Consider the following 72,089-nt stretch of genomic DNA (forward strand, 5'->3'; position numbering starts at 1 on the left):
CAATTCTGCGTTTCAAATCAGTGGTCACAAATAAGGCAACACCGCCTCCCCTCTTATCTCTTCTACTGCAATGATGCAGTTCATAACCTTCCATACAGAAATCTACACTTACACCTCGATCTTCATCAACCCATGTTTCTGACAGCGCTATTACTGAACATGTATGTTTAAAAGACCTTATGTATTCCTGGATCTTGGCTAAATTTGCATACAAGCTCCTACAATTAAAATGTATGACTGAAAAATTGTTATCCAGGTTAACTGTGTCATTAAAGTTTTCTGTATAGTAATCACACATGGAATCAATTGAGTTGAAACAGTTGTTTTCTGGATCAATATTGCATTCAAAATCATAACTTGTAGTCTGTGTATTCAGATCTTAACAGTGTATGGCCCCCTGTAGGCACGGGCAAATCCGTCTCAGTCATCATTTTCTATTATCAGTTAGATAACATGCCCATGCCAATAAGACTGCGAGTGCAGGCCATTCCCTCAAACCAGAATCTTTTCGGTGTAACTGATGCATCCACGGCGCAAATAGGCACTCCTGCCCGCATCAATCCACACAGTCCCATAAAGAAACTATAAAATATAGGCCTACATCAAGCAACAAGTGCAACCAGGTTGAGAACAAAATAAATGATTTAGTCCACAATAAGTCCAAAGTGAAAATAAAAAATAGGCCTAGCTGCAGTCCTAAGAAAAAAAAGATCTGGGGGAAGTCCCCGCGGCAGAAAACGAAAGTAGGCCTATATAGGCCTATGAAAAAGCAGCGGTAGCAGAGGCAGTGTGGTGTTAACAGTTTATAGAGCTTGAGCCTGTGTCTCCATGAAAGCATTATAGATCCAGGTCGATTAACAGAAAATATAGGCCTACTATATGCAGTCATAATGAAGGTGGAAAAGTGCTTCATACCTCGTTCCAATAGGCGCGCAGAACTCCATTCAAAACTTAAAAGACTACGAGAATAGAGGCTTTTCGAACGCCCTTCAAAAGAAGTAGAAAATACAATGAATATCCAGCCAAAAACGTGGCTAATCTTCTGGTCTTCACCTGGCACAGAATTCCTATATTACCCAAAAGCATATTTGGCATCATCTTCATTTGTAGCGGTCCAGGTCTTTCAGCTCCCTAAGGGGGGTATGCCCCCCCGGGAGATTTTTTAAAGTTTTTAAAGTGAAATGCATGAATCTGGTGCACTGAGAGGGAAATTAAGAGGCTATATCTGAAGAATTTTGTATGAAAAAAAATGGAGACACTGTCAGATGAATTAGAAGCTATTGGAGAAGGACACATGGATTTTCCATAATAATATTAATTTTAAATTAAATATTATGCAGGGTCCTCTGGGATGGGCTTGTTGCTCTTTTTCTTTTATGGGACAAATCTGTCTGTAATATGAGTGCATTTAAAAATGAAAAGGGCCATATTACATTATATTTTTAAATGTGCCAATCAATCAGTTTTGACACCACTAGTGGGTTAACTAAGAAATGAAAAAAGGGCCATATTACATTATATTTTTTAAATCGGCCGTGGGCCAATAAAAAGCGGGCCAACTGCGGGCCGTGGGCCGTAGTTTGGACACCCCTGGGTTAGAGACATGGCCAAGGTAAGGAAGGCTGAAACCCGACCACCACTGAACAAAACACTTATGTAAAAGAAGTCAGAGCTATTATTTTTTATTTACAATATTCAATAGGTTACAAGGCAAGCTATCTTAAATTGTTTAGTTAGGTGCCTGTGGTGTTGGTCATCATGGTGGAGTTGGTCATCATGTCGTTCATGGTGGAGTTGGTCTTCATGTCGTTCATGGTGGAGTTGGTCTTCATGTCGTTCATGGTGGAGTTGGTCTTCATGTCGTTCATGGTGGAGTTGGTCTTCATGTCGTTCATGGTGGAGTTGATCTTCATGTCGTTCATGGTGGAGTTGGTCTTCATGTCGTTCATGGTGGAGTTGGTCATCATGTCGTTCATGGTGGAGTTGGTCTTCATGTCGTTCATGGTGGAGTTGGTCTTCATGTCGTTCATGGTGGAGTTGATCTTCATGTCGTTCATGGTGGAGTTGATCTTCATGTCGTTCATGGTGGAGTTGGTCATCATGTCGTTCATGGTGGAGTTGGTCATCATGTCGTTCATGGTGGAGTTGGTCTTCATGTCGTTCATGGTGGAGTTGGTCTTCATGTCGTTCATGGTGGAGTTGGTCATCATGTCGTTCATGGTGGAGTTGGTCATCATGTCGTTCATGGTGGTGTTGGTCTTCATGTCGTTCATGGTGGTGTTGGTCTTCATGTCGTTCATGGTGGTGTTGGTCATCATGGTGGAGTTGGTCATCATGTCGTTCATGTTCCCGGTGGAGTTGGTCATTGTGCCGGGGGAGTCTGTGCTGTTCTGGGCCTGGACCACCTGCAACACACAAAACCATGTCAAATACTTAAAGGCTAAACAGAGTACGTACATAAAACAGTAGGCCTACATATACGCCTAGGCTGCATAACCATTTATAAAGCCTCTTCTGCACCGAAATGCCTTTTCATTGTTGCTCCAGGCAGGGGTGTAGCAACAAATCTGGGCCTTGTACAAGAAGTCCTGATGGGTGCCCAGCTTAAATTAAAAATCCCATGGGCACCCCCGTCTAACTTAAACCCCCAGTCCAGCGGCCCTGCATTTTTATCTTTGGCTGTGAAAGTAGCCAGGTGCATATATACGCTTACAGTTTTAGCTTTTTGTTGCTGAGCACAGCAGAGGCATGGAGGCCAGGTATTTACTCAAGCACCTCTTCAAAGACACATGAAACACATCCCTTTTGATGCTCCTTTTCCATCCCTGACATATCCAATAGGTTACTTTAATCACCACCAAAGCCCCATTTCCTTACTATTTATTTATTATGGAAAACTTGTTAGCATTTTATAATAGGCTACATAATACAATAATTAAACTGTCATTTTAAGGGCTTGAATATAGAATGTATTGATGTAGTCTGGTGATTTAATAGCAGTTTTGTGCATGTACATTTTTGCCATGGAGGTGTCCAGAGGGTAGCCTAGTCCATTTGAGGAAGGCACAAGGGTTAGATTTAATTTGAAGTAAAAAGTATCAAATGTTATATTCCTAATTTAGACACTTTACAAAAACGTGAGGTCATTAAACGCAGGTTAAACCATGTCAAACAAGCTTTAAAAAAAAATATCACTTTAAATCTAACCACGTTTTAACACAGAGTGAAACCCTCTTCTCCAAAAACTCAATTTCCCATGACCTAATAAAAGAGCCCCGTCTTGGTGGCATTGCTTTCAGATAGTTTGAGAGTTTAGAAAAGGCTCTAAATGAAGAATTTACTCAACAGCTTTCACTGTTTGTCTTTAAAAAAATAAAATGTTTTAAGTTAATTAGGCCTAACGTAAATTGACATGTTGAAATCGTATGATGTGCGTTCTCAAGATTCCCTAACAACAATCAAAGCAACTGAACGTGTAGCCCATTTCTAAGTTAAATTCTACTTGGAATCAATATATGCCTACTTTAAAATGTTACCCACTCAAGCAGACTCTGACAAATGAGCAAACCTAGAAGGCTGCGTCCGGGGTATTTTGTTCACTGTTTGTTTTTTCTATATTTTCCAGCGCTTAAATGGGGAAAACGATTTATCTGTTTAAAGATAGAGATACAAACTAAGTGATAAAGCCAACTAACCTGTGAGGAGAGGAGATGGAGAGCCAGCAGGAGAGCGATGCACATCTTATTCATGTTGGCGTGTGGTGGTACGGGCTGGACTCGTTGCTCCGGTGAATGACTGAGAGAATGAATGAGACGGGAGATGCAGCCGAGGCTTTTATACCCCAGGTGACATCATCAGCCGCTCAATACCACCTGCTGCTGCAGCCCTGTAGCGATTCGGGTGGGGCTGTCGGAGATAGGCTATGTTGACAGTGAGATTTGTGAAAGTCATTTTAAAGTAAATGTTATTATTAGAAGCAGTAGATTAGTATACTATTTACTTTAAGAAATAGCCTATTGTATTTTAGTAGAATTAATCATTGCTAAATAATATTTGTATAATTTCCACTAGCCTGAGGACTTAGTTAATGACGTGCACTAGCCTATACCACCAATATTGTTCATGTAAATAACATTTTTAACGTGAGTGTTATTTCAAAATAACGCAATGTAGGACTATGAGTTCAAGAACAATTCCTCATAACTAATTAAGGGCCCACTCACACTAGGGCCATTTGCCTGTTCCGTGCTGCAGGAATATTCAGCACGATTCCCCCCCTCCCCACTCCCTCCCCTGGCCCGTGGTCACACTGCTCGTGGATTGCACCTTGCCTACGTCACCGTGAGCAGACTGTTTATGAATATTTTCATTCGGCCAAATTGGCATCATATATTCCACTTCCACATTAGAGCAACGAAAATCCTTAAGCTATTGTTTTTTTTTAATGTAGCCTTGACGTAATAGGTCGCGGTGGACAGTCTCATATTTGTGAAGCACGCTGTTTATTATTACGGCCCGTCATCAGACCATACGTAGGCCTACCGGATGGTTTTATACACATCGATCGCTCTATCAAGTAATCCAAGTCATAACTTTTTGTATGGGCAGAGATCGTTATTTTAAGTGTCTTTATAAAGTAGGCTAGCTACTGTTTCCTTATCACTGGGCCGCGGAGTCCCGCTGTGTGTTGTGTTGGGCTCGTCTCAACCGCCATGCGTAAGGCCTTATGACAGCTGACGGGAGGAAAAAGAAAAAAATCATCCGACGAAGTAAACACGAAAACCTTTTTTCTTTGCTTTCTGCGCTCACCTATTTAGCTCTCTCCCTTTTATTAGCCCACACCTAGGCCTACACACACACTAATTCTCACACATGTTATGTAGCTACAAGTCCAAGTGGTGGGCAATTCTGGTGCCGACTTGTAAGGCAGCGGACGTTAACGGACTATGCATCCTCAATAAATTCACGTCAGGAACGCCGCCTGTGCGCTTGCTTGTGCGCGTGTCATCTCATTAGCATCTGTATCGCATCTGTATCGGTTATCCGAAATTTCCCAAAACTGAGATCAGGGCTGTCTTTTTTGGGGAAGTGTAGGCCTTATGGGGAATTGAGTTTGCGATACCTGCTTTTAACCATACTGAATATAAAAGTTGTTACGTGTGCTTATACATAGGCTAAATATTGAATGTTTTCAAGCCTATTTGTAGGCCTCACGTTTGTAAGTGTCTGAAGATTACTTTTTTTACTGAAATGCCCATAGGCTATTGGAGGCCTTTTTACACGGCCTACATCCTTGGCCCGGTGCGAGTGTGCCTAAAGTAAGCCCTGGCTTCTCTTATGTGACTTTTTCCTAGTAACTTGAAGAGCGCATTGTGTTCACCTGCAGTCTACTAATTAGTAACTGAAAGCAGCCGGTTCATCTCCCCGAATTATACTGAGTGCAGCTGCGCTCTTGCACGCGGACTAGTCTACTCTGCTCATTAATAAAAACGCAATTTTACTCTATGGCGAATCAGTTGAGGCTTCAGGATAAGCAGAACAATGTAAACAGATATATGGTAACCTTTACATGGCTATAGCAGCACTGAATGGACCTTCACGACATAGTTTTGACTATTTATTTGCTTTACATTTCCTTGTAGGCTAGTTTAAACAATATCCTTAGAAACCTTTTTAAGTAGGCTACGCCATGTTAGTAGTTTTTCGTTTGTGTTCACCTTTTCAGTTTGTCTGTATTGACTAAAAAGAAAATCCAAAAATAAAGTAGGTTATTTAAAAAAATAAAAATAAATTGACTTGGTTGTGTGTTGCAGGTGGTCCAGGCCCAGAACAGCACAGACTCCCCTATGAACGGAACAATGACGATGACCAACACCACCATGATGACCAACACCACAGGGAACATGAACGTCACAGACGGACCCGGCAACGGCTGCGCGCGCACCGACGCCTTGACGCTGCTCTTCCCTCTGGCCCTGGCTGGCTCTCTCCTGCACGGATCATGGTCCTAATAAGAACCGGACTGACATGGCTCTAACCAATGGACGCATATAAATCAAGACGGCTGGACAAACCAAGAGCAGTTCTGTCAGAAACCCAAACTCATTCTGGACTCGCCTTTGTTTTTATGTTGGTGAATTTGTTCATTTTTTTTGTCCTGTTCTTTGTAAGAAGCCTCTCTGTTTTTTGGACTATGAAAATTCTCCTTCTGGGAAAGTCACTCGTTTGAGGTGGTTGTCGTCATGTTAGGGTTGGGAGACCATATATTTGTGGAATAGATTTAACTCTTATGCATGCTGTGCACTTTTAAATCCACTGATACTTGCTGCAGGCCTTCACTGCCCTAAATGTGATTTGTAAATAAGTTTATGAATTAAGATGTATTTAAATGTTTTTTGTAATTCTAATAAAGGTTTTGATTAAATGAAAATATGGCCTTCAATGTTTTTTTTTTTTTCCCCTCCAAGTGTAAAGCTTGTTCCATTTTTACTGTCAACTTTAAATTCTACAACAGTTAAAACTGACTTTTCTATCAAAGAAGCTAATCTTTTCTACTAGTAGGCTACCTAGCCTACAGGTCTAATTGTCCATTTCTGCAAATGTGCCAAACATGCAGAGGAATTATGTTTCTCAACTTTATAAACTTTGGATTCAATCCACCCAGACCTGAACAATACACTGTGTGCACAATTATTAGGCAAGTGAGGATTTTGCCCATATCATAATTTGTATGCATATTTCCCAACTTCAAGCTGTATTGGCTTTAAGCATACCAGGTGATGTGTAATGAGTTAAGGAGATCAACACCCTATATCAAGGTGTGCATAATTATTAGTCAGTTTCTCTTTCTCAGGCAAAATGGGCCAAAAAAGAGATTTAACAGACTCTGAAAAGCCACAAATTGTAAAGTCTTTCAGAGGGATGCAGCACTCTTGAAATTGCTAAGATATTGGGGCGTGACCACAGAACCATCAAATGTTTTGCTGCAAATAGCCAACAAGGTCACAAGAAACATATTGAGAAAAAAAGACGCAAATTAACTGTCAAAGATTTGAGAAGAATCAAACGTGAAGCTACCAGGAACCCATTATCCTCCAGTTCTGCCATATTCCAGAACTGCAACCTGATTTTATATTTATTTCGTCCATGGATGTCTTCCAACAAAACTCATTTCAACATTCTCACATGTACAATCCATAAAACCATGACGAAAAGGAGGCAGGGTGAAGAATATCTTATGTTTCCTGCCCCCTCAGAACAAAACAAACAAAACACTACATGTCAACTCATGTCAGTGCATGACGATAATAAATGAAACAAAATAGAAACCAAAACATCAATCTGAAACTGATTCCAAAACAAAGCAAACCATGATCACAACCATCAATATAGAAATCATCAATTTCTATAAGTGCTCATACAAATTCATTGTTTTCTCTTTAAATCGTTTTTTAAACTGAAATATATTTGTACATTGCTGTAGTTCACGTTGCAGAGAATTCCATACTTTCACTCCTACCACTGAAGTACACATTTGTTTTGCTGTTGTCCTTGCAACTTGATACTTCAAAGTGTCCTTTTCTTCTTCCTTCATTTTCTATAAGGATAAACAGATTTTGAAGATTTGCGTTATGTTTATCAATATTTTCTGCTAGCTTGGGCCCCACATTCACAAAAAAGGAATTCAATTAATTTACTACTTTGTTTAAGTTCTCAATTTTCTTATTATTCTCGTTTATGAAATGGTGTAGACCTACTTTTCCCTATCAGCCTATTCAAAATATTCCATGTTCCTTTTATATCAGTTTTGTTTTTTTCTAAAAGGCTACCAAAATAATCTTTTTTCGCTTGTCTCATTATTGTTGTTAATTTATTTTTATACAACTTGTACTTCATTTCTGCTTCTTTTGACCTACATTTTATAAAATCTCTATAAAGTTTATTCTTCTTTTTGCATGCATTCTGTAGTCCCCTTGTGATCCAAGGGTTTTTGCCAAAGCGGTCCTTATACTTACACTGCACATTATGGACAATGCCTTTCATATAAGGTGAGATATTTATCTAGAAAAGACTCATATGCAGCGTTTACTTCCCCGACATAAACCTCTTTCCAATCTTGCTCACTCAAGTCATTTCTAAATTCACAAATTGCTTCATCGGTCCTTCTTCTGACATATTTAGTCCTACAGCCTACTTCTTTCTCAGTGGCTATTTGACAATCCAAAACAGAAAAGACAGGTAAATGGTCACTTATGTCATTGATCAACAAGCCACTCTTAGTTTTACTCTCTAAAATATTTGTATATGGTCGATCAATGTCGAACATGTTGACGTTATCCGAGTTGGCTTGGTGATCAATGGGTACAACCCTCTACTGTATAGCATCTCCAAATAGTCACTAGCTGGTACTTGTCTATGCAGACTCAACAAATCAATGTTTTTGTCCCCACACAAAATATACATTTTCTTTTCGTTAAGCTGACACAACACTTTTTCTAGATGTTCATTAAATGTTTCTATTTTTGACCCAGGTGTAAATACATGTAACAACATTCCTATTTTCCATATCAATCTCCACTGTAACACATTCAAATAAATCATTAATGGCTGTTGTCATACATTCTACAATTCTGCGTTTCAAATCAGTGGTCACAAATAAGGCAACACCGCCTCCCCTCTTATCTCTTCTACTGCAATGATGCAGTTCATAACCTTCCATACAGAAATCTACACTTACACCTCGATCTTCATCAACCCATGTTTCTGACAGCGCTATTACTGAAAATGTATGTTTAAAAGACCTTATGTATTCCTGGATCTTGGCTAAATTTGCATACAAGCTCCTACAATTAAAATGTATGACTGAAAAATTGTTATCCAGGTTAACTGCGTCATTAAAGTTTTCTGTATAGTAATCACACATGGAATCAATTGAGTTGAAACAGTTGTTTTCTGGATCAATATTGCATTCAAAATCATAACTTGTAGTCTGTGTATTCAGATCTTAACAGTGTATGGCCCCCTGTAGGCACGGGCAAATCCGTCTGCCATCATTTTCTATTATCAGATAACATGCCCATGTTTTTAAAGTGAAATGCATGAATCTGGTAGCCTGGAAATCCTGACCCTGATATCTTGAACGATAGAGGGTCTGGCGACGATCAATAGTAATTTCCAACTCTAGGGGCGGCTCCTACTCGTGCATTTCAAATGCCACTGCACGCAGTTGGATAGCACTACAACCAATCAGAGCGATGCACAAGTGACGTAAGCCCCGTTCGTTTAGCGAACAGCTGTTAAACTGTTCAATTAAACGTTTGCCGTTGTCGGTCGGCAAAACAGAACATTCCACTTACTTGCTAGTGAAAGCTATGAGTCCCGTCTTCCAATTCGTTAAGGGTCGAGGCCAAAGCAGTCTCAAACTCACACAACATATCCGCAGCCATCTTTGATGTTTACTATCACAGCTTCGACGTCGCATGCACGTCACTGTCGTCATCCGGTTACGTCCTCCCCAGAGCACCATATAAAGGGCTCTGGCGCGCCCATATTAGATAGAACCAATTGAAACGTTATACCAGATTTCTGGTAGTCTTGATAAGCTTCAACGGAGCGTCTCCAGACCAACACGCGCAGCAAATTTAATTTGCCAGCGCCTAGTGGCAGGTCTGGGAATGCCAGGCTATGAATCTGGTGCACTGAGAGGGAAATTAAGAGGCTAAATCTGAAGAATTTTGTATGAAAAAAAAATGGTGACACTGTCAGATGAAGCTATTGGAGAAGGACACATGGATTTTCCATAATAATATTAATTTTAAATTAAATATTATGCAGGGTCCTCTGGGATGGGCTTGGTGCTCTTTTTCTTTCATGGGACAAAAATCTGTCTGTAATATAATGAGTGCATTTAAATTTTTTTTAAATGAAAAGGGCCATATTACATAATATTTTTAAAATGTGCCAATCAATCAGTTGACACCACTAGTGGGTTAACTAAGAAATGCAAAAAAAAAAAAATTGTTATTTTTTTTTAAGGGCCATATTACATTATATTTTTAAAATCGGCCGTGGGCCAATAAAAAGCGGGCCGCAGTTGGCCCGCGGGCCGTAGTTTGGACACCCCTGGCTTAGAGACATGGCCAAAGTAAGGAAGGCTGAAACCCGACCACCACTGAACAAAACACTTATGTAAAAGAAGGCAGAGCTTTTATTTTCATTTACAATATTTTCAACATTGTATAGTTTAACTAATGAACACTCTGGTTTCTTCAGGCTTTAGCAGTAGGCTATCACATATTGCCGGGTCCGTCTGTGACGTTCATGTTCCCTGTGGTGTTGGTCATCATGGTGGAGTTGGTCATCATGTCGTTCATGGTGGAGTTGGTCATCATGGTGGAGTTGGTCATCATGTCGTTCATGGTGGTGTTGGTCTTCATGTCGTTCATGGTGGAGTTGGTCTTCATGTCGTTCATGGTGGAGTTGGTCTTCATGTCGTTCATGGTGGAGTTGGTCTTCATGTCGTTCATGGTGGTGTTGGTCATCATGTCGTTCATGGTGGAGTTGGTCATCATGTCGTTCATGGTGGAGTTGGTCATCATGTCGTTCATGGTGGAGTTGGTCATCATGGTGGTGTTGGTCATCATGTCGTTCATGGTGGTGTTGGTCTTCATGTCGTTCATGGTGGAGTTGGTCATCATGGTGGTGTTGGTCATCATGTCGTTCATGGTGGTGTTGGTCTTCATGTCGTTCATGGTGGTGTTGGTCATCATGTCCTTCATGGTGGTGTTGGTCATCATGTCGTTCATGGTGGTGTTGGTCATCATGTCGTTCATGGTGGTGTTGGTCATCATGGTGGTGTTGGTCATCATGTCGTTCATGTTCCCGGTGGTGTTGGTCATCATGTCGTTCATGTTCCCGGTGGAGTTGGTCATTGTGCCGGGGGAGTCTGTGCTGTTCTGGGCCTGGACCACCTGCAACACACAAAACCATGTCAAATACTTAAAGGCTAAACAGAGTACGTACATAAAACAGTAGGCCTACATATACGCCTAGGCTGCATAACCATTTATAAAGCCTCTTCTGCACCGAAATGCCTTTTCATTGTTGCGCCAGGCAGGGGTGTACACAAGAAGTCCTGATGGGTGCCCAGCTTAAATTAAAAATCCCATGGGCACCCCCGTCTAACTTAAACCCCCAGTCCAGCGGCCCTGCATTTTTATTTTTGGCTGTGAAAGTAGCCAGGTGCATATATACGCTTACAGTTTTAGCTTTCTGTTGCTGAGCACAGCAGAGGCATGGAGGCTAGGGGCCGTATTCACAAAACATTTTATCTTAGCGCTAAGAGTACTCCTAAGGAACACTAAAAGTTCTTAGTAAGGAGTAATTTCTTAAAACCTAGTCACAAAGCTGATAAGACCAACTTTTACTAAGGAATGGGAGGGACTCCTTAGCTAAGACTAGAGGGCGGTGTTGACCCTGTTGCTATGGATGACGTCATGTTCATACCTTCTATGCCCACAGTGATTGGCTGAGAGGGAATGAGAGCTAAGAGTGAATTTATGATGGAAACACTGGGAGATATCCATATCGTGTCGCTGTATTAAAGTAAAGAGTTTTTATATACAATTAATGACAAGTGACATTGATTTAACATGAAACCAAGATACAGGGTTTCCCACACATTCACAATTAGCCTACAATAGCGCCACATAGGTCTATTCATTTTAAATTTTACAATGATTTGAGTCGGAAAAATATCCTCATTGAACAGCTGCACGCCATGCACTCACTGTATTTCTCTCAATGGCGGACTATGCAGCAATAGTAAGACAGCGACAAACCAGGAAATTCACAATTTAGCTCACTAGCATTAAATCTCTCCAAAACACCATCAAATGGTTGTCTGTGATTTACTCTTAGTGACTTAGGAGTCCTCTCGAGGACTCCTAGCTTTTTATAGATTTAGGAGCTAGTTTTAGCGCTAAAATGCTTTGTGAATTACACTTATCTTAAAAAGTTAGGAGTCCTAAAATTAGGAGTGAAACGCCCCTTATTTTTGAGAGTTACTCCTAAATCAGCACGTTAGGACCTACTCTTAGCCTTAAAATGTTTTGTGAATACAGCCCCAGGTATTTACTCAAGCACCGCTTCAAAGACACATGAAACACATCCCTTTTGATGCTCCTTTTCCATCCCCGACATATCCAATAGGTTACTTTAATCACCACCAAAGCCCCATTTCCTTACTATTTATTTATTATGGAAAACTTGTTAGCATTTTGTAATAGGCTACATAATACAACAATTAAACTGTCATTTTAAGGGCTTGAATATAGAATGTATTGATGTAGTCTGGTGATTAGCAGTTTTGTGCATGTACATTTTTGACATGGAGGTGTCCAGTAGCCTAGTCCATTTGAGGAAGGCACAAGGGTTACATTTAATTTGAAGTAAAAAGTATCAAATGTTATATTCCTAATTTAGACACTTTACAAAAACGTGAGGCCAGTAAACACAGGTTAAACCATGTCAAACAAGCTTTAAAAAACAATATATCACCCAATTTCCCATGACCTAATAAAAGAGCCCCGTCTTGGTGGCATTGCTTTCAGATAGTTTGAGAGTTTAGAAAAGGCTCTAAATGAAGAATTTACTCAACAGCTTTCACCGTTTGTCTTTAAAAAAATAAAATGTTTTAAGTTAATTAGGCCTAACCTAAACTTCGCCTAAACTGACAAATCGTATGATGTGCGTTCTCAAGATTCCCTAACAACAATCAAAGCAACTGAACGTGTAGCCTATTTCTAAGTTAAATTCTACTTGGAATCAATATATGCCTACTTTAAAATGTTACCCACTCAAGCAGACTCTGACAAATGAGCAAACCTAGAAGGCTGCGTCCGGGGTATTTTGTTCACTGTTTGTTTTTTCTATATTTTCCAGCGCTTAAATGGGGAAAACGATTTATCTGTTTAAAGATAGAGATACAAACTAAGTGATAAAGCAAACTAACCTGTGAGGAGAGGAGATGGAGAGCCAGCAGGAGAGCGATGCACATCTTATTCATGTTGGCGTGTGGTGGTACGGGCTGGACTCGTTGCTCCGGTGAATGACTGAGAGAATGAATGAGACGGGAGATGCAGCCGAGGCTTTTATACCCCAGGTGACATCATCAGCCGCTCAATACCACCTGCTGCTGCAGCCCTGTAGCGATTCGGGTGGGGCTGTCGGAGATAGGCTATGTTGACAGTGAGATTTGTGAAAGTAATTTTAAAGTAAATGTTATTATTAGAAGCAGTAGATTAGTATACTATTTACTTTAAGAAATAGCCTATTATATTTTAGTAGAATTAATCATTGCTAAATAATATTTGTATAATTTCCACTAGCCTGAGGACTTAGTTAATGACGTGCACTAGCCTATACCACCAATATTGTTCATGTAAATAACATTTTTAACGTGAGTGTTATTTCAAAATAACACAATGTAGGACTATGAGTTCAAGAACAATTCCTCATAACTAATTAAGGGCCCACTCACACTAGGGCCATTTACCTGTTCCGTGCTGCAGGAATATTCAGCACGATTCCCCCCCTCCCCACTCCCTCCCCTGGCCCGTGGTCACACTGCTCGTGGATTGCACCTTGCCTACGTCACCGTGAGCAGCGTAGGCTATAGCCTACGACTGTTTATGAATATTTTCATCCGGCCAAATGTGCATCATATATTCCACTTCCACATTAGAGCAACGAAAACCCTTAAGCTATTGTTTTTTTTTAATGTAGCCTTGACGTAATAGGTCGCGGTGGACAGTCTCATATTTGTGAAGCACGCTGTTTATTATTACGGCCCGTCATCAGACCATAGGCTACGTAGGCCTACCGGATGGTTTTATACACATCGATCGCTCTATCAAGTAATCCAAATCATAACTTTTTGTATGGGCAGAGATCGTTATTTTAAGTGTCTTTATAAAGTAGCTACTGTTTCCTTATCACTGGGCCGCGGAGTCCCGCTGTGTGTTGTTGGGCTCGTCTCAACCGCCATGCGTAAGGCATTATGACAGCTGACGGGAGGAAAAAGAAAAAAATCATCCGACGAAGTAAACACGAAAACCTTTTTTCTTTGCTTTCTGCGCTCACCTATTTAGCTCTCTCCCTTGTATTAGCCCACAACTAGGCCTACACACACACTAGCCTAATTCTCACATATGTTAGGCCTATGTAGCTACAAGTCCAAGTGGTGGGCAATTCTGGTGCCGATCTTGTAAGGCAGCGGACGTTAACGGACTATGCATCCTTAATAAATTCACGTCAGGAACGCCACCTGTGCGCTTGCTTGTGCGCGTGTCATCTCATTAGCATCTGTATCGGTTATCCGAAATTTCCCAAAACTGAGATCAGGGCTGTCTTTTTTGGGGAAGTGTAGGCCTTATGGGGAATTGAGTTTGCGATGCCTGCTTTTAACCATACTGAATATAAAAGTTGTTACGTGTGCTTATAGGCTAAATATTGAATGTTTTCAAGCCTATTTGTAGGCCTCACGTTTGTAAGTGTCTGAAGATTACTTTTTTTTACTGAAATGCCCATAGGCTATTGGAGGCCTTTTTACACGGCCAACATCCTTGGCCCGGTGCGAGTGTGCCTAAAGTAAGCCCTGGCTTCTCTTATGTGACTTTTTCCTAGTAACTTGAAGAGCGCCTTGTGTTCACCTGCAGTCTACTAATTAGTAGGCCTAACTGAGAGCAGCCGGTTCATCTCCCCGAATTATATTGAGTGCAGCTGCGCTCTTGCACGCGGACTAGTCTACTCTGCTCATTAATAAAACGCAATTTTACTCTATGGCGAATCAGTTATGAGGCTTCAGGATAAGCAGAACAATGTAAACAGATATGGCAACCTTTACATGGCTATAGCAGCACTGAATGGACCTTCACGACATAGTTTTGACTATTTATTTGCTTTACATTTCCTTGTAGGCTAGTTTAAACAATATCCTTAGAAACCTTTTTAAGTACGCCATGTTAGTAGTTTTTCGTTTGTGTTCACCTTTTCAGTTTGTCTGTATTGACTAAAAAGAAAATCCAAAAATAAAATAGGCTATTTAAAAAAATAAAAAATAAATTGACTTGGTTGTGTGTTGCAGGTGGTCCAGGCCCAGAACAGCACAGACTCCCCTATGAACGGAACAATGACGATGACCAACACCACAGGGAACGGCTGCGCGCGCACCGACGCCTTGACGCTGCTCTTCCCTCTGGCCCTGGATGGCTCTCTCCTGCACGGATCATGGTCCTAATAAGAACCGGACTGACATGGCTCTAACCAATGGACGCATATAAATCAAGACGGCTGGACAAACCAAGAGCAGTTCTGTCAGAATCCCAAACTCATTCTGGACTTGCCTTTGTTTTTATGTTGGTGAATTTGTTCATTTTTTTGTCCTGTTCTTTGTAAGAAGCCTCTCTGTTTTTTGGACTATGAAAATTCTCCTTCTGGGAAAGTCACTCGTTTGAGGTGGTTGTCGTCATGTTAGGGTTGGGAGACCATATATTTGTGGTATAGATTTAACTCTTATGCATGCTGTGCACTTTTAAATCCACTGATACTTGCTGCAGGCCTTCACTGCCCTAAATGTGATTTGTAAATAAGTTTATAAATTAAGATGTATTTAAATGTTTTTTGTAATTCTAATAAAGGTTTTGACTAAATGACAATATGGCCCTCAATGTTTTTTTTTCCCTCCAAGTGTAAAGCTTGTTCCATTTTTACTGTCAACTTTAAATTCTACAACAGTTAAAACTGACTTTTCTATCAAAGAATCTAATCTTTTCTACTAGTAGGCTACCTAGCCTACAGGTCTAATGGTCCATTTCTGCAAATGTGCCAAACATGCAGAGGAATTATTATGTTTCTCAACTTTATAAACTTTGGATTCAATCCACCCAGACCTGAACAATACACTGTGTGCACAATTATTAGGCAAGTGAGGATTTTGCCCATATCATAATTTGTATGCATATTTCCCAACTTCAAGCTGTATTGGCTTTAAGCATACCAGGTGATGTGTAATGAGTTAAGGAGATCAACACTCTATATCAAGGTGTGCATAATTATTAGGCAGTTTCTCTTTCTCGGGCAAAATGGGCCAAAAAAGAGATTTAACAGACTCTGAAAAGTCAAAAATTGTAAAGTCTTTCAGAGAGATGCAGCACTCTTGAAATTGCTAAGATATTGGGGCGTGACCACAGAACCATCAAATGTTTTGCTGCAAATAGCCAACAAGGTCACAAGAAACATATTGAGAAAAAAAGACGCAAATTAACTGTCAAAGATTTGAGAAGAATCAAACGTGAAGCTACCAGGAACCCATTATCCTCCAGTTCTGCCATATTCCAGAACTGCAACCTGATTTTATATTTATTTCGTCCATGGATGTCTTCCAACAAAACTAATTTCAACATTCTCACATGTACAATCCATAAAACCATGACGAAAAGGAGGCAGGGTGAAGAATATCTTATGTTTCCTGCCCCCTCAAAACAAAACAAACAAAACACTACATGTCAACTCATGTCAGTGCATGACGATAATAAATGAAACAAAATAGAAACCAAAACATCAATCTGAAACTGATTCCAAAACAAAGCAAACCATGATCACAACCATCAATATAGAAATCATTAATTTCTATAAGTGCTCATACAAATTCATTGTTTTCTCTTTAAATCGTTTTTTAAACTGAAATATATTTGTACATTGCTGTAGTTCACGTTGCAGAGAATTCCATACTTTCACTCCTACCACTGAAGTACACATTTGTTTTGCTGTTGTCCTTGCAACTTGATGCTTAAAGTGTCCTTTTCTTCTTCCTTCATTTTCTATAAGGATAAACAGATTTTGAAGATTTGTGTTATGTTTATCAATATTTTCTGCTAGCTTGGGCCCCACATTCACAAAAAAGGAATTCAATTAATTTACTACTTTGTTTAAGTTCTCAATTTTCTTATTATTCTCGTTTATGAAATGGTGTAGACCTACTTTTCCCTATCAGCCTATTCAAAATATTCCATGTTCCTTTTATATCAGTTTTGTTTTTTTCTAAAAGGCTACCAAAATAATCTTTTTTCGCTTGTCTCATTATTGTTGTTAATTTATTTTTATACAACTTGTACTTCATTTCTGCTTCTTTTGACCTACATTTTATAAAATCTCTATAAAGTTTATTCTTCTTTTTGCATGCATTCTGTAGTCCCCTTGTGATCCAAGGGTTTTTGCCAAAGCGGTCCTTATACTTACACTGCACATTATGGACAATGCCTTTCATATAAGGTGAGATATTTATCTAGAAAAGACTCATATGCAGCGTTTACTTCCCCGACATAAACCTCTTTCCAATCTTGCTCACTCAAGTCATTTCTAAATTCACAAATTGCTTCATCGGTCCTTCTTCTGACATATTTAGTCCTACAGCCTACTTCTTTCTCAGTGGTTATTTGACAATCCAAAACAGAAAAGACAGGTAAATGGTCACTTATGTCATTGATCAACAAGCCACTCTTGGTTTTACTCTCTAAAATATTTGTAAAGATATGGTCGATCAATGTCGAACATGTTGACGTTATCCGAGTTGGCTTGGTGATCAATGGGTACAACCCTCTACTGTATAGCATCTCCAAATAGTCACTAGCTGGTACTTGTCTATGCAGACTCAACAAATCAATGTTTATGTCCCCACACAAAATATACATTTTCTTTTCGTTAAGCTGACACAACACTTTTTCTAGATGTTCATTAAATGTTTCTATTTTTGACCCAGGTGTAAATACATGTAACAACATTCCTCTTATTTTCCATATCAATCTCCACTGTAACACATTCAAATAAATCATTAATGGCTGTTGTACATTCTACAATTCTGCATTTCAAATCAGTGGTCACAAATAAGGCAACACCGCCTCCCCTCTTATCTCTTCTACTGCAATGATGCAGTTCATAACCTTCCATACAGAAATCTTACATCTCGATCTTCATCAAGCCATGTTTCTGACAGCGCAATTACTGAAAATGTATGTTTAAAAGACCTTATGTATTCCTGGATCTTGGCTAAATTTGCATACAAGCTCCTACAATTAAAATGTATGACTGAAAAATTGTTATCCAGGTTAACTGTGTCATTAAAGTTTTCTTCTGTATAGTAATCACACATGGAATCAATTGAGTTGAAACAGTTGTTTTCTGGATCAATATTGCATTCAAAATCATAACTTGTAGTCTGTGTATTCAGATCTTAACAGTGTATGGCCCCCTGTAGGCACGGGCAAATCCGTCTCAGTCATCATTTTCTATTATCAGTTAGATAACATGCCCATGCCAATAAGACTGCGGGTGCAGGCCATTCCCTCAAACCAGAATCTTTTCTGTATAACTGATGCATCCACGGCGCAAATAGGCACTCCTGCCGCATCAATCCACACAGTCCCATAAAGAAACTATAACATATAGGCCTACATCAAGCAACAAGTGCAACCAGGTTGAGAACAAAATAAATGATTTAGTCCACAATAAGTCCAAAGTGAAAATGAAAAATAGGCCTAGCTGCAGTCCTAAGAAAAAAAAGATCTGGGGGAAGTCCCCGCGGCAGAAAACGAAAGTAGGCCTATAGGCAGAGCCGGAGTGGGACTCATTTTCAGCCCTGGAGTTTCATGCCTCAGACCGGCCCACTTCAGTTCACGACCAACATTATTAATATAATGTAATAACAACCTTAATATGTACGTCTGCAAAAGTGCACTGTTCTCTGCACCCTTGTAATTCTGTGTTTTTAGACTGTGTGGACTCAAATGCTCCTGTGTAGCCTAGCCTATAGGTGGCTGCCATGGTGCTACTATGTGCAGTAGGAGTGTGCGGAGACGTCATTATCTGTATCTGTTCAACAAACACAATTATCTGTATCTGTATTAGGATATGACACCGGAAGTGGGCTGGGCTTCTGTCTGAATATTTTTTCACCAACAATTATTGTCCCTTCAGAGCCTCAAATTGATTTAATATTGGCATATTATTAATAATGAGATATTTTCCTCATACTGTACTTCTCATCTGTTTCTCTCTCTCATTATAAGTTATGAACTGTCTGAGCCCCTACACGTTTGACTGGGGGATATTGAACATTCAGAGTCTAAAACAGTAGGCCTATTACATCACAGTAAATCATAAACTTGCGCACTCTTTTTATTTTTAACTAAAGTTGTATGATCCATCGATCTAGATAAGATTTATTTTTCCCGTTTATTTCCCTCTTCTCTCGCACTCTCTCTCTCCCTCTGTCTCTCTATAGACCTATCTCTCTCTCTCCCTCTCCCTCTCTTTTTTAATTTCTAACTTGGTTCAATGAATAATTACTTTGGACTAGGAAACAGCGTTTTATAATCTAGTGATGTAAGTGATCAACGCACAAAAACTAAACTTTGTTTGAGCAAATCTCTTAGTTATAAACAGATTGTATGAACTAAACAGGCGGAGTCTTTGCAGATCAAATATTTAAAGATCGATTTTATTAAATGAATTACACGGCCCGTTGCCATTAGAGAGACGCGGTTCACGTTCAGAGATTTGAAATAAATTAAAGACGGGAGGGACTGAAGGTAAGTCGGGGTCAGAAACTTCCAGCGGAATGGAGAGAGACCGCGGCTCACGGGGCCATGCATAAATGCAGCCGGTCTTTCTCTTCTAAGCCACGGCAGCGGAGATGAACAGCTGATAGGTGCGACTCAAGTTAAGGCAGAACGCGCCGCGTCAATTTAGTGCATGATAGGCAAAATAAATAAATAGTTGTTTCCCGAATGATTCGGGAAGTAAAAATATTCGGATCGATCTCATTATCCGTGCTCATCCGAATAAATGTTCGGATTCTGGCTCATCCCAGTGCAGCCGACGCTCCAGTCGCCATTGTCCCGAGCATAGGCCTACATTGAAAATAAATGACTGGGGACTGGCACTAACTTATGAAGCCTTTGGTATGAGCGCAGAATTACAAGTTATCTTCTTTCACCGCGTAGTCCGACATGGAAGACATGCTGCTAGTGAGAGACACGCAGCAGGGCTAGGAGGCCCTAGTTCCTGTTTCTGCTTCAAAATAAAAGTCATCTCACGTTACGCCAGTTAGATGCTTTTAATGTGAAACTGAAGCTGTATGAAATGGTCAGTTTCCATTAGCAGTAACTTAACTGCGGACTAATAATATGATTTTTAATGCACCAATAGGTATAATGATATTTTAACCCAGTGCCATGACTGGGCCGGCCCTCGCAGCCCAAAAACCAGAGCGGCCCACCGGGAATGCTCCCGGTTCTCCCGATTAGCCACTCCGGGCCTGGTTGACTCTATCGATATGTCTTAATTGGCAAGTCAAAGTAATATTATTGTGGAACTTAGAGGCTACAAGGAAGGTAACGATGGAAGAAACAATAAGAGAAATTAATGAAACACTGAAGAAATTCACGCTAGATATAAGAGACGTTGCAGCAAAGCAAACTGAGATCACAAACATTTTGGCAGAAGTCAAAGAACTCAGAGAAAGTATGGCTGCAAAAGATCGCAGGATTGCTGTACTTGAAAACAAAGTGTTGAAGATGGATGAACTGGAACGTAAAATCCAAGATATGGAACTGTTCACCCGCAAAGAAGATGTAATAAGCGACCTTGATGTTAAACCGAGGACGTAGCCTATGCTGCCGCGGCGACCAAGAGAGACGACGAGAAAAGTTTAAGTTCGCAAGATCAAGAATCGGTCGAATCGCAAGTAAAATCCTTTCTTCAAAGTAGGAACATCCACCTGGACAAGAGCAACATCACAGCTTGTCACATTCTACCAAGAAAGGACCGCGCGATCAAGCCCAGAATCATAATGCGTTTTGTGAGTCGTAAACACAAAACAGAGCTATTGATGCAGGGGAAAAAGCTCAAAGGCACGGCAGTGTACATCAACGAACACCTAACATCTAAAAATGCTGGGATTGCTAGAGTAGCACGGCAGCTATGGAAGGAAGACAAAATAAAGGCAACCTGGACTAGAGATTGCAAGGTGTTAAGGTTGAATGGCCCCTCGCCTGAAGCGGAGAAAGTGTTGATGATTAGGGAGCTGAAAGACCTGGACCGCTACAAATGAAGATGATGCCAAATATGCTTTTGGGTAATATAGGAATTCTGTGCCAGGTGAAGACCAGAAGATTAGCCACGTTTTTGGCTGGATATTCATTGTATTTTCTACTTCTTTTGAAGGGCGTTCGAAAAGCCTCTATCCTCGTAGTCTTTTAAGTTTTGAATGGAGTTCTGCGCGCCTATTGGAACGAGGTATGAAGCACTTTTCCACCTTCATTATGACTGTAGCTATATAGTAGGCCTATATTTTCTGTTAATCGATCTGGATCTATAATGCTTCCATGGAGACACAGGCTCAAGCTCTATAAACTGTTAACACCACACTGCCTCTGCTACCGCTGCTTTTTCATAGGCCTATAGGCAGGCCCGGAGTGGCTAATCGGGAGAACCGGGAGCATTCCCGGTGGGCCGCTCTGGTTTTTGGGCTGCGAGGGCCGGCCCAGTCATGGCACTGGGTTAAAATATCATTATACCTATTGGTGCATTAAAAATCATATTATTAGTCCGCAGTTAAGTTACTGCTAATGGAAACTGACCATTTCATACAGCTTCAGTTTCACATTAAAAGCATCTAACTGGCGTAACGTGAGATGACTTTTATTTTGAAGCAGAAACAGGAACTAGGGCCTCCTAGCCCTGCTGCGTGTCTCTCACTAGCAGCATGTCTTCCATGTCGGACTACGCGGTGAAAGAAGATAACTTGTAATTCTGCGCTCATACCAAAGGCTTCATAAGTTAGTGCCAGTCCCCAGTCATTTATTTTCAATGTAGGCCTATGCTCGGGACAATGGCGACTGGAGCGTCGGCTGCACTGGGATGAGCCAGAATCCGAACATTTATTCGGATGAGCACGGATAATGAGATCGATCCGAATATTTTTACTTCCCGAATCATTCGGGAAACAACTATTTATTTATTTTGCCTATCATGCACTAAATTGACGCGGCGCGTTCTGCCTTAACTTGAGTCGCACCTATCAGCTGTTCATCTCCGCTGCCGTGGCTTAGAAGAGAAAGACCGGCTGCATTTATGCATGGCCCCGTGAGCCGCGGTCTCTCTCCATTCCGCTGGAAGTTTCTGACCCCGACTTACCTTCAGTCCCTCCCGTCTTTAATTTATTTCAAATCTCTGAACGTGAACCGCGTCTCTCTAATGGCAACGGGCCGTGTAATTCATTTAATAAAATCGATCTTTAAATATTTGATCTGCAAAGACTCCGCCTGTTTAGTTCATACAATCTGTTTATAACTAAGAGATTTGCTCAAACAAAGTTTAGTTTTTGTGCGTTGATCACTTACATCACTAGATTATAAAACGCTGTTTCCTAGTCCAAAGTAATTATTCATTGAACCAAGTTAGAAATTAAAAAAGAGAGGGAGAGGGAGAGAGAGAGAGATAGGTCTATAGAGAGACAGAGGGAGAGAGAGAGTGCGAGAGAAGAGGGAAATAAACGGGAAAAATAAATCTTATCTAGATCGATGGATCATACAACTTTAGTTAAAAATAAAAAGAGTGCGCAAGTTTATGATTTACTGTGATGTAATAGGCCTACTGTTTTAGACTCTGAATGTTCAATATCCCCCAGTCAAACGTGTAGGGGCTCAGACAGTTCATAACTTATGAGAGAGAGAAACAGATGAGAAGTACAGTATGAGGAAAATATCTCATTATTAATAATATGCCAATATTAAATCAATTTGAGGCTCTGAAGGGACAATAATTGTTGGTGAAAAAATATTCAGACAGAAGCCCAGCCCACTTCCGGTGTCATATCCTAATACAGATACAGATAATTGTGTTTGTTGAACAGATACAGATAATGACGTCTCCGCACACTCCTACCGCACATAGTAGCACCATGGCAGCCACCTATAGGCTAGGCTACACAGGAGCATTTGAGTCCACACAGTCTAAAAACACAGAATTACAAGGGTGCAGAGAACAGTGCACTTTTGCAGACGTACATATTAAGGTTGTTATTACATTATATTAATAATGTTGGTCGTGAACTGAAGTGGGCCGGTCTGAGGCATGAAACTCCAGGGCTGAAAATGAGTCCCACTCCGGCTCTGGAGTCAACAAACCATGTAGAGGAGCCGCGAGCTGCACCGGAGTGCTCAGAAGTACAAGGTGTTCAGCGCTTAGAGCAGGGGTGCTTTTTTCACTGAGGGCCACGAAATATATAAAGGGCCGGGCCACTTTGCAAAAATAACACATTTATCAGGACATGTAGCTGCTCTGATGTTTAGTTTCATAGTGTCTTCGTAAATTGTAATCCTCCTTCACGGCAACACTTTCCTTGCATATTAAACAGAGACATCCCCCCTCTTGTTAAATGCCATTGATACACCCAGTATTTTCAGCTTTTGCGTCCAATGTCCAGCTGGGTGAAAATTAATAGCAAACTGAGATCCTGACCCTCCTAGGGGGGGGGGGGGGGGGGGTTCAGGGGTTTTTTTTAAGGGCCATATTACATTATATTTTTTTAAATCGGCCGTGGGCCAATAAAAAGCGGGCCGTAGTTTGGACACCCCTGGCTTAGAGACATGGCCAAGGTAAGGAAGGCTGAAACCCGACCACCACTGAACAAAACACTTATGTAAAAGAAGTCAGAGCTATTATTTTTATTTACAATATTTTCAATAGGTTACAAGGCAAGCTATCTTAAATTGTTTAGTTAGGGGCCTGTGGTGTTGGTCATCATGGTGGAGTTGGTCATCATGTCGTTCATGTTCCCTGTGGTGTTGGTCATCATGGTGGAGTTGGTCATCATGTCGTTCATGGTGGAGTTGGTCATCATGGTGGAGTTGGTCATCATGTCGTTCATGGTGGTGTTGGTCATCATGTCGTTCATGGTGGAGTTGGTCATCATGGTGGAGTTGGTCATCATGTCGTTCATGTTCCCGGTGGAGTTGGTCATTTTGCCGTTCATGGGGGAGTCTGTGCTGTTCTGGGCCTGGACCACCTGCAACACACAAAACCATGTCAAATACTTAAAGGCTAAACAGAGTACGTAACAGTAGGCCTACATATACGCCTAGGCTGCCTAACCATTTATAAAGCCTCTTCTACACCGAAATGCCTTTTCATTGTTGCTCCAGGCAGGGGTGTAGCAACAAATCTGAGCCTTGTATATACAAGAAGTCCTCATGGGTGCCCATCTTAAATTAAAAATCCCATGGGCACCCCCGTCTAACTTAAACCCCCAGTCCAGCGGCCCTGCATTTTTATCTTTGGCTGTGAAAGTAGCCAGGTGCATATACACGCTTACAGTTTTAGCTTTCTGTTGCTGAGCACAGCAGAGGCATGGAGGCCAGGTATTTACTCAAGCACCGCTTCAAAGACACATGAAACACATCCCTTTTGATGCTCCTTTTCCATCCCCGACATATCCAATAGGTTACTTTAATCACGACCAAAGCCCCATTTCCTTACTATTTATTTATTATGGAAAACTTGTTAGCATTTTGTAATAGCCTACATAATACAACAATTAAACTGTCAATTTAAGGGCTTGAATATAGAATGTATTGATGTAGTCTGGTGATTTAATAGCAGTTTTGTGCATGTACATTTTTGACATGGAGGTGTCCAGAGGGTAGCCTAGTCCATTTGAGGAAGGCACAAGGGTTACATTTAATTTGAAGTAAAAAGTATCAAATGTTATATTCCTAATTTAGACACTTTACAAAAACGTGAGGCCAGTAAACACAGGTTAAACCATGTCAAACAAGCTTTAAAAAACAATATATCACCCAATTTCCCATGACCTAATAAAAGAGCCCCGTCTTGGTGGCATTGCTTTCAGATAGTTTGTGAGTTTAGAAAAGGCTCCAAATTAAGAATTTACTCAACAGCTTTCACTGTTTGTCTTTAAAAAAAAAATAATAATTTAAGTTAATTAGGCCTAACCTAAACTTCGCCTAAACTGACATGTTGAAATCGTATGATCGTGCGTTTTCAAGATTCCCCAACAACAATCAAAGCAACTGAACGTGTAGCCTATTTCTAAGTGAAATTCTACTTGGAATCAATATATGCCTACTTTAAAATGTTACCCACTCAAGCAGCCTCTGACAAATGAGCAAACCTAGAAGGCTGCGTCCGGGGTATTTTGTTCACTGTTTGTTTTTTCTATATTTTCCAGCGCTTAAATGGGGAAAACGATTTATCTGTTTAAAGATAGAGATACAAACTAAGTGATAAAGCCAACTAACCTGTGAGGAGAGGAGATGGAGAGCCAGCAGGAGAGCGATGCACATCTTATTCATGTTGGCGTGTGGTGGTACGGGCTGGACTCGTTGCTCCGGTGAATGAGAGAATGAATGAGACGGGAGATGCAGCCGAGGCTTTTATACCCCAGGTGACATCATCAGCCGCTCAATACCACCTGCTGCTGCAGCCCTGTAGCGATTCGGGTGGGGCTGTCGGAGATAGGCTATGTTGACAGTGAGATTTGTGAAAGTAATTTTAAAGTAAATGTTATTATTAGAAGCAGTAGATTAGTATACTATTTACTTTAAGAAATAGCCTATTGTATTTTAGTAGAATTAATCATTGCTAAATAATATTTGTATAATTTCCACTAGCCTGAGGACTTAGTTAATGACGTGCACTAGCCTATACCACCAATAGGCCTATTGTTCATGTAAATACATTTTTTAACGTGAGTGTTATTTCAAAATAACGCAATGTAGGACTATGAGTTCAAGAACAATTCCTCATTACTAACTAACTCATTCCACCTGGTTTCATTTGACGGTGGATAAACAGCGCCTTCCAGTGGCGGCTTGCGTGTACCACATGACTGTTAAAAAAACCGCGAAGGCTGGAAGTACAATTTGAATTGACCCATCTGAGGTCCCGTAGTTGTCCTCGCTACTATTTCTTCCGGGAGAAACACAGCAGTGCAACAAGGGCGGATAAGTACACACCACTGTCCCAACTCCGAATACTTTGACAGTATTTGCGTTTTTCTGTCCACCACGGAGCCAACTACCACCTCGCCTCCCCCATGCTGTTGTGCCGGGTTAGGGCAGTGAGCCAGACTCTAGCGAGGTGTGGACGGAGGTCACACCGGGCAGGAGGCCTCCTCCACCGGGCTCTATACCTGAGCTCGAGCCGCTGTCATGGAGCGGCTCCTGGAGAAGGCAGCGCTCAGCCCGCAGAGGGACAGTCACAGTACCGGGACACAGTGCTGCTTCCCCGGACTGACTTCCCCATGAAGCTGACCGGACAGAAGCTCCTGGACCGAGAAGTCCAGATACAGAAGGTACAAGCAGGGTAACAAGGAGGATAGGAGAGGCGGTCGACCTTCCTGTAACATACATGGACATGTAGCAAGTGTCGAGAGGCAGTTATTGGTTAGACAGTGAGGAACTGATTATTTAGGCTACATAGTTATACTACATGAATTAAATACTGTACAGGCTATTAATGGAATTAATAGAAACCTAGTAGGCCTATTGCACATGACAGTGACCATAATATTAAAATATGGCCCTGATGTTGAGAGTAATACTGTACATAATTATATGTTAATGTTCTTAGTCCATTAATCATGTCTGACGGGTCATGGACGAGTTATTTATCACCCTGTGCGTGTGTAGGTACTTACTTACTGACTGACTACTTGTTTTGATGCTTTGTTTGATCACACATCTCAATGCTCTCTCGTCCTGCAGGAGTGTGGCTTTGCAGAGCTGTACTCCTGGCAGAGAGAGCGGAAGGCCAAGAAGGAGTTCTGTCTCCATGACGGACCACCGTACGCCAACGGAGACCCTCATGTAGGACATGCACTCAATAAGGTAAGCACAGTCTCAATAAGCAGTTCACAGTGTGCTTGTGCTGTTATTTGGCTGCTGTTATGGCATATATCGTAAACATGCTAATCCCTTTCATTACTCAATTCTACTGTCTCTCGTTTGTTTTTCCAGATCCTGAAAGACATCCGTAACCGTTTTGAGATGCTGAGGGGCCGTCAGGTGCACTACATCCCGGGCTGGGACTGCCACGGCCTGCCCATCGAGCTGAAGGCTCTGGGAGAGCTGGGGAGTGACAGCCAGGCCCTGAGCCCACTGCAGATCAGACAGAAGGGTAAAGAGAGGAGCAGGGAGCTGGACTAACACAGTGAGGCCTGGTAGATGCTGTTCTAACCTGTCAGTGTGCTTCCCTCCCTGTGCAGCGCGGGCGTTTGCGGAGGGTGCGGTGGCCCGACAGAAGGCAGCGTTCCAGCGCTGGGGGGTGATGGCTGACTGGGACCAGTGCTACTACACGTATGACGGGGCCTACGAGGCCGCACAGCTCAAAGTCTTCCAAGAGATGCACAGCAAGGTGAGCAGTGATCATGTGCTTTACATGCGCTGTCCAGACTGAAGAGGCCCTATAAAGGATTCAAGTTCAGCTATTATGCAAAATGCACTTTTTCATGGTTCATTTTTTTCAACATTAATATTGAATACTCCCAAAAGTATGAGAAGAAAAAAACTGTGTTCAAAACCCCCAGTCAGATGTATCGAAGCCACGCCCCCTCATTATGGAGCGTTTCAGACAGAGGCTGAAAAGATGGCACCTGGGTTTTTTGGACACACAACCATGAAAACAGTCGCTAGTAAAAACCCAAATTACAATTTTGAGCCTGAAAATGATCATGATATGTTACCTTTTAACCTAAATAGTGACAATGAAAATCCATGGGAGGATTACTATAGTGTGAGGAACAGTTTAATATCATTAGTCTGATCATAACAATCCAATCTATTCATTCCACTGTGTTGTTCTTCAGGGCTTCGTCTACCAGGACTACAAGCCTGTCTACTGGTCTCCTTCATCCAGGTACTGATAGGAGCTGACACTGACTATAGAGGTTTTCTCCATAGACTCATCTCTATATATACTGTATGTGTAAACTGTGTGTCCTCCTCCCATGTGTTTAACCCTGTCCCTGTCCCTCCATAGAACGGCCCTGGCTGAGGCTGAGTTAGAATATAACCCTGAGCATGTGAGCAGAGCCATCTACGCCACATTCCCCCTGACCACTCTGCCACCTAAGATGGCCTCAGAAGCTGGTAATACAAATACACACACACACACACACACACACACACACACACCCTTTTTTTTTATATATATTGAATGTGAACTGGGTGTGAAATCTCTTACCAGTGTGTGGTTCTATTTGTGTGTGTGTTTGGTGTGTGTACCTCAGAGGGTCTGGAGAGTGTCTCTGTGTTGGTGTGGACCACCCAGCCTTGGACCATCCCCGCCAACCAGGCCGTCTGCTACATGCCCAACGCACAGTGAGTATCTGGGCTTAGTAGGTCAATGATAAATTGTGAGACTCTGACTTGGAATACAAATCATGTATGTTATGATAGGGCTACACAATTAATTGAAAAGTAATGGAATAAGAAATATGACCTTCTGCAATTTTCAGATGGCAAGGTTATGCAATATATCTTTAATGCCAAATGTGTGTCAAAATGCAATTTTTTAAATCAAATATGGTCATGCTGCAGAGATGTCTTGTCTTCACATACATTCTTCTACAGACTTAAGAAAACATATTTGTTTGGTACAGATTACCACAAAAATAATCAATAACACACCATAATCAATTTAGTATGGTTTCCAATGACAATGATGTGAAAGTGATCATTCCCTCTAATATGTCAAATTATATTTCAGAAGCAATATCAGTCACAATAATCACAATTATATATATATATTTAAATCATGCAGTCCTAGTATGTGAAATGAATAGTGAGTAGTACCGTAATGTATTGTGTAGTGTTTCAGCTTGGGCCTTGTTTTGTGTTTGCAGGTATTCTGTGGTGAAGAGAGCAGACAACTCTCAGCTGCTGTTAGTGGCTTCTGAACGCACAGCCAGCATGGCAGCACTGCTGGGCACAGAGCTGGAGACTGTGGGCACCTTCACAGGTAACACTCACACTCACACTCACACTCACACTCACACTCACACTCACACTCACACTCTCACTCTCACTCACATACATAACGTTCTCTGTCCTTCTCCTCCCAGGCTCCCAGCTTGAGGGAGGGATGTGCAAACATCCCACTCTACCTGACAAGCAGGTGCCTCTGCTGCCGGCCAATCATGTGACCATGGGGAAAGGAACCGGATTGGTCCACACAGCCCCCGCCCACGGCATGGAGGACTACAGCGTGGCCTCACAGTTCAAACTGACCGTGGTAGGTTCAAATTCAAAAGATCAACAGGAAAGCTATAAACAACTCATTATTCATTCTTTACCTAGGAATATTATTTACCAAGAACGAAAGCAAAACACAGTGTACATGAGTTGGTTTAAAATTGTCTGTGTGTCTGTTTCTTCTGCCAAAGGAGTGTATGGTGGACGAAGACGGCAAGTTCACTGCATTGGCCGGTCCCGAGCTAGAGAATCTGTCTGTGATGACAGAAGGCACAGACAAAGGTAGAGAGCATTTGATACAGACATGTTTCACTTTTCTGAGCCCATGTGTACGTATGTGTGCAGTGCACTCATACGGTGTGTGTGTGTGTGTTTTTCCTCCTGCCTGTCTCAGTGATCTCCATGCTGAAGGAGTGTGGGTCCCTGGTGCGGGAGGAGCAGTGTGTGCACAGTTACCCCTATGACTGGAGGACCAAGCAGCCCGTGGTCATCAGACCCAGTAAACAGTGGTTCATCAACACGGCCTCGCTCAAAGACAAGGCCAAGGTAGAAAAAAACTGGGAGACATATTATGGTCGGACTAGTGCTTATTGAACCTTTTCTATTCGCTGGGTCCAGGAAAGATAAATTAATACAATAACGAGAAATAAAGTCTTCAAAAAAAGACGTTATATTCCGAGTATAAAAGTCCATCCAAAACACTTTGTATTTTGTTATTTGTGAAACATAAGCTATAAGTTATGTACGTATTAGAACTTCAAAAGATTCTCCAGGTTCCTCATTTTAATGCAGGGGAATAGACTCCCTCTTACTTTCTCTTAAATAAAACACAGCCTAAACGTACGACTTAATGCTCAAAATATATCGACTTTTGTTTCTCATAATATTTCTATTTTTTACTCTTTGTCTGTCTGTCTGTCTGTCTGTCTGTCTGTCTGTCTGTCTGTCTGTCTGTCTGTCTGTGTGTCATTGTCTGTCCAGGATGCCCTGCAGAAGGTGCGTATAGTCCCAGAGTCTGCTCGGGCCAGCCTGCTGACCATGCTGGACAGACGGACGTACTGGTGCATCTCCAGACAGAGGAGCTGGGGCGTGCCCATCCCCGTCTTCTACCACAGAGACACTGGAGACGCTCTCATCAACAAGTGAGATCACTTACAACACAATGGAGACAAACCGCTCTGCACAGACACATACTTGCTCACTCGCTCACACACACACACACACACACACACTCTCACTCTCTCTCACTCTCTCTCTCTCTCACACTTTTTGACAGTTATTGCAGACAAAACCCAAATATACAGTTAGAAGTATGTGGCCTGGTAAACATTGTCCATGTCTCTGCAGACACACTGTGTCCCATGTAGCCAAGCTCTTCAAGGAGAAGGGCAGTGACTGTTGGTGGGAGCTTCCTATTGAGAGCCTGCTGCCTCCAGAGGTGCTGAAGAAGGTGAGTCTATTGTGTGTGTGTGTGTGTGTGTGTGTGTGTGTGTGTGTATGTGAGGGTCTCCTCTGATATGATGAATATTATATTTCTTAATGCTATCACAAAGGCTTTCACAACTTGGCTGGACTAGACATAGGTGAACTGTAAATATATTTTCATTTATAAAGGCGAAAATCACAAAGAAAATATTCAATCACAATCTTTACAACTTAAAACTCCCGTTGATTGTTGACATACTCATTTTCTACTACTGAGCACAGTAGTTATACCAGCCACCACTGGTTGTAAAACTAGTGGTGGCTGGTATCACGTCTACAGTGCCCACCATCTCTACCATTGTGTCTTTGAGCAAGACACTTAACCACAAACTGCTCCAGGCACGCTGTACTATGGCTGACCCTCTGGAGTGGAAAACATGAGAGGGGCTATGCAAAAAGACACATTTCAATGTGCCCTGTGTACAATTGAGTTACTTACAACGTGTGTCTGTGCGTGTGTCTTGTCAGAGTAAAGCAGGACCAGTGAGTGACTACGTCCGTGGAGAAGACGTCCTGGACATCTGGTTTGACAGTGGAGCATCATGGGCTGCTGTACTGGAAGGTAGATGTTACATCCCTTTTAATATTTCCTGTTATACAGATCAAGTACATGATAGTCAGTGCATTGATATTGTACATGATGGCATCAATGTTTGCTCTTGACACTCATCTGGGCTGTTCAAAGTAGCAGCAGTTCATTCTCCTGCCCACTTCAATGATAAACAGCTTTAAAAAGAAAAAGAAAAAAAAGACCGTTAAGCACATCTCCTTTCATTAGTTTGATTGTAGGGGAAAGCTACTTACACTCGCCTTACGCGCTCAAACTAATTCATGTCCTTTTGCAAAGTGAATGGTAAGCACAACGAGCAGTCCTGGATGAGGAAAAGCATTGCAGTCTCAGCAGCAGGTGTCGTGTGTCTGCAACTCCACTGAAAAAAATTCACACGTTTTACCAATCTCGTTTCAAATGTCTTATTTCCATTTTGTATTACCCACAGAAACATGTTATTTTGTCTAGTGGCCTTATTAACACTGAAGCCAGATTGGAAAAAACGTCACTTGTGTTTGTCTCTTTTGTGGAATCATTTGGACACAAAGTAGGGCCATTCCTCCTGACGTTTCCTTCAGTCTAGGGTGAAATGGCTAGTGGTTTTGCTTTGGGAATATACTAAAGCAGACCACTGTTCACTGTGGCTCCCGTTAGCTTACTAGCTTGTGTTGTGGTTGTTTTCAGAGGAAGAGGAGGGAGAGAGTGAGGAGCCTGAGTCTCGTCTCAGCTGGCTCCCCGCTCCGCTACGCAAACCTCTGGTCCCAGGTTCATTCACAATTACCCAGCAGCCTCTCTGTCTTTTCATAATGTCTATGGCCCTGTCGGTCTATCATTATTCTATTGCTAATGTTGTGTGCTACTTGCTTTTTTCCCCCCTTTTCAAATGCTCTTGGATATGCTGTGAGCAGTATTAAAGAACCTTAATGTGGAAGTATTAGATTACAAGAACTCTTGATGACAGCATACCTCTCAGGCTGTCCATTCTGCATGCAGGATGTACACACAGTCCCTGGCTTGACTCTGTGGCACTTTCTTTTCAATGTCTTTTTCCAGGATGGGCCCACACTCTGCACTTCTCTGCTCTCGTATGTGTATGGGTGGGTTGAGGGCGGAGATGGACATTATCTGTGCTGCTGCCATGGCTACAACAGCTGTCTGTTAGAAAGCTGTTTTTAAAATAAAACTTTTAGACATTATGAGTTAGGCTGGGGGGGGGGGGATGTGGCTTCTCCCCACATGATGTCATAAGAGTAGAGAAATCTGACTGGGGTTTTTGAACACAGGTTTTCAGAAAGATGGAGATAGAGAAAAAAATTGTTGTGTTTTTCTCATGCTTTAGGAGTCTGTAGTCACACCACAGACCTATATTCAAGTTGAAAAACAATGACAATTGCATTTAGCATAATAGATGACCTTTAAGATGTAGCCACAGCACACATGATGGCTTGCTGCAATTCTACTACTAACGTTGGCTGATCTCTCTTGTCTTTTTTCCCAGACGTTTCTGTCCTCTTGGATATGTTCACTAACCATGGGTTTACTTCTATTTGTGTGGTTTAAGTGTATGAGTGACTTATCTTCTCCATCTTTTCCCTGTGCCCCCCCCCCCCCCCAAGAGTCAGACTCCAGGGCGGATGCGTACGTGGAGGGGAAGGACCAGATCGGAGGCTGGTTCCAGTCCTCTCTGCTCACCAGCGTGGCTGTCAGGAACAAGGCCCCGTACAAGTCAGTGACCCATCCACTTCCACAGGCTCTGTGTTACTCTAAATGACTCTATGAACCATAGATTGAATTGAAGCTAACATTGTGATACAAAAGGTTTCAAACATGTGGATACCCATGTATCAGTAATCTAGATTAAGTCAAATATTTATTTTGTTCAATTTAAGCAAACATCATGTATACAATGTTAGTTCAGCTGCAATCATGGCACCTATGGAAATCACCAAACAATACAGACAAAATACCAATTAAAACATTTTGTTCGTTTGTAGAATTACCGTTATGTCTCACTAACCCAGGTGAAAGGTCACTTTGCCGATATCAGACAATGAGTGTGTGTGTGTGTGTAGGTCTCTGGTGGTCCACGGCTTTGCAGTCAGTGAGAAAGGAGAGAAGATGTCCAAGTCTCTGGGCAACGTGGTGGATCCTGATGAAGTCATTAATGGAGGGAAGGTGAGGCCAACACAACTGTCCTGTGACTTTAACGAGGTTTGACTTTGGTCACACAGAAGATAATAGCTTTCTGCTACATCATGTATGTTGACCCTTTCAAGGGCTCACTTAAAGCTCCAAATAAAGACACAATTGTATTTTTTATCAAGCTTTTCACTATTATAATTTGAAACACTGACCACCCTTACCTATATTACATAATATATTATTAAATTGAGATTAAGTCTTCTTAACCGGCTCCATTTTGTCCCTCCTATCTCATGTGGTCTTCAGGACTCCAGTAAGTCGGCGTATGGGGCAGACGTGCTGCGCTGGTGGGTGGCAGAGTCCAACGTCTTCTCAGAGGTTCAGATTGGACCCAGTGCACTCAACTCAGCCAGGGACAGCATCAGCAAGGTACTGTACCACAGCATGCAGCACACAACACAAGGGACTGGGGGGTTATTATTTACCGTATATTATGAATGTCTCTCTCACACTCTGTCCCCATTCATTCCCCTCTCTCAGCTGAGGAACACTGTCCGCTTCCTGCTAGGCAACCTGCAGGGCTTTGACCCCCGCACGCAGGCCGTGGACCCCAAAGAGATGCACTACATCGACCAGTACATGCTGCACCTGCTACGGGAATACAGCATCAAGGTGAGCTCAGGTGTAAGACTTCATATCAGTGCAAACAGTAGCAGCTGAGGAGGAATGCCACTAAAGTGTGTGTGTGTGTGTGTGTATGTGTGTCTCTGTCTCTCTGTCTGTGTGTGTGTAGGTGACAGATGCCTACAGTGAGTTTGATGCGGGCAGGGCCATCCGTGTGCTCCAAGCCTTCATCAGCAGAGATCTGTCCAGCTTTTACTTCAGCATCATCAAAGACAGGTGAAGGATTGCTTCAAGATGAACTGGTTTTCCCCTACGGTGTTCCTTTAAAGACACTACAGTATAGCCTTGTTTCCACTGAGCAATACAGTTTGGTTAGGTGGTGCGGCTCGGCACGCATTTATTTGCACTTCAACAAAATAAGTGAACCGTGCTGCACCTATTTTGGTCACCCTTTCGTTGGGGTACCAAGCCGCCCCAAAGGGTCTCCGTAGGGTGGAGCTACACACTGCAGTCCGTTGATTGGTCGACAGAATAGTCATTTCCTTGTGGCAGATAAAGGCTGTGTTCGGAAAGCCATACTAACGTCCTACTCATACTCATTTTGACTTCAATTTGAGTATGTGACGGTTGGGTATGCGAGAAATTCCCGGATGAGTAGAGTACTAACTTCCGGGAAGATTTTGGGTATGGATCGATTGTATACTTTATACTTCTTTATTTACAATTCTGCATTTCCTGCACACCACTGGACTGTATGTAAAAAATCTAGTTCTATATCTAACCTGTGGAGGGCGGCAATACGCTAAACAGCGTCTAAACGGCCGGAATCTTATAAGAAGAAGTTCTTTATTGCTTGAGTATACTTCAGTGTGAATGTTTCGATGCACCTCGCATACACAATCGATCTTTAAGTAGACAGTATGTAGTATATAGATGGTGAGTATGTAGGATGTAGGACGCTAGTATGGCTTTCCGAACACAGCCAAACCGTTGTGTGTAATCTCCTCGGCATGAGTGAGATAACAATGGCGGCGCTCAGTTATTTGTTTTATGTGTCAATTTCTTCTTCCAACATAGTCACTTATAAATACATAAATTTTTTGTTGATTGTTGCTCCCCTTTAGACAAAAGTGCTAGTGTTTTTATGACGCCAGCGCCTGCTGTCCTAAATCTATTTGCTATGTTTAGGAAGCAAATGATTTAATGTATATATATTTTTGACTGTCGTGTTAATAATGGTAATATGACCATGGTGAAGCAAAGTAAACTTTGATTTAGCGCCATTCGTAAAGACAGGGTGTTTCCTGGTCTGCCTGTTTTAAATCATTTGGTCCGAGTTGGCGGGGAATCAGACCTCACCAAAGGCATTAATAATAACTATAGAAATATAACAACATTCTTTTCACTGATGGTCTCGTTTGCTGTTACATGTCATTTATGATCATCAGAGGAAAAATTAAACTGTTTCAGGAACATTTAAAAGTTCCTGGCAGTCACTTTAAGTATCTCTCCCTCCTTCTCTTCCTTTCTTCCTGCTCTCTTCATCCAGGTTGTACTGTGACCCAGAGGACTCCCTGGGCAGGAGATCATGTCAGACTGTGTTGGAGGAAATCCTGGACGGAGTGATCCACTCCATCGCTCCCATACTGCCCCACTTGGCTGAAGAGGCCTATCTACATGCACCAGGACATGACAGTAAGGGCCCTCTTCGTTTTTATTGACAGATTCTCATACTACAGCACAATTGCAGTTCAAACATAGTGTCACGTTCCATTCCTGCATTTGGAAACATTTACAAAATAGTGAAAGTACAACAAATACTTAGTGTAGGGGGTCAAGCCAATGAAATTATATCTCAGTATCGACAAAGAAAACAGGGTTAATACTAAGCAAAAATGAATATTTGGATGCACTCATACACGTGTATAAATTCAAGAATGGATTGGAAATTCAAATGATCAAAATTTTAAAAAATAACAAAACTAGAATGTATAGAGCGTCCTATGACGGTAAGGGACCTTTTTGCTTCACAGTATACTCTCTATGTATTTTTTGTTTTTGCTTCCTATGCACAATTTTCCCTAAACTGTAATTGTCATCCACAGAAGGGGAGACGTTATTCAAGAGTGGCTGGATCAAGAGCAGTTCAGTGTGGCGGCAGCCGGGGTTGGAGGAGGCAGTGGAGGGGGCGTGTGCTATCAGAGACTCCCTGTTGTCTTCTATTCCAGGAAAGAATGCCGCTCAGTACGACCTGTTCATAGCCATAGAGCCTTGTCTGCTGTTTGAACTCATGGAGGTAAAGCATATGTCAGCAAGCCATGGTTTAAGTAAAACGAAAGAGATGATTTCATATTTGCAAATGCTGAAGCAATGGACCAGGCCCTTTTTAAATAAGCACATATAAATATCTGACCAGTTTTTAACTTAAAACAAACAAACAGATAATGTATTATTATGTTATTGCACTACACTAGGACTTCCTCAGATCATGTCGTCAGTTCCAGAGTATTAGAATAATAGAAACATTTAATATACTGTTTGATAAAATTGGAAAAGTAGAACTAAATGGGTTGTTGTCATCTTTTGCCAACAAAGCACTTCATTTATAAAGAAACCTGCTTTTATATTACTGCATGAAGATAGATACAAACTTGATTAATCCCTGGAGTGAATTTGTAGGTATTTATTTAAAAAAATATATTTATTTATTTAAAAATTATGTGTTTTAAATATTTTTATTTAGTCATGTTATTGAAATTATTTTACATTTTAATTTTAATAGTATTAGAGGAAAAAACTTTTTATATTGCTTTTAATAATACATGTATCAGTCTATTTTAAGCGTCAGTATAGGGGAGACCGGGGCTAGTAGGCACACTTTTTACTCTAGTGAGAATTGCTCATCACCTTAACATCTTTCAATAGTCGTTCCTACCATTAAATTGAAGCTTACGGTGTTGGCTTGGAATGTGTATCCCTCACTTTTTCTAACTTATTGTAATAAAGAAGAAATTAACCATCAAAGACACTCTAACACATTGTGGTTGTTTGTCACAATGTTATCTTAATGGGAAAAATCTTCTTAAAAAGAAGGCAAGAAAGCAGAACTACATTTGAAAGTTTAACTTTATTGTCAAGTTGAAAAATAGGCCTACATAACTGTATGCGTCTTAACACAAAATGAGCAAGGAATAAACAAACAGGAAATCCATATTAAGACCAGCCTACTGTATGTAAACATAAAGAACAAAACAAATGGGTCTAGCAATAATAGCCTACTCAACTAGGCTACACACAGGAGGATTCATACTGACATTTTCTTTTGTTATTGGGTTCTTTTTCTGGCTGCAGCCTTGGATAACTGTAACAACCAACCCCCCAAAAAATGTGACGACCAACCCCAACTGGAATTTCTTGCTAGCATCAAGGCCAACAACTAATTAGCTTGCTAACAACAATCTAAACTATAGCTTACCCTTCACACTTTTTTAGGGTAACAAGTGTTTTGTTATAAACCCATTGTGTAAAAGCCTAGAAGAAAAATACTGAGGAGCTAAATATTTTCAATTTGACATGAAAAACACAAACAGTCCTCTCACCTCAAATTCTGCAGTCTAACTCCAAGGAAGACTATGTAGGTGACCTCTGATCCCAATTCTGGATATTTACATACCAAAATTTACCAGACAGCGCCTTCTGGTTATGATATACAGTATATCGATTGTGACATATAACCCCGTTCTCCCCTACATACAAACCCATCTCCCTTCTCCCCTCCCAGTCTCTGCAGGACAAGCCCTCGTCCACCTCCTCCCAACTGGCTGAGCTGATGATGGTGGCGCGGGTCACCCTGTGCAGTGCTCTGCCCAGAGACCTGCCACCAGAGGCCCTGATCACCAACGGGAGCTTCCTTATTAACCTGGAGGGTGAGAGCAAACACGCTAAGCTAGACATATGAGGCTGCTAATGATTATGCATTTCATTAGCCTCATAGCATAATTGCCTAAATCATATTTTAAGGGTTATAGAGTAGGGTAAAGTAGATGTAGATAGAGTAAATATGATTTAGGCAATTATTCTATGAGGCTAACGATATTTGATATTCACATGATATTTATTTTAATATTTTTACTACTCTTTAAGTGTATCTTTCTGTTTATCCGATTTTTATTTTGTATTTTTATCACTGTTGAAACAAACTCTGGAGCTCCTTATTCAAAGTTTTACTTCCAAAATGGAAAGTCTAGGAACAGAGAAGTAAAATTAAAATGTATGTGTATTCGTTTGAGTGTATTTCTAACAATGTTTGATTATTATCCTGCTGACACATGTCGTCTTTTCATAACAGTTTACGATTTATATTATTATTATTTTTTAGATTACTTTATAATCAACTAAATATGCTGTGTGTGTGTTTGTGTGTGTGTCTGTCTGTCTGTGTCAGGTGGTGTGATCCGTGAGGACAGTGCCTACAGTATAGCAGTGGTGCCCACCTCAGCGGCCCGTTGCCCGCGGTGCAGACGCTACACTGCAGAGTCGGCAGAGTGCCTGTGCCCGCGCTGCCAGACCCTCCTGTCACAAACTCACTGATGGTATCTCTTTACCATTACCACCAGCAAAACATCTCCACGGCTCAACATAGAGCAGCTTTTTACATATACGAGAAATATAATGTGAAACTGACTCCAAATCAGCTGTTGCCTCAATCCACTCAGTTTACTGTGTGCTTTTGGCAAGTGCTGCAGCCTGGCGCGCAGGGAGACAATGGCCCAATAGCAGATACGCATGCTGTGTACATCAATGGGCTTCCTGCTTCACTGTTGTTATGCACACCTCTTCTTAGAACAGCGGGAGTGAACTCTGAAACCAAAATGTGCAAAGGCTGTGACACGGATGTTCTGCATTTCATCCTGTACCACCGAGAATTCTGATACATATGGAAGAGTATTAGAGCAAAGGGGGGAAAAGGACGTTGATTTTTTATTATACACTTCGAGAATTTTTTTTTGAGATTACAAGAAAATACGAAATACAATGTCGACAAGAAACTTAACACTTTGTACACTGAGCTAAAGTTGAAACTATGTGGACCGGTTCAAACTTCCAGCATCAATATAACTCGTGAGCAAAACGTTCTAGTCATTAGGCAGACAATGGGCTACGACCTCATTTTGACCCAAAAAATAGACGTCCTCTTAGCTCCACTTACAACTGCTATGCACTGTGTTGAATATTCTTCTTGGTCCCTGCGCTCTCATGTCACAGCCCATTGCACACGAAGAACAATGTTATTATTTCATTAAAACATTTTATTGGAGGATAAGCCCCATGAGATGCAGCGTATAGGTCCGAGGGGGTGGAGCTTGGTAAAATGAGATTGTAGGTACAGTAGCAAAGATGCATTGCTAGTGTTTAAAACACATCTTATGTTATGAGTTATTGATGCCGGAAGTTTAAGTCTGTAAATATATTTCCGGTCAAGTTTTTTTCTGGACATTTTGACTTGTGCTTAATGCACAGTGATTAATCTCTCTACCATGGCTCTAATACTCCTCCGTAGATACAGCATGAGTGAGACTGCTTACTGTATATAACGATGGGAATAAAAGATATTGGCTTTATTTTCAGTCTATAAAGTTTACTATTAAGTGGGGGGCTTATCTGATTATTTTATAAATGTGTAAACTATATGGGGAAGGAGTTAACTACTATGATTGTCACTATGCGACAGCGGTAGATGATTTATATTGGGTCTGTGTAAGTCCTTTGTATGAATAAATCCCGTTCCTTGTAACCTTCATCATAAAATAAATGGTATGTAAAGAAATGTCTCTAAATTATAAATACATTTACTTTTATCTCTGTGTGTCAGCATATTTAAACAAGAACCGTGGTGAACTTAGCCATTTGGGGGCCCTTGTATCTACCGGTCTAATGTACGCATAATGAGATGATACTCCATATAAACGATGATGTGACGTGGCTTTTTTTGTGTCCAAGCGTCAAACACATATTTAAAAAATAATAAAAATGCAAATCTTCTCAAAAATACTGAATGATCTTACAGATGTCTATTTGGGAGTTAGTTCTTTTCAAAGTTTAGGTACAATATTTTGAATTAGCTATGATTAAATAGATTTCGTCCTAGAAATCAATGTCATATGGTGTGACACCAAATTGTGATATTTAAATGTGTAATTGCTTGGACACCTTTGGGTGGAGATTTGCCTGTTTGATCAGGAAGTACAGAAAACATGAATCTTTGATATCTTTTGAAAAAGATATAGGGGCGAGTGGCCTAAGTTGTGCAACATTTTACTCAAAGTGATTTTAAAGTGAGGCCTTGACAGTTATGTCTCCAACTTAAATATGTACATATATTTCAGGATGTTGTGCATCCCTGGCAATAAAAACTTTGGATCTGGAATAAACTGTTTAAGAAATATAGCTTTCGGAAAAAAAGTTGTCTTGTGGCACAACTTGCCCCCGGTGTGGTATAAGTTGTGCCACAAGAGAGAATACCATGGGGTAAATTGTGCCATTGATGTATATCTCACAAACTGTAATGCAAGACAAATCCATAAGACAATTACTTATTTAAGGTTTATTTAAAGTAAATATTTTACCTTTACAAAGATTGAAGGTCAATTTTCTTAAACAAGGCCTAGCAGATCTAGGTGGTTTTGCCTGCAAAGCTCACAATGACAAAGTCACCATTATCATCTTTCTGGCCATCTGAACTCTCATCAGTGGTGTCGTTAAGTGGAATGGAGATGTCAGTCTCTTCTGAGCTACTGTAGACAATCACTTTCTTTTTGGTGAACTCTCAGAAATGTACTTCGCACTAGTTGCTCCGTGCTTGTGACTGCCACCTGACAAATGTGATTCCCCCTCCATTTCTGCCTTTAAATCAAGGCTCAAAACCCATCTTTACACTCTGGTTTTTCCTCCCCATTAACTATCTTACCTCTGCACTACTATCTTTGTTTATATTTGTGGATGTATGGGCTTTATGTCTTTTATTTTTGTTATTGTTATTTTACCTTCATTGTTTATCTACTGAATGAATGCACTATGTACAGCACTTTGGACAGTGCAAACTGTCATAAATGTGCTTTTATAAATATACTTACTTAATTACTTATAACTCACATAGGCCCTTTGGCACAAATCACCCCAACCCCAGAATTTTGGATAATAGGCATGATGATTTGGGTGGTTAAGCGGGTTGGCCAACGATCCAAGGATTGGCGGTTCGATCCCCGCCCGGCCACCTGTGTCATGGTTGTTGTGTCCTTGGGCAAGACACTTCACCCACCTTGCCTTATGTGAATGTGTATGATTGCTGTATGTTTGAGGTGGTGGTCGGAGGGGCCGTTGGCGCTGAATGGCAGCCACGCTTCCGTCAGTCTGCCCCAGGGCAGCTGTGGCTACTCTCGTAGTTTACCACCACCGGTATGACTGTGTGTGAACGAATTGAACCTGGAACCCTGTAAGCGCTTTGAGTCCTAAGGGAATAAAGTGCTATATAAATCAAATCAATTATTATTATGATGCAGCAGTTTGGGGCTGACATCGTGCTAACTATATAGACACAAAGTGTAGCATACTAAAGCACTAAAACATGTGTCAAATGTTTTCAAACGTGTCTATAATTGTTCAGACACAATAATCAAAAAAACATGATCATGGAAATTTTACTTTGAAAGGCAAAACAGTTTTTTTTAGCTTAAAAGGACCCTTACCTTTGATGCATTTTTACACTTTTTTTGGATTAGGTTAAAATGGTATTTATAAGGTAATTACACTCTAGAATACATTATAGACCCACCAGGAGTAAAAACAAATGATTATTTCAATCTCATAATATTATGTGAAAAAGTCAACCAATGAAATCGTTCGGTCAGAACGATTTCATTGGCCGACAGATCTGTCTGTTTGCCGTCTGCTTCTGTATGACGCAGTCTGCGTGCGTCATCAAGGCGCGTCCTCAACTAGAGGGTTTGTTTTGATTCCACGGCAGCATGGACCAGCACGGCAGACAGTAGCGAGTGACGATGGCAGACCAAAGTGAGTCACGGCGTACTACTACTGACAAAGCGGCTCCGAAGGGAAAAAACACAAGTTTAGCAGCAAAGGCCAACAGAAAAAAAAGAGCTCGATGCTGCAAGAGCAAAAACTAGGATCAACATCGGCTCTGCTTTTGAGCAATGGAGGCAACTGATGAAGCTGCAGCCCGAGCTAAACAGAATTTTTTTCGCGCACCCCCTAAATTGAAATACTGTTGAGAACCTGCTAATATTTATTTATTTATCTGTACAAAACCACTGTATGAGTTTCTGGCATGAGCATTCTGATGGAGATGTTGGAGTTTGATTTATTGACTCTGTGGACAGGTGTCTTTTATACAGGTAACAAGTTGAGACAGGTGTGTTTTATACAGGAAACTAGTTGAGATTAGGAGTACTTTTTTAAAGCACAAGGACTAATCTGTGGGAGCCAGAATTCTTTATGGTTGATAGGGGATCAAATACTTATTTCAATCAATGAAATGCAAAATAATTTACATATTTTTTTTAATGTGATTTCTGGATTTTCTTTTTGATATTCTGTCTACCACTTAAAATAAACCTAGCTTTAAAATTATAGACCGCTCATTTCTTTGTAAGTGGGCAAACTTACTCTATTCGTAAGGCCATTCGATCTGGTCAAATGCCTTCAATCTTTACTATTTCTTTTACTGGGAAAGTATCTAAGAAAAATTGTAATTCAACATTTTTGTTCAGTACATTTATTTTTCCAAATCTCAACATTAGGCAATTCAAACATTACAGAGATGCTGATGTTTTATGAAAGCTTAACTGGACTTTTTTGTACTGAATTTGAGCTCTGTTCCGGGTCGCAGTCAGAACACACACCGTGCAGGCAGGCTAATCTAACGTTAACTCATGGCTTATTACTGATGCAATAATGTCTTGCATAAGGTCCTCTCCACTGTATTGTTGATGACTGGGATAGCTAGGTCCAGTGTCAAAACTGCCCTTTTTAGTGTCAATACATCCAAAAGACAGAAAGTCATCTTCACTTAAATCCACAATTGTCGTCGAGTGTCGCCTTTTAATATGTACCTTTAGGTTCTTCTCGTGCAATTCCATGTGACAAAAGCGACAAATGGTCTTCTTCACTTTGGCCGTACACACTTTCTTCGGAGGCACAACATCACGTACATCTTTATCCGGGTGTCGTCTTTTAATGTGTACCTTCAGGTTTTTCACGTTCAATTTCAAATGACAAAAACCACACAATGTTCTCTTCACTCTCCACTCTCTTTTTTTTTGTGCCGGAGACACTGAGGGCCTGCTCTTTGAAGGAGACACTGAGGGCCTGCTCTTTGAAGGACGTACATGGGGGCTGGTGTTTGAAGGAGACACAGAGGGCCCGGTAGGACATAGAGAGGGGCCTGTCTTTCTTTTTTTTTTCTTTTCCCATAAACGATTTTCATTGAAGGGGCCTGTCTTTCTAAGACATACAGAGGGGCCCGTCTCTGTAGGAGGAACAGAGGGGCCGGTGTTTGAAGGAGGCTTGGAGGGGCCACTGATGGAGGTCCCCTTCTCTAATTCACAGGCTCGGAGGTGCTGAAGGAACTGGACTCTTTTCACAAAAACCTTATTGCAGAAGCAACAGTGAAAGTGTGAACTTCTGACACAGCCGTCGTTGCACTTGTGTATGGTAAAACCTGTTAAAAAGTAGAAAATAATTAATTAGATCCTTTTTTTTTAATGTTTTCAAATAATAACCAGCCATTGACGTCTGATGTTTAAACAATTAAACAGGCTGTGTTGTAAAGAGGTAACTAATTCAGTATATAAATGAGTTAAAATAAAGGTTATGAATGAATGAAAAAATAAGTTTGTTGCAAATGTGTTTAACCATGTTGAGTGCCTAAGACAATTTCTCAGAGACAAAAACACTCATAGGTACTGTATTTGTTAACAAGAAATTGAAGTTCGTAGTTACTTAAGTGGCCGGTGAGTGCATTATCTTTTTTACAATAAAAATGTCTGCAATGTTCAACCTACTAAACCCCTGGGGAGCAATAGAATATTCTAAAACTAAATACATCATATTGTAGGTTTAGCATGCAACAAATTCATACTTTCATTCATATGTACCTTCATGTTTTATTGTATATCTTGAATGGCTCTGTAAATGTGGAACCATGGCAGCATAGTCGCCTTTCCTAGCGCAGAGGGGGCAGTGGTACACATTTTGCACTTCACGTAGTTGAGGTTCCACATCAGGAGGCACTACAGTATGGTGCTGAGGAGAGGAAAGGAGAAAGAAAGCAATGAAATATAATTTTAGTAGAAAAAGCTTGTAGCAACCTCTATAAACAACCATATTAACTCAAATAACCTGAAGTAGTACCAAACCAGAGGGGGGCCCGCTCTTTGAAGGACGTACATGGGGGCTGGTGTTTGAAGGAGACACAGAGGGCCCGGTAGGACATAGAGAGGGGTCTGTCTTTCTTTTTTTTTTCTTTTCCCATAAACGATTTTTATTGAAGGGGCCTGTCTTTCTAAGACATACAGAGGGGCCCGTCTCTGTAGGAGGAACAGAGGGGCCGGTGTTTGAAGGAAGCTTGGAGGGGCCACTGATGGAGGTCCCCTTCTCTAATTCACAGGCTCGGAGGTGCTTAAGGAACTGGACTCTTTTCACAAAAACCTTATTGCAGAAGCAACAGTGAAAGTGTGAACTTCTGACACAGCCGTCGTTGCACTTGTGTATGGTAAAACCTGTTAAAAAGTAGAAAATAATTAATTAGATCCTTTTTTTTTTAATGTTTTCAAATAATAACCAGCTATTGACGTCTGATGTTTAAACAATTAAACAGACTGTGTTGTAAAGAGGTAACTAATTCAGTATATAAATGAGTTCAAATAAAGGTTATGAATGAATGAAAAAATAAGTTTGTTGCAAATGTGTTTAACCATGTTGAGTGCCTAAGACAATTTCTCAGAGACAAAAACACTCATAGGTACTGTATTTGTTAACAAGAAATTGAAGTTTGTAGTTACTTAAGTGGCCGGTGAGTGTATATTATCTTTTTTACAATAAAAATGTCTGCAATGTTCAACCTACTAAACCCCTGGGGAGCAATACAATATTCTAAAACTAAATACATCATATTGTAGGTTTAGCATGCAACAAATTCATACTTTCATTCATATGTACCTTCATGTTTTATTGTATATCTTGAATGGCTCTGTAAATGTGGAACCATGGCAGCATAGTCGCCTTCCCTAGCGCAGAGGGGGCAGTGGTACACATTTTGCACTTCACGTAGTTGAGGTTCCACATCAGGAGGCACTACAGTATGGTGCTGAGGAGAGGAAAGGAGAAAGAAAGCAATGAAACATAATTTTAGTAGAAAAAGCTTGTAGCAACCTCTATAAACAACCATATTAACTCAAATAACCTGAAGTAGTACCAAACCATTGTCTTAAACACACAAACACACACAGGCTAAGTTAAAGGTCACATATATTATGCTCATTTTCAGGTTAAAAATTGTTATGTGGGTTTCTAGAAACTGTTTTCATGTTGTAGTGTCCAAAAGAAACTTTAGCTCTCTCACAGTTCCATTGCTAAATTTCTTAATTTCAGCCTCTGTCTGAAACGCTCTGTTTTAGCAATGTCCTATGTTCCAAAAAGGCCAATCTGCTCTGATTGGCCAGGTCCCCACCTATGGGCACAGGAACGCCCACAAGCTCAATATGATACAACCATATAACGACATATAGGGATAGAAATCTGGGGGTTTGAACACAGGTTTTTTAGAAAGGTGAAGGTTGAGAAAAAGAGAAGTTTTTCCTCATATGGTGAACATCTCTAGTCACATCAGGGACCCAATATATTGTGAAAAAGAGCATTTTGCATAACTACTGCAGTGCCCGTAGGAAACAGGTATTAGCTTATGCATGCTTAAATCCAAGCCGTCTATGAAAGTGGGAACACAGAAACAGAGAGGCAGTATCACACAGTCATTGTAATGGCTGTAGCAAAATGAAGGGCATTTTTGCATCTTACATAGTCTGTAGCTTGTTATGGTGTTAGTTTCTAACGCATTTAAAACATTTTGTGGAAACGATCGTGTTTACATTCACCGGTAGCAGAGACCGTGCTAATTTAAATGGAAAACGCTATTGACACGCTAACTGAAATTAGCATCATTGTCGCGGAAGTGTTTAACTATAGGGGAGAACGGGGTTAAATGTCACACGGGTTGGTTGTCACAATAGTTATATCTCGGAACCAGAAGGCGCGTCTGGTACATTTTGGTATGTAAATCTCCAGAATTGGGATCAGAGGTTACCTACATAGTCTTCCTAGGAGTTAGACAGCTGAATTTGAGGTGAGAGGACTGTTTGTGTTTTTCATGTCAAATTGAAAATATTTAGCTCCTCAGTATTTTTCTTCTAGGCTTTTACACAATGGGTTTATAAGAAAACACTTGTTACCCATAAAAAGTGTGAAGGGTAAACTATAGTTTAGATTGTGGTTAGCAAGCTAATTAGTTGGTTGTTGGCCTTGATGCTAGCAAGAAATTCAAGTTGGGGTTGGTCGTCACATTTTTTGGGGGGTTGGTTGTCACATGTTATCCAAAGACTGCAGCCAGAAAAGGAACCCAATAACGAAATACATTTTCAAGCTGTATCCTCACTGACACCCCAGAGAAGGAAAGAATAGAGCAGATAAAGGCAGCTAGCATGCAAAAGAAAAAAGGGCAACAAAATCAAAACAACCCAGTGCATCCCAAACTAGACCAGCTGCCAAGGCTAAAGTAAGTTGTGTAGGCCTATTTGTCAACTTGACAATGCAATTAAACTTTCAAATTTAGTTCTGCTTTCTTGCCTTCTTTTTAAGATTATTCCCATTAAGATAACATTGTGACAAACAACCCCATAGTGTGTGACAAACGACCCCTTGATGGGGTTGGTTGTCACAATGTGTAAGGGTGTCTGTCTTTGATGATTAATTTCTTCTTTATTACAATAAGATAGAAAAAGTGAGGGGTACACATTCAAAGCCAACACCTTAAGCTTCAATTTAATGTAGGAATGACTATTGAAAGATGTTTAGGTGATGAGCAATTCTCACTAGAGTTCAACAGTGAACATAGTAATTCTCCTTTTTAAAATAGGCTAGCTGACATGTAAAACCAGTAATTCTCATATTCATATTTTATTTCTCAAAGTTCAGTACTTAAATGTGTCAGGGCCTTTGTTGATCCACTTGTTTACTTTTTATGAATGGCTGTGCCTCTCTACAAGATGTAAGATGTTTGCTGTAGCCCTGCCAAAGGAGCTTAATGTAAAAGAAGTCAGAGCTTTAATTTTAATTTACAATATTTTCAATAGGTTACAAGGCAAGCTATCTTAAATTGTTTAGTTAGTTAGGTACATGTTTGTGAAGTTAAATGTTTATATTTAAATGTGATTCAATGTTCTCTTATCACAATTTACTAATAAACAACATTGTATAGTTTAACTAATGAACACTCTGGTTTCTTCAGGCTTTAGCAGTAGGCTATCACATATATCGTGATCAATATCGATATCGCTCAATATCGAAAGAATAATCGGGATAATATTTTTTGCCATATCGCCCAGCCCTAGCTATCTATGATATTTACCCGCATTTGGCGAGTGTTAATGTAGAGCCCTCTAAGCAGTGTTGTGCATCGCTCCTCCTTGTCTAAATGAGACAGTAGCCTATCTCGTCAACCTAGACTTGTGATTATCTTCGCACGTAATGCATTTTAATAGCAAATGCGATTAAAACTGTGGCACTGTACAGCCCTGTATGTTTACTGTTTACTTGTTTGAACCCCACTAGTTAAAACACCAATGCAAACGGAAATTATGTACGTGTTGATTTACATACAGAGCGGGTAAATGGTATCCGATCACAAGTACACAAAGAAGTCACATGTGAAAAGACAATATGGCTGTCGCTCGAAATATTTTCCAGAGGATCTGGGCACCGTGGACCAATAAGAAATAGGGGGGGGGGGGGGGGGGTGTTATCATAGGGCTGGGCGATAAGGCAAAAATGATTATCACGATTATTTTTTCGATATTGATCGATATCGATATTAATCACGATATGTAATGTGATACTGCTGAAGCCTGAAGAAATCAGAGTGTTCATAAGTTTAAACATACAATGTTGTTTATTAGCATATTTGTGATGAGGGAACATTTAATCACATTTAAATATAAACATTTAACTTCACAAACGTGAACGTGTTTTATCTGCCCCTAACAAAACAATATAAGATAGCTTGAATTATTTAAAATAATGTAAAAAAAAAAAAAAAAAGCTCTAACTTCTTTCACATTAAACTCTATATTGAATTTGAAGCCTACAACTGAAAGTATGTGGAAGGAGTGGGCCAGTAATTGAAAGTGCAGTCGTTTGACGATTGATTTTATTCTTGAATTTGGGAAATAATGAATTTGCTGGTAAATGAATAGTTTGCCAGAAGAAGTCATGGTCAAACATTAAAAAAAATAAGTGATGAAGGTCTGATCAGTCTTTGTGTTGAGGTACGCAGTGTTTATCACTGGCAGCCTTTGTTGTTGAACGCCGTAGTTCAGTTCAACAACAAAGTCAAAAACAAACTGTTGAACTGTGCAGCGCACTGTCATCATGCGTATGACGAATGTATTAAATATGCCTCTCCGCGGCGCTCAAAGCTCAAACATACACCAGAAAATGGGCGTGTACTTCGACATGAACGGCAAACATGCTTATATATGCTTATCGACGTAATCGCCGTGAGTTTTATCGCAATTACTAATCGAAATGGAATTATTGCCCAGCCCTAGGTTATCATAGACTATTGCACGGTGGAAGTTTCTGGTTACTAATGTGGGGGGGAGGTGGCTTCTCTCGCTATGACGACATAGCGAGAAGAATTCTGAAGTATATTGGGGGGAGGGGTGGAGGTTTTCAGAACATTTTGCACAATATGGGACCTTTAACATTAGCAGGCAGGTAATTTAAAGGTTACTTACTGTTTCAATGATGTTCCGTCTACTGTTGTTTTGGAAAAGAATGGGATATATAGGAAGTCCAGGTTCAGTTCTTGTGACAGCAAAAATGCTCTTACTGTCAGAAATCCATACTAAAGGCAGGACTTTATGTTCGTTTACAGCCAAGAGTTGCCCTAACATGGTGGGGCCAGTTACTGAAGGAGGTATGGAGGGGCCAGTCACTGGAGGAGGTATGGAGGGGCCAGTCACTGGAAGTACAGAGGGGCCCTTCACTGGAAGTACAGAGGGGCCAGTCACTGGAGGAGGTATGGAGTGGCCCTTCACTGGAGGTACAGAGGGGCCCTTCACTGGAGGTACAGAGGGGCCCTTCACTGGAGGTACAGAGGGGTCAGTCACTGGAGGAGGTATGGAGGGGTCAGTCATTGGAGGAGGTATGGAGGGACCAGTCACTGGAGGAGGTATGGAGTGGCCAGTCACTGGAGGTACAGAGGGGCCAGTCACTGGAGGTACAGAGGGGCCCTTCACTGGAGGTACAGAGGGGCCCTTCACTGGAGGTACAGAGGGGTCAGTCACTGGAGGTACAGAGGGGCCCTTCACTGGAGGTACAGAGGGGCCCTTCACTGGAGGTACAGAGGGGCCAGTCACTGGAGGTACAGAGGGGCCCTTCACTGGAGGTACAGAGGGGCCCTTCACTGGAGGAGGTACAGAGGGGCCCTTCACTGGAGGTACAGAGGGACCCTTCACTGGAGGTACAGAGGGGCCCTTCACTGGAGGAGGTACAGAGGGGCCACCGATGGAGGATCCCTTCCCCAATTCACATGCTGGGAGGTGCTTAAGGAAGGAGGCTTTCCTGTCATAAATCCTTTTGCAGAAGCAACAATGAAAATGTGTACGTGTGACACAGCCTCCGTTGCACCTGTATATAGTAAAACCTGTAAGACAAGAGAAAATGCTTTTTCAAGATTCAAGAGGTTTATTAGTCATTAGGGCTGGCCCAAATTATAAGAATATCCGAGTATTCGTTTGCTAAATTAGTTTTCGGAGCTCAATTCAGTATTCGGATGAATTTTTTTCTCTACATTTATTTTTATTTTTTAAAGGTAGCTCAAACTGCAACATATTTTGTCAGCAAATAATATTTAGATACACAAGTTATACAACAATTGAAAAATACAAATTAGACGTTCATTTAAAATATATTATCGAATTGAACTTTGACCTAGTTGGCCGCTGACCTTTCAAAGAGCAACCGGTGATATCAGCTATACAGTCCCCTCCAATAGTATTGGAACGGTGAGGCCAATTCCTTTATTTTTGCTGTAGACTCGAAACATTTGGGTTTGACACCAAACGATGAATATGAGACAATAGCTCAACATTTCAGCTTTCATTTCCAGGTATTAACATCTGGATCCGATACACAACTTAGAAGAAAGCATGTTTTTTTTTAAAAAGGAACGCCAAATTTTTAGGCAAGGAAAAGTATTGGAACAGATAGACTTTAAATAAATTAAAGTGAATAAACCGTAATATTTTGTCGCAAATACTTTGCCTGCAATAACCGCATAAAGCCTGTGACCCATTGACATCACCAAACTTTTGCATTCTTCTTTTGTGATGCTTTTCCAGGCTTTCACCGCAGCCTCATTCAGTTGCTGTTTGTTTTGAGGGGTTACTCCTTTCGGTCTCCTTTCTAACAGGTAACATGCATGCTCTATAGGGTTTAAGTCTGGAGATTGACTTGGCCAGTCTAAAACCTTCCACTTCTTGCCCCTGATGAACTCCTTTGTTGTTTTTGCAGTTTTTTTGGATCATTATTTTGCTGCATGATGAAGGATCTTCCAATCAGTTTGGTTGCATCTTTCTTTAAATTGGCAGACAAAATGTTTCTGTAGACTTCCGAGTTAATTTTGCTGTTGCCATCATGTGTTACTGTGTTGTTGTCAAGATGAAACTTTACCAAAGTGATGGAAAGGCTAAAGTTTGGAGAAAGAAAGAATCTGCTCATGATCCCAAACATACAAGCTCATCTATGAAACAAACAAAGAGGAGACTAAGCTATTAAAGCATCAACAAACTACGCAGCTTGCTGTCTCGGCTCACACACTCTGTTTCAGTGAGTACATTGGGATTATTAATGTCAGTTTGATGGTGTGTTTTTTTAGAACAAGTATTCTAATACTCGCTCGGAAAATCCAACGAGTATTCAAAGCCTGTAAAATGGTATTTTGGCCAGCCCTATTAGTCATATGCACAACAATTACAGCAGCAGTAATTGGCAATCAAATTATTTGGCCTCTTAAACTGCGAACACACCGCACTGGCCGCACGGCGAGATTACATACAAAGTCAATGTACTAGCGCGTGGCCGCGCGTCCACCCAAGAATCGACGGCCGGCGCTGCGTGGCCGCGCCTCAACGAAACGCGTGAATCGAAGGCGGTGCCATTTGCGGCGCGGCCAACATATGCGGCGAACGCAGAAGATGAAAATATTTTGGCGTCGACGCGCCGCGATAGCCAATCAGCGTTGAGATTGCCCGGTGGTCTGCAAGACGAGGTGGACGTGTGGAGTGAGGACATTGGGCTTCCAATACATTCTGCAAATATGTGTATTTTGCATCTGTTTAGCTGTTGGTTGTACTTTAGCCAAGGTAGCGCCGGTTAGCATAGTGAAACTCACCCAGCTGTGTGCTGTTCCGGAGGATAATATGAACCCAAACTTGGCGGCAGTGTCCGTTAGGGCTGGGTAATATGACGATATCATATCGTGGACGATATGAAAGTGTCTACCGGGAGAGATTTGGCCATACCGTTTATACCGCGGAGAAAAAATGTTCATGTGGCGGGAGCTTAGATAGAGCGGGAGGCAGCTGTCCCTCCGAGTCCCTACAGTTACACTGCAGTTACACCGTCGCGCCACACGGGGGCTCTGCAGCAGAGTTCTGGGCTGCAATACAGCTCCTCTACCCTCAACAGAAGAAGCCTCATCTGTTGCTCTAGCTTTTTAGCTCCGGTGCGCCATACAGTTAACAAACCAACTCCGTGTCACGGTGGCAGAGCAGCTGGTATTAATGGTCAAAAATGTCATCGGGAAAAGGAAACTTGCTGCTGTGTGCGGCGCTTCAGCGTGCTGTTGCCGTGACGCAGAGTTGGCTTGTTTTAAGCCGCAAACTACATGGGTTAGCTCTCGTGAGCTAGCTGGCTAATAATGACATCTTTAGCCTACTCGGGGCTTCACCCCCGTGCTGTTATTGTTGGAGACAGCCAGCAAGGCTGGTTTTATGTAACTTTAAAACATGTCAAACTTGAAAATATTATTTGTGTTGAAGCTGGAGTGAAAGTATTACCATTTGACATTTGCTCATTAGTTAATTTTGACAGCTTTTTTAAATGAAAATGAGCAAATACTGTCTTAATAAGTCTTTCATTAGTTTGACATAGGCTACTATCAATTGGAAAATGTAGGCTATTTGGTTGATGCTGTCATTTTTATTTTGCACTGACTGACTAAAGCCAGACTGATGTGGTATTTTGCACCAGTTTCTCTTTTGTATGGAAATTTAAGTTCCAAGCAAAAGATGAAAATAATCTAATGTGATTTAAATTCAGTATGGTTATTGTAATCCATTTAATTTAAAGGAAAAATACTATATCGTGATATATATCCATATCGTGATATAAAATTACCTATATCGTGATATAAGATTTGGTCCATATCGCCCAGCCCTAGTGTCCGTGTGGAATTCCGATATAGGCTAGTACAGCGAAGCACCGGTGTTGTCCTACGCCAGACCCGACACACTTTCACTTTCAGGTAGACTGATGTCTGCCTTTATTTTTGCCGCTGAGCACACACTGCTGGTGTTGATGTGTTTAGTATGTTGCTGAATTGCTGTTAATGTGTGTGTATTTGCGATCGGGCTGCGTCTTCATGCTGTTTTAATGTTATTTGTGACAAGACTGCCGCTGTACACAGTGTACCTACATCTGTATTTTTTGGCACAGCTGGACCATGTTATTGTTGTTGTTGCACCGTAAGTGTGACGGGTCTGATCTCGGCGTCGGCGTCAGGAATATATGGCCCAATATGATCAAGCGGCGAGCCTCTTGCGTTCACGCGGCCAACCGCCGCAGGGGACCAGTGCGGTGTGTTCCCAGCTCTAGGCCTTGCTTGATGAGATACACTTTTTAAAAAGGTCTTAAAAACGTATCATATTTGTGCACATTGATGTCTGTCTCCTTAGGAACTGTCCCAGACTTGTACAGATGTGTTATCCAAGACATCCCAACCACACCTAAAGCAGAAGTCCAATATCATACCAGCACAACATCCACAGACGCAGGCTGATCTGTGTCCCACTTCTCAGTGTTTTTTGAAAAAGGTATTTTCAATATAAAACCGCTAATCTTATTTGTGCACCTTGAGATGTTTAAACTATATCTATGTTTATTCTCACTTTGTTGTAAATGAGGTTTCTTACTCAATGTATCGAGTTAAAATATAGTTTAGGAATAAATGAAAAAAATAAGTAGCTTGATGCAAATAGAAATGCAAAAGCAAAAGGTATTTTTACAGTCGCCTGCACACTCGCTCTCTCTGAGTGTGTGACACTAATAATTACACTAAATAATACATCATATTGTAGGTTTAGCATGCAACAAATTCATACTTTCATTCAATATTTACCTGCATGGTTTAGTGAGTATAGTTTATGGGTCTGTAAATGCGGAACCATGGCATGATATGCGCCTTTCCTAGCGCACAGGGGGCAATGGTACACATTTTGCACTTCACGTAGTTGGGGCTTGACATGAGAAGGCAATACAGTATGGTGCTGAGGAGAGGAAATGAAAAGGAGAACAAGCTATTAACACAATTTTGGCAAATAAAAAAGCTTTTGCCCTCTAATGTAGCCTAACAGTACTATACTATACTAGGGAACTCTGTAATGACCAGAATAACTGAAATTGAAATAGTAGTATTTTATTATTCGTCGTTAGCGCGCGCTAAATTAATATTAGCTAGGCAGTCTAATGTAACGTTAGCTAAGCGTAGCCTACTGTTGCATTAATGTTCTCGCTCTCTACTGTTAACGCGTTCAACTTTAGCCACACATAGCTGCACACACTCGTGTTATCTGCGCAACTACTAACCATAGCTTACTTTATTTGCTTTTACAACAAACGCTGGCTTACCTGTTCCTGTCCCAGAAGATTCATCACTTTTTCTGCTTCTGTTTATTCTTCTACTCCTTCCTTCTTCTCCTTCTTTTTGGTATTTACCGGGGCTTGGCATCGAGCTTATTGGTGCATTACCGCCACCTACTGCCCCGGAATGTAGCCTAGCTCGAAACTAGGCCTACTCAAACACTCTTATCCCCTTCAAATGCAAACCAAAATAAATTAATTCATATATATATATTTTTAAATCTAATCCTATGAAATAGACACATAGGCTACCCTAAAGCTAACGGTAGGCCCTATCCCAAAATGTTCTCCCTCCCTCATGCTCAGTAAGCCTACTCGTTTCAACTCAAATCTTGTAGCCTACTAACTGCCTAAAATTATTTCTCATCTCTCTCTCTCTGTCTTTATTTGTGTCCTTTTGTCGTTCCACTGATTCTAGCTAACTTGCAGACATCCCCCATGACACAAACCTGTTTTCCTTAAATGTTCATATCTAATCTGAGACTTGTAATGATGATATCCTCTCTTCTGTTTCTTCCTTTTACTAGTTATTGGTTGAGTTATTTGTTATGACCGAATTTGGAATTTTGTAATAGGCTACTACCCCTTTCCTTTTTGATTGTCCTCCCATCTGTTCTGTCATATCTCCAATCCTTTCTTCTGAATGCTGTGTTAGGCCTACAAGTTAAAGTCCTGCCTTCAACATTTCCACAGCGCCATAAAAAAAAGAAAAAATCAGAACAAAGTAGCCTAGGCCTACTCATTATACAGAAAAATACACATTATAATAATATTATGTATTACATGGTTTATATTAGGCTATATAAATGTATTATATTGATGCATTATATGGTAGGCTTTATATTATAAATATGTAGGCATTTTGTCATAATAAATAAGCCTTTCTTTAGTGATAATGTGCACACATAATAGGCTACAGCTTTATGTCAGCTACGGATCTTCGTACGAGAAATCAAGTCTGCATAAACAGTGGCTGGACAAAATAACATTAACACCTGCTAAATTCCAACACTGAAGTTGAGCACTATACACTTTTTGTTGTTGTTGCAATTTCACAACATGGATGTCAACTATGTTATTTTGTTCTACTTCTATGCGGCAGCGGATTATACAGAATGGTTTGTGCAATAAGGGTACCTGCTCTGGTTTAAACCAATTCAACCCTAATAAGTGTATGGAAGATGGAAGTAAGTCACTGACCATCGGAGAAAACACTCAGTTGCCGTCAGATATTCACAGTAACAGGTCATCAAAATCTAAAGAAAGACAATGTTTTATTTTTCGAATAGACATGCAAGAAGAAGAAAAATATCCCTTTTCATATGTAACAGTGTTTCTCTTTTACATTCACATATTTACAATCAGCAGTGGGCAGACTTAGTTATTCAAGTTTGCTTTTGAAATTTTCAACTTAAAATCTATACACTGGACGCTTATTATGTACAACCTCACACAGTAAAGTACAGTTTGTGTAAAAATCTTAAAAATCCTAAAAAGATATCAAAACTAAACAACACGTCACTCTCGATCTACAGTAATTACAAAAAAAGAAAATGTCTTAGCCTAGCTAGGTAGATGTTTGGAGTGTGTAGGCACATCGGTGTTCACGAAGCGGCTGTCACTACAGTTTACATTCATATTTGCCAGATTTACGGTCAGAAAGCTGACACTGAAAGGCATGCAGTCAAACAGTACCATACAGTAAAACGCGGAATGCAGTTTTTAAACAGGGCTGAGTTCTCATCACATACAATTAACATAGAGTGGCAAAAAAATAGGAACATTTTCACTTTACCAATTGGTTATTTTTCATCCGATAATATATGAGTGCATTTTTTTTTTTAAGTTTAGTAAATAGTTCTGATAATAATCCAGTTAATGGCTATCCTCAACAAGAGTAAACAACACTCAAACTACTACAAACGAGTGCAGTGTTAATGTAACCCCCCCTCTCTGACTGGGCCCATGTTTGTGGTGTGTGTTCCACAGTGGAGCTGCATCCCACGGCTCAGTGCTCTGGCAGAGCTGCAGTGTAGAGGGGCAGTGAAGGCCACACAGCAGATGCTTTCTGCAGAATGTTCAAGGCACGTAAGGTCACAGGATCTCCAATGTCCACCTCTGACTCAGTTTCCTCTCGTCAAACGTGTTGAGGATGACCTGGTTCTTGTCATACTGATGACCGCCTGTAGGAAGAAAAGACCATCAAAAACAACAAGTCAGGACAGGAGCACCTTTGGTAGCAGAGAGGTTACTGTGCATGCCATTGAATCACAATGTTGTTTTTAATTCCATTCCAGCCCAGCTTTTGTTACATGTCGTTGTTCCCCCTAGCTTTTCCCACATTTCCTGTTCGCTTCTCCAGCTTTTTACATCTATCAATGAGAGGCAGCAATGCCCCCAAAAATATCTAAAAAACTTATCACGTTCTCTATAACTTGACTGTTTAGTTAAAAAAAAATAAAAAAAATAAGGGAAGCCAATTAATAAATTGTAAGGACAGAATGTGGTCGAATCAGCAAATTGTTTAGGAGAAAGACACAACTGAACTTTGTGGGGTGCACCTATGCAACCAGAGATGTTTCCATCATTGCAACTAACTCTACACACCAGTAGATGGAGCTGTGGGTCTACTGACTGAATTTCAATCCCATACTACAGCTGTACGCCACACAAGTTAGTTGACCCTTTTGAATGTATTCCTTAAAATGGAACTTTACACAAGGATAATGCTTTTGAAGATAAGACAATATATAAAAGACTAACCTTTGACCTCCAGGACCAGCTCAGGTTTGAGTTGGCAGCGCACCAGTCCGTCCGAGGTGACGTTCCACAGCTGGTTCTCTTTGCCTCGCTCCAGGGACACACAGAGTCGGCTGCCCGCCATCACCACACTGCCTGTGGTCTCCAGGCAACAGTCCTCCACCAGCTGTAGACATGGGGGGGGGGGGGGGGGGGGGTATGTATGTTAATTTTCCATAATAGTAAGAGTGGGGTAAAATGAGGCAATTTTTACTTATGTTGACCTGTAGTAAAGAGAAATGAGACAAGCACAATGAAAACATCTACCCTTATTTCAGGATATGTCCTATCAATTGAAATTATAAGAATGTGTGACAAGTGACACAGAAAAATATGACTTCGGGACAACAAAAGTGTTCCTGTGGCTTAACTTTCCCTGAAGCCACCATTTTGGGGAGAGAATAAAAACTGCCTAGTTTAGCAATTCAGGCTAATCTTTAGCTAAATGATTCACATGAGTTAAGCCATTGGAAAATCCCCCAACAAATAAAATAGACAGTTTAAGACCTGTATACATTAGCTATGACATAACAGTCATTTTAGCGGACATTAGCTTGACAAGTCTGACAAAATGAATATCCTCCACTTCTCCCATGGGCTTCTCCTTACATCGCAGATTGTAAATTATGGGAGATTTCCGAATTACTGGTCACATGACAACAAATGAGCACAGTTGCTTAGAAACAGGGGGTTGGTCAATTTACCCACTGGCTCATTTTACCCCAGTGTCCCCTACTGCTTAAAATCCAGTTTAACATGATATTGTTGCAAACTGGTTGTCATAATCTACAAAAGAAAGCCCTGAATGTGTTAGTTCATTATATCAAATATAGTTTATCTGTATTTAAAGGCACTGTGACGACAGACAGTGCGCATTGATTTATTTTTTTATCTCAAGTACAGCAGCAAAACTGTAAAAAGAAAGGGTAGGCACCTTCAAACATATTCTTGAAGTTACATCAAAAGTTCAAAATGTTATTCTTGTCCCATTGCTCCACATGAAACATCCTGCTAACGTACGGACAACAAACAGGAATAATGACATAAGCTCTCATAGGCGGAGGTCACCAGTAGAAGGAATAGAGTTTGTTGGGAATACATGTTTTCTTCCTGCTTTTCATATTGTTTCAATCACACCCTTGTTTTCAGATATACAGTTACCTAAAACAACACGGTCAGAGAGTAAGTGGTTTAACTATAGCTCTCTTTCAAACTACTGAAACAGTCCCTGGAAGAAAAAGCTATTCTCAAAAGATCAGACTTTTCTGGAAGGAATATGGGCTCATTTGTTGCAAAGACAATGTTGATGTTGAGTGAATGTGCAAACACAAGACTCTCAAAAGCAACACGCTGAAAATAATAGGGTGAATATTAGAATTTTAATGCCAAATTTAGAAGTATTTCCAAATTAAACACTGACTACCATGCAGGTGCTGCTTGAATAAGGTATGGCCATTGCTTGCATTTGAGCTAACAAAAAGAACAAGATTAAGCCCTTAAAGCTATAGTGCGTAACATTTTCACATAAATGAATGTCAGTTACATTCAAGCCATCAACCCCAAACAAGTTGACCCAAAGTTGATAACGTATATCAGCTCCACCAAACTCTGTCTGTATTTCTCAGTATGACAGCATTTACAATTTGGTTTTGCTCCCCTGACACTGACTTTGGCTGCTCAGAAAAGTGCCCAGGGAATGTTTCAATGTTTTAGTTACTGCTAAAAAAAAATGGTATTGGTGTTGTAGCCTACCTTGCACATTAGCTCGCCGTCCCGATAGAGCCAGACCTGCTCTTCTCCTCCGGTCTCCTCCACAGCCTGGACCCTCATCAGCTTGATGTCATCCAGGGTTCCAGTCAGGGACATCTCACCCCCTGTCTCTCTGTTACGCAGACGGAAGTACATCTGCTTCTGTCGGAGGGGGACATTCACAAACACCACATGCTTAGATTTGATTCTGGAGCACATGTAAAAGTCATTTACAAGTTGGCTTGTTGTGACTTGTTTTTATCCAACTGACTGGATGTATAAGTGTGACAGTGAAATAGTTGGTATTCTAATCATCACATATCCCTCCTTCTTTTATTCTTGTCGGTTGAAAGGTACTGAAGATTGAAAGCAAGGTAGAGTCAGCGATGCTAGAGAGTGCTTATTGTCCATCAGTGAATAATATCTCCTCACGATCCACTACCTGTCCGTACTGTGTGTGCGCTTAAAAATGAAGTCCAGTGTTAATACACAGCCTAGGCTCTGTAAATGGGCACGCTACGGTGGGCCCCCTTTGTTTCCATACCAGTTAACAGAGCCTAGGCTGTGTATTAACTCCATATTTTTTCCTGCACGTAAACAGTAGGGACAGGTAGCGGATCGTGAGGAGATATTCACCGATTTTGACAAAAAGTGATTTTGACAAAAAGTTATCTTGACAAGGAGGCTCTCCAGAATGGCTGACTCCACCTTTAAGTCCTACAACAGTTTTAAATGGACCCATAGCCCTCCTTCCTTACCTGCAGTAATGGGCGTAGTGATCCTATTCGCTTCCAGCCGCTCAACTTTAACAGATCCAGCACTTCACCAGGCTGGAGCAGCAGCTGTCGACCACGGTAGTTACCCTCTTCATACAACACCCACCTGGGGAGAGGACAAGTCAGGCCCGTGTGTTAGCTCAACTTTGACATACAAATGTACAGTTTTTACATATTTAATTGACTCTTGGGTTTTCCTCACATACTTGACACATTTACTGCTCTTAATGAGAACACCTTCTATTCTAAAAGCTTAGTCTACACTGATTAAGGGAATTTCATGTGTCCCCGTCAAAACCTGTCGCAGGAATATGAACATTTCAATGTTTAACCACGCCGGTCCTTTGCAGAGCTTGCTCGAAAGGTTACAGTGCTGAGGTAAAAACGTTGCTCATTTAAATATGGATTTAAATTCCCATCTACTAATTTATTTAGATCCAAGGCTTTGTTCGAAAAGCCCTACTGACGTCCTCCCTACTAAATACTCAACATGTACGTCGTATATACTACATACTGTCTACTCAACGATCTATTGTGTGTATGAAAGGTTCGTCGGACCCTTTACACTGAAGTGTACAGGCAATAAAGAATAAAAAATAATAGTCGTTTGATAAGACGCAATGCTTTGTGGGGCAGTAGGAAAAGTAACCTATCGATCCATACACAAAATCTTCTTGGCAGTAAGTACTCATCTGGGCATTTCTCGCCTACACAAACACGCATACACAGCCGTCACATTCTCAAATTGACGTCAAAATGAGTATGAGTGGGACGTTAGTAGGGCATTTTGAACAGAGCCCAAGACTGTGGCTAGAAAGATTGTAGTGGACTTTTTTAATATTGACGTATACCTTCCTCCCTCCACCACCAGGGAGCGTATGTGTCCGTCTAGCCCGGCCTGCAGCTGGTTGACAGCCCCAGTCCTCAGCATCACCCTGCGCCCCCTACAGCCAACCTTACTGAACAACACCACAGAGGGCAGCGACAGCTCCTGAGAGAGAGCATGGAGAGAAAAGAGCATTGCATTTCTATAGTCTCATCCACAATGACTTAAAAGCAATTGCTTCATTTTCAAAACCATCAAAGTGAGTGTCACAAATGAAGCTTTTCAATCACACACACACACACACACACACACACACACACACACACACACACACACACACACACACACACACACACACACACACACACACACACACACACACAACTCACATGTCCAGCAGTGTGTATGGAGCGGACGGTAGTGTCCGGGGACAGGAAGCCCATGGCCTCTGCGTTGGGATAGTGTCCCTCCTCCAACACAAACATGTCCTCTGTGAACTGGGCTCCTTTATACACCACCCAGCTAAAACAAAAACACACACACACACACACACACACACACACACACACACACACACACACACACACACACACACACAATATTGGTTTACCAAGAACACACACTAATATCACCTCTTATAATGCTACTTTATACGCTCCATGACTCCTGTATTTTCTACCTTCATATGGTCTTTATTTGTCACTCTCAGGTGCAATGTGAAATCTGAGTGTATTCAATGTGTTTCTGAAAGGGCTCATCAGCACCAAGGCTGTCAAATCCCTCCAACCAAAAGGTGAATGTGAAATTAAAACAGAAAAAATAGATTTTCGCTTGGTGCAAAACAAATACAAACACATAAAGAAATGTTTTAAGCCAACCATGACTGATCTAGAAATCACAGACAGTTTCATTCAGTGTTAGGAGCCTACCTGCCAGCCAGCACCTTACAGGACCTGGGAGTAAAGTCCTCATCCAGAGCTGCTACGCTGTCCTCCACAGCCACCATCCTACCCTGGAAGTCTGGCTCAGAATACAGCTGGGCCTGGAGACACAACAGCATTTAGTGCCAAAAGTCAGAACACACAACCAGGATGGTTGAGAGAAATGGGGTTAATATTTTATATATATATATATATGAATAAAGGGAGCTTACCTTGAATTTGGTTGTTCCCATCATTGTGTCCTATAGAACAGACATAAGGGAATGCATTGGCATTAGCTTTGGTCTTTCTGCTGTTGCTAAGATTTATTTTAAAGGTCACCTATTATGCAAAAATGTACTTGCTCATGGTTTTTCAACATTAATATGTGTCCCCGGTGTGACTACAGACTCCCAAAGTCTGAGGAAAAACAACCCTCTCTCTTTTTCTCCACCTCCACCTTTCTGAACAATGTGTTCCAAAACCACAGTCAGATTTCGCTCCCCTTATGATGTCATAAGGGGTAAGCCCAACCTAACTTAGCACAACCCCCATCTGTGATAAGCACACCCTCAAATACCCCTGAATCTAACTGACAGTAAACCAGCAGTTAGATTCTGGGCCAATCAGAGCAGAATGGGCTTTTTTGGAAGGCAAGGCTTAAAGAGACAGGCTCTAAAACAAAGCGTTTCAGATAGAGGCGGAAAAAAAGAGATTCAGCAATGGCACTGTGAGAAATATAAAGTTTTATTTTGGGAAACTAAACCATGTGAAACCAAAATTACAATTTTGAAGCTGAAAACGAGCATTATATGTGACCTTTAATGGCCTTATTATTATTTTTTATTAAAAATGAAATTGTCTTACATGGAAGACGGGCTGTATGGATGAGATCTTAAAGTTTAGGGCTCCCCAGTCTTCAGGGCTTAGATACAGGCCTTTCTCCAGGATGTAGAGCTCTCCGCTGAATCCAGGCTTCTCAAAGCCCACCCACCTGCCAGGGATACAAAACATTTTAAGATGCAAAATCTCACAGTGGACCAGTAAATCAATAAAACTCATTTATAAGAGACACACGCTGTAAAGGAATACAATCACAGCAGCACACCTTAAGAATCAGCCTGACTGATTTGATTGGCTCTTGGTAAAATCACGGCATTGAACTGAATGTTATCGCTATAAAAGGGGACGTCCATGGTTGTAAAAGGTTGTAAAACCATTCAGCAGGCGAGGCAGATGTAAAGCAAACAGTGGAACGTTAAATAAAGGTGTAGAGAAAAGTTAAACAATTCAACCAGGTCAAATGTGCAGTCTGCTTATTCACTACACAACTGCCACGTTTTTAAAGTATTATTTAAGCTAAATCACTGAATACATTTTTTTTGTTAAACCCTTGTTACTTTAAAACGATGACCTACTTAACTTTCACGTCACAAACTTAACCATATGAACTGTACTGTGATCAACCTCTAAGAGAAGCTTGGAATGGATATCCCTATCCAAAGACTCACTCTTCTTATATCATCATATTATCAGTGTAAATCCTTGCCCTCAAGAGATGAAAGGGGTTTTCTTCCATCCTTTGTCACACCTGACCTATCAATTACCCACACATGATCCCTCACACACACATTATCCATAATTGTATCCTTTAGGGCAGTGTGTGTGTAGGCTACAGTGACAGAACACTTAGTCATGTATGTAAGGTGAGCAACACAAACACGCCCATACACTATAAAGGTGTGAGCGGCACACAGGCAAAATGGAGCCCTTCTTACCCAATGATCTTTAGATTTTTGTGTTATCGTTAAGGTTTTCTTTGTTGTTTTTAAAAAAAATAATACAGACAGGAGATACACTTTACACATACAACCCAGACTAAACAGAAACACCAACATGAAAGTAAAATAAAGACACACAAATACATAAATTATAATAATGGGGGGAAATTAATAGGATCCCTTCAGGATAAAGGGAGAAAAAAGTAAGAATATTTAATGGACAGTGCCGAATCATATGACATGTAAAGCAGATTTGAGGTTTAGGCCCACTCTTCACAAGAGCAAATTTGATCCCATTTCATATCGTGTTATGCTACTTTATACTGGTTTGTTTCAATCATTTTCTCCAGAAGACATTGGCTTCGTTTGAGTTCTTTTTAACTATCGTTAGCCTCATAGCATAATTGCCTAAATCATATTTACTCTACATCTACTCTATTCTATTCTACATCTACTCTACATCTACTTTACCCTACTCTATAACCCTTAAAATATGACTTAGGCAATTATACTATAAGGCCAACGAAAAGTAGATGTAGATTAGAGTAGATGTAGAATAAAAGTAGCCTAGAGTAGAGTAAATATGATTTAGGCAATTATGCTATGAGGCTAACGCTATGTGACTTACACTCCACTCATGACATCGACAGACTGAGTTTTGTGGCCATAGCCCATGTCCTCCATGTTGACGACGGGCCCCACCAGGTCCATGTTGGCCCCCAGCTTATCAAAGGCCCGCTCACTGAACAGCTTCACATGCGGGGACAGGAAATCCTAAGGGAAAGAATAACACGGTTAAAATAATTAGAAAATAAGAAGGCATTTTGTTTCATATCGACCCCGATCGCTGTAGAAACTGCAGACAAAAACTCTTCTTTTTTCAAGCACAGGTCAATTTTGAGAGTTAAGGCTATTTTGATATCTTTTTTAATACTAGTATAAACAAAAGGTCCAAATTGTACATTTCGATGTTTATTTGACTAAACTTTGTCTGTTTGCGTGCGTATACTTCTCCTAGACAACTGTATTTAACACACATTCTTTCAACATTTGTTTTTTCAATACTCTGAACCAAAAATCCCAACTTCTATTACATCAACTAACCTTTCCATAATCATTCTTAGCACTATTCTGAAGGTTATAACGATTTGTTCATACGATGTTGTTCATTTTTGGATTCCTGTTACATTTGGTTCTTAAAAACAATGCATGTGAAAATGCATTTTAAAAGACCTGTACATAGAATGTTTGGATTTTCAAAAGTCTGTTCTGTAAAAACTTTTGAAACCAACATATTGTAAAAATTCAAATGCATATTTTAACTCTGTTTTTATACAACACCAATATTTTTAGTTTTAGAAAATATGCAAAAATGCAAATAATTAGTTAGAAATTGCCAGATGTGCATAATTATTCAATGTTTTTGAAGAAAGTGTAATACAAAAAACATTTAAATTAAAGTAATCAACTAGAAAAAGTTTTCTGATATCTCTTAAGTTATAAATGTAACCCAATTCACCTGCAGTGTCTCGCCCTGTGGACTGAGAAACCCTGCAGTGATCATCAGTGCTTGTTGCCAAAGACGGAAACAAGACCAAACAAGAATTAATTGCAGAACAGCGCGTGATACTTACTGTGCATACAGGCCGAAGAGACAGGAAGCCGTCCTCAGATCCTCCCCAGTCACTGCAGTGAGGATACGCGCCCTCCTCCAGGATATACTGCTGGCCTTCAAAGTCTAGCTCTTGATAGCCCACCCACCTGCAAGGGCAAAACAAAGAAAACATTAATTGATCTGTTAATGGGTAGGACTAGATACTTTGTTTTACTTCCTTCTACCCCCTATCGAGCATGTAGAAAGTGTGTCTGTTTTTTTTTTTTTTTTGCAGACAGGTCGGAACTCGGAGATACCAAGTCGTAAATCTCCGAGTTCCGAGTATAAAGGAACGCAGCATTCAACTGAAACTGGAGCGCGACTTTGACGTCATCGTTCTCAGCCACTCGCTCTGTTCGCTGATTGGACGGCCGGACATTTTCCTCAGCTAGATTCCACTAATACACCCCAGCCCTAGACTGACTACTAAAGGGAAAATGAAATTTGGGCGGAAGTAGGTAAGGGGGCGGAGCCAGGCTAACCTAACGTGACATTGCATAGAAATGCAACTTTAAACCTGACTCACCAGCTTTAAACGCTGATCAAAACACTCCAAGTGAACTGAATATTACCTGTGAGAAATACCAATAAACTTAATAATTACAAAGTATCTGCTGTTTGTGGATATCTCAGACAAATAGGAAGTTTACTGTGCAGCAGCATTGATAACCTACAATGTCCTTATGTGACACCTTGTACCCAGCATGAATGAGTCCTAGATTTACCGTAACATTGATATCATCACTCATGTTCCCCTGAGGCTGCTGTAATATTTGGGTGTGTGATCTACTGCACCTTTAAAGAGAATCGGAAGGATTGCATAACCTAGACCACATTTAATTTCCCACTTAATGTGATTATACTGCTACTGATTATTAAATAATAGCCCATTGGGAACTAATGTTGCAACCTGTGATTGTATAAAAAGGCTTGTGTAATAGACAGTGTGTGTAAATGTAGCCGGGTAACAAACAGGGTAGAACATAACATATTCAGTAGTGGAGTAAGAGCAAGAAGAACTTTGCGTATAACGCTGCGGCTGCTGCTGCTGCATGCAGTAATTCATATTTTCTGAATCAATAACCAAATGTATGTGTCCAAAGGGCGATGTTACAGTTTACTTTGCTGTCATTTCGCAACTTTTTTCCACTCATTAACGTATATGGATCAACAAGATGGCATGTATAACGAGTTCCTTCAGTTAGAATCTGGTCCAATATTGCTCAGATAATATTGTCAGGTCCACTGGATTCCCCAAAGAGTAGAGATTAAGAAAAAGGGTTGCCCAATTTGTCATCCCAAACTCTGAATATAACCTATTCAGAACAGGTTAGCCGTGCAGCATAAGTTACTATGGTGCTCTGGCCAGGTAAAAAAAGAGAGACAACATATCTTAATGGTAAGCCTATCCCACCTTTATCTATAAACTCAAACAGATACTCACAGACCACCCAGTATCTTTATAGAGCCCACTGTCTTCAACGTCTTCCTCTTCTCCTGCGGTTGGCCTGAGTTTTCTTCTTCTGGTTCTTCTAGCAAGTCGTACACATCACTGTCGACCTCTATGCACTCGCCACCAAAGTTTGGCTTCTCAAACACTAAGGCCTGGACAGGAGAAGGACATTAAAGAGGAGTTAAAGTTGAGCCCCGGTTGTAAACATAGGCCTTCAATACGTTGCTGAAGACTCACTTTTGTTGCATTGGCCTTTAACACAAGTTGAGACTTTGACACTCCTAACTTTTTTTTCATTCATGTGCTATAGAAATAATTTTGACTTTGACTTAAATGTGTGTATGGCAGTGTGCACAACTATGGACTAAATTGAATTTATGTGCTATGGTTACAGGCGTAAAATAAGTATCTGCTAGTACGTAATGATGGCTCAGGAACTACTGGGGCAAGGCTTATCTCCGCTTGATTGGTCAAACACAGACACCGTGGTAACCACAACTTGCATACTGTTCATGCTTCAATGACCAAACGAGGAAGTAGTGGGCATTGGCGCTAGTTCCTTGAACATATTTAAATTCACCTTTTCCTCATGACACTCTGCAACATGATTTAAAACTTGTTTTTTGTTATTTTTCTCAATAAATTAAATAATTGTCTTAGAGTTAAAAAATAGTGCTTATAGGGCAAACCTTAAAGATATTCAATTGACTGCCATACGAGACAGTGGGGAAAGCAGCAAATCTTCATTTTTGAAGAGCTAAGACCAGTAAATATTTAGCATTTTGCCTCGGAAAACTAGTGAAACGAAAGCGATTAATTTTCGTTTTTATCGACTATTCAACCCAGACTCCCTGGAAGAAGTTGCTGTGTGTTCATGGGAACAGCTTTGCAAAAATGTGTTTCTTTCTCATTATTAAAACTTGTTGGAATGCCCCTTTAGTTTCTCCAAATTCTCTGCAATCTGAATGGGTAAACAAGTTGCACTGTTTCACAACCCCATGTGAACTTGCGCCAAGACATCAACAAGATCATTCCTATCAGTTAAACATCAGGATGAGTGTTTATATCAAGCCCCAACCTCAGCGATCTTTACCGGCATCCAATAAGGAAGTGACCTACAACTGTAGTAACCAGAAAGTGCCACTGGGGGTGGCACCAAGACGAGCAGTTTTTCTTTGACTCACTTGTTAGATAAGCCGTTTTCGAAGTCTTATTAAACCTATTTACAGCCTGGGCCACAAAACCATTTTAGTCTGTATGTTTAGGTCATATCTCCATGACAACACTGAGGGGGGTGAATTTTTTTGGCCCACGCTAGTTTTTATTCTTTTGGAGGTTAACATTTATTGGCGCGATCTCTTGAGTGACAGCTCTCCGCCCGTTGTCCCTCACTTTGCCTCGGAGGTATACGTCAGCTATCTCCCTCCCCCCGACGTGACGTCGATTCCCCTTTTCGGCAAGAGGAGTGAGGCGGAGTAAAAATCTCACAAGATGGCGACGCGCACAAACCAGGATTATTGGATGCCGTGTGAATAACTGAGGTCAGCCCGGATGCTACATCCATATTATTTACTATCTATGGTTTATATCTACATATGAGCGGGGAAGGCAGCCATGTCACACCGCCATGTTTCTACAGTAGCGCAGTACGGACAAACTTAACGGGCTTACACATTTTCATATATCAAAGAAATAACTAAATACATTTTCACCTTATCACTTGATTTTATGGAGAGACTATAGGCAGTGGTGGAGGATGCCATCTTTACAAACTAACTTCTTATGCTTGAAGGCCACTTTAACTGATCAGAACGGAAGGGGTAGAGATGGAGCGTAGCAATCTACAACCTTCTCCACTAGATGATCACAAAATACTCCTATATTACACACTGCACCTTTAATGAGATGTTGTAATAAGGGCTACTTAAGAAATGTAACATCTAAGACTCTGTGAGTGTGCTTTCTATAAACAGCAGACATTTAAAGAACACACCTTCATTTCATTAGGATGCTCCACTCTTATAAGTCCCTGTAATAAAGAGAGAAACATGTGTGAGACCAAGACAAATAAAAAAAAATAACAATATAGTGCAATCATAGATCCGTGTCATCTCATGTACTGTACCATTCGGAGGGGTCTGAGAGAGCCTATGTAAGGCTCAGGAAAACCCCAGGCTTCTGGGCAGGGATACTCCCCCACCTCCAGCACTCCTAGAAGGCCTTCAAACCCTGGATCAGTGTACACCAGCCACCTGGGAACACATAAAGAGAGAGTGTGTGCTGAGTGAGTGAGCACTTGAGAGAGTAATGAACATTTGATGAGTTTTTTCTTCACTGTGCTTTGAAGAGGCAGACCTGTCTAATAATATATAACATAATGAGGGGGGGACTAAGTACAGTATTTTCACCCTCTTCACCATTCGGCAGCTGAAAAATTTAAGTGCTATCCATCAATAACCAGCAGCAGTAAAAAATCATGACAACCACAAGATTCCAGCCTGCAGCAGTCCAGCATTCCTTCACAGACAGAGGACATTTCCCCATCCTGTCTCTAGAAAGTTATAAAATTACTAGATAGGAACCAGGTTGCCACCAACACTGAAACCGGAATATGTTCTCATAATGTTCAACATACAATTTTATCATACTATTCTGTTATTTTACATTTAATTGTGGATTCAGCCATGCTGGAGAAAGATTATTGTCAAAATCACTCTTTGTTAAAATCAGAGTATCTTCTCACGATCCGGTGTGTGTAAACTGAAATGAATAAATGGTGTTAAAACACAGCTTATGCTCTGTAAATTCTAGCTACGGGACCCACTTTGTTTACATTTTGTCTACATACCAGATTACAGAGCCAATGCCGTGTTTAACACCACAAAATGAATTCCAGCGCACACACAGTTCAGAAAGGTAGAGACATTCACTCATTTTGAACAAAAGTGAATCTGACAACAAGCTTTCTCCAGAATTACTGCCTGTACCTTTAGGTGAAAAGTGAGAGACACAAAAGAGCTAATGGCACAAGTGTCAGAGGAACTTACACTCCAGACTGGACCCTGATGGAGCCGGTGGTGTTTGGCATCCCGTAGGAGCCAATCTCTAAGGTGTCGTCACAGTAAGATGACATCCTCCCCAACCCATTCACCTCTTCAAACAGGTCGATGTGGGGCACGCTATAGTCCTATGGAACACAAAATCAAATCCTTTTTGACAACTGTGGCAACGCAACTTTTTCCATACATTACTTAAAGTATAATAAAAAAAAAATCTATAAAACTATTTCTTCATTTAACAAGGTAGACAAGAAACATATCAAATGCTACATTATGAGCAAACATAAACAGCCATAACACAACTTCTGCCTGAATCAAGTACAGTTTATAAATTGGGATTAGAATCTATATCAGAAATGTTCTAATAAAACGATGAAGTAAAGATACTTGATGAAGACAAATTTTTGATAATGCCATAGTATTTCAGTCAGGACCACTTGAGTCAAAGAAAGCTCTATTTCCATTTGAAGTCACTTATGTTTGGTTCTCTATATATGGTTGTGTACTGGGAGAGCAGAAGCAAAGACCCCCCTTAGGGTACATAGTAGAGCAGGCATCAATGATAAACGGAATAACATTGATTAGTTAGAAAGCTTAACTTGACTATTTGGCCTGCCTAAACTAGCGCTATGCTCAATTTCTTTTTAGATTCTACAGGTATCATATGGATATGGACCTCAGATGAATTATACAATTCAAAATGACTAGACAATAGATAACTCTCCCAAAATGGATGTGGAATGAAAGATCGACAAAGCTAATCAATCATTGATTTCGTCACAACAACGTAACTTACCCTGACTGCCAAACGGATTGAACCTATGACCCATGGTGCTGTTGGTACAGGCTGACCCATGTGGTCTAATGTTGTTGGAGTTCCCTCTTCAGCCCACACATTCGGTATTTGTTCTGGGGGACCCTCCTCAAGGGGAATGACACGTCCCTGAAAGCCAGGTTTTTCATAGAGGAGCCAGCTAAAAAAAAAGAAAGAATATTGTCATCAAAATGCTTTACGCTTTTTCATTTTTGTCAGTTTATGGATAGCTAAATGGAATTGTTAAAATACTCCATTGATTGCTCTTTTACATACATGACTAAGGACAAAGAGAACCACAGACAACAAGTGGAAAGGATCTGGGAGCATGGCTCTTAAAGCCCCTGTAAACCCAAATCCACCATATCCTTCTAACTATTTGATTTGGGAAGTTACTTGCACAATGGTATGCGTCCGAAAACAGTTAGGCATATTTGCCCATCGAAATTAAAGATATTGTCATTTAAGTGTGATCAACTTTACAGACATTTGGTTGAGACGAGGGGGCTATGCTCTGGTTCTTGTGACACAATAAGTATTTTGAACCAATTACGGTAGTTATCTGCCTGAACGTTCTATAAACACAATGACTGTTGATATGGAGACAGTTTGATACGGCCACGCCCACACGGTCCTGTCAAACGATTTAGACAGTAAAAAAAAAATGTTTTTTAAGCTAAGTTTTATATTATTTATGAACGTTTATTTTTAATCAGACTTTTGTAAAAGCTTATGAAGACACCCGACTTTGATATAATTTATTGATTTTTACTTTTTTAGACGAGAGGCTTTAACCCAGCCAAGGCAAAAGTCCAGACATATTAGCCTATCTAAAAAGCGATGTGGATTAAACACTGTCATCAATAAAAATCAAAAAAGAAGAAGACAAACTCATATGCTAACCCTCTATGGTTTTGATTAATTACACTATAGTCAGCAACATTCATATCGAACCTGCAGGAACTTAGGACAGTAGCACATATACCCTTACCATCCTCTGATGACTCTGACTGAGATGACAGGGGACATCTTCATTGTGGTAGCATCCTCTACATCACAATAGAGTTCAAATGCTTTCCCTCCAAACTGAGCCTCTTCATGTATGACTATCTGGATGACGAAATATAAATTACATTAAAATATATAGCAGCAAAACAAATATATCATTGGCACAAAGTGTTACGAAGTGAATAATTCTGAATGCAAGTCAAATATATATAATCTTACCTTTCCAGGCCTTTTGTGGAACCCTTTAACTGCAGGTATCTGAAAGAAAATGTAATATTATGAAACTGTGCTTTAAAAAAAAGATTTCAGTCCTCCAAACAGTAGTAGAGGTCGTTAATAAGTATTTGAATGTATTTTTTATGAGCTAAATTGAGCTACTCTACAATCTTTCCTAGTAGCCTATCCCTGTAAATGACCCAGGTACGAGAACATGTGTTGCGCAACAGGTATTTCAATGTACATCGTGTTCACCTAAACACAACATGGTTATGTATGGTTCTGCTTCTGTTGCCTGTTGATCCAATCATATTGAGTTTAGCTTTAGCCGATCTTGGCAAGGATTTCCTGTGCAAAATTCCACACTGATTGTTACTCATCCTGTCCTCACTTGCAAATGATTCATGACTTTGTTACAACAGCACCATGAAGCTAAAGAACAGGCTATGAAACTTAGAAATATAATGTCTTGTATAAAAGACAAGCTGGTCAAATCCCATTCAGGCTTTAGACTTTTATTTCTGTAGAATGCCATAGACTGTTATAATATAAAAATTAAATAAGCAGTACTAAAACCACAGCTATTGAAGTAGTATACCTATTCATTTAAAATGTTAAAATTCCTACCT

At 40.7% G+C, this 72,089-nt stretch overlaps 3 protein-coding genes across 4 annotated transcripts in view; 1 reads left to right on the plus strand and 2 right to left on the minus strand.

Moving 5' to 3' along the window:
- The first annotated feature begins 26,064 nt into the window (after positions 1-26,064).
- iars2 (isoleucyl-tRNA synthetase 2, mitochondrial) lies at positions 26,065-40,159 on the plus strand. 2 transcript variants are annotated; one of them, XM_080041890.1, is made up of 24 exons: positions 26,065-26,434; positions 26,847-26,969; positions 27,099-27,258; positions 27,347-27,495; positions 27,947-27,996; positions 28,120-28,229; positions 28,370-28,460; positions 28,985-29,100; positions 29,204-29,373; positions 29,525-29,615; positions 29,728-29,879; positions 30,315-30,475; positions 30,681-30,783; positions 31,287-31,380; positions 32,053-32,133; positions 32,985-33,093; positions 33,441-33,543; positions 33,817-33,939; positions 34,051-34,182; positions 34,304-34,410; positions 35,684-35,829; positions 36,240-36,430; positions 37,916-38,060; positions 38,579-40,159. In XM_080041890.1, the coding sequence occupies exons 1-24, from the start codon at positions 26,177-26,179 to the stop codon at positions 38,722-38,724; spliced, it is 3,111 nt and encodes a 1,036-aa protein (XP_079898016.1). In that variant the 5' UTR covers positions 26,065-26,176; the 3' UTR covers positions 38,725-40,159. The 2 variants fall into 2 exon arrangements, with proteins under 2 accessions (XP_079898016.1, XP_079898017.1); XM_080041891.1 differs by lacking the exon at positions 32,053-32,133.
- A 2,688-nt stretch (positions 40,160-42,847) lies between these two features.
- Positions 42,848-49,357, minus strand: LOC307261920 (uncharacterized protein). Its single transcript, XM_080042602.1, has 5 exons — positions 49,218-49,357; positions 45,370-45,517; positions 44,568-44,930; positions 44,307-44,454; positions 42,848-43,870 (listed from the first exon to the last, which is right to left on the minus strand). Exons 3-5 carry the CDS (start codon positions 44,598-44,600, stop codon positions 43,065-43,067), a joined length of 987 nt encoding a protein of 328 aa, XP_079898728.1. The 5' UTR covers positions 44,601-44,930; positions 45,370-45,517; positions 49,218-49,357; the 3' UTR covers positions 42,848-43,064.
- A 6,303-nt stretch (positions 49,358-55,660) lies between these two features.
- The window catches only part of crybg1a (crystallin beta-gamma domain containing 1a), a 52,347-nt gene continuing 35,918 nt past the window's right edge, over positions 55,661-72,089 (minus strand). Inside the window, exons 5-23 of the mRNA XM_080042742.1 lie at positions 72,088-72,089; positions 71,464-71,502; positions 71,228-71,346; positions 70,219-70,396; positions 69,411-69,550; positions 68,489-68,615; positions 68,357-68,392; positions 66,355-66,515; positions 64,891-65,017; positions 63,885-64,030; positions 62,343-62,469; positions 61,709-61,738; positions 61,485-61,597; positions 60,945-61,077; positions 60,581-60,720; positions 59,712-59,835; positions 58,957-59,115; positions 57,169-57,331; positions 55,661-56,588 (exon numbers count right to left, since the gene is read on the minus strand). The exon at positions 72,088-72,089 is cut by the window's right edge and continues 5,124 nt beyond it. Coding sequence (XP_079898868.1) covers positions 56,500-56,588; positions 57,169-57,331; positions 58,957-59,115; positions 59,712-59,835; positions 60,581-60,720; positions 60,945-61,077; positions 61,485-61,597; positions 61,709-61,738; positions 62,343-62,469; positions 63,885-64,030; positions 64,891-65,017; positions 66,355-66,515; positions 68,357-68,392; positions 68,489-68,615; positions 69,411-69,550; positions 70,219-70,396; positions 71,228-71,346; positions 71,464-71,502; positions 72,088-72,089 — 2,153 coding nt within the window. The 3' untranslated portion in view covers positions 55,661-56,499. The remainder of the gene's footprint in view (positions 56,589-57,168; positions 57,332-58,956; positions 59,116-59,711; positions 59,836-60,580; positions 60,721-60,944; positions 61,078-61,484; positions 61,598-61,708; positions 61,739-62,342; positions 62,470-63,884; positions 64,031-64,890; positions 65,018-66,354; positions 66,516-68,356; positions 68,393-68,488; positions 68,616-69,410; positions 69,551-70,218; positions 70,397-71,227; positions 71,347-71,463; positions 71,503-72,087) is intronic.

This window comes from Ammodytes marinus, assembly GCF_949987685.1.
Source record: "Ammodytes marinus genome assembly, chromosome: 15".
Lineage (NCBI taxonomy): Eukaryota > Metazoa > Chordata > Actinopteri > Uranoscopiformes > Ammodytidae > Ammodytes > Ammodytes marinus.

Bases quoted from the DNA above. Each gene is read 5' to 3' on its own strand.
- iars2 (XM_080041890.1), top strand. From the start codon at position 26,177: ATGCTGTTGTGCCGGGTTAGGGCAGTGAGCCAGACTCTAGCGAGGTGT. The intron at 28,230-28,369 runs GTAATACAAATA...TGTGTACCTCAG, and splicing joins TAAGATGGCCTCAGAAGCTG to AGGGTCTGGAGAGTGTCTCT. The intron at 28,461-28,984 runs GTGAGTATCTGG...TTGTGTTTGCAG, and splicing joins TGCTACATGCCCAACGCACA to GTATTCTGTGGTGAAGAGAG.
- LOC307261920 (XM_080042602.1), bottom strand. From the start codon at position 44,600: ATGTACGTCCTTCAAAGAGCGGGCCCCCCTCTG. The intron at 44,455-44,567 runs GTTTGGTACTAC...TCCTCTCCTCAG, and splicing joins AAAGAGCGGGCCCCCCTCTG to CACCATACTGTAGTGCCTCC. The intron at 43,871-44,306 runs GTACATATGAAT...ACTTTTTAACAG, and splicing joins ATATACAATAAAACATGAAG to GTTTTACCATACACAAGTGC.